This window comes from Passer montanus, unplaced genomic scaffold (genome assembly GCF_014805655.1).
Source record: "Passer montanus isolate IOZ18808 unplaced genomic scaffold, ASM1480565v1 scaffold121, whole genome shotgun sequence".
Lineage (NCBI taxonomy): Eukaryota > Metazoa > Chordata > Aves > Passeriformes > Passeridae > Passer > Passer montanus.
This window is the reverse complement of record NW_024358834.1, coordinates 27,701-93,804: the sequence shown is the minus strand read 5'-3', so window position 1 is coordinate 93,804 and position 66,104 is coordinate 27,701. Positions and strand designations below refer to the sequence as shown.

At 41.6% G+C, this 66,104-nt stretch overlaps 2 protein-coding genes and 1 non-coding gene across 8 annotated transcripts in view; all 3 read right to left on the bottom strand.

The window, feature by feature from the left end:
• Positions 1-7,952: 7,952 nt before the first annotated feature.
• On the bottom strand, positions 7,953-35,380 carry LRP3 (LDL receptor related protein 3). 4 transcript variants are annotated; one of them, XM_039698153.1, is made up of 7 exons: positions 35,262-35,380; positions 30,180-30,227; positions 22,261-22,399; positions 12,763-12,971; positions 11,407-12,493; positions 10,150-10,300; positions 7,953-8,786 (listed from the first exon to the last, which is right to left on the bottom strand). In XM_039698153.1, the coding sequence occupies exons 1-7, from the start codon at positions 35,326-35,328 to the stop codon at positions 7,980-7,982; spliced, it is 2,508 nt and encodes an 835-aa protein (XP_039554087.1). In that variant the 5' UTR covers positions 35,329-35,380; the 3' UTR covers positions 7,953-7,979. The 4 variants fall into 4 exon arrangements, with proteins under 4 accessions (XP_039554087.1, XP_039554088.1, XP_039554090.1 ...); XM_039698154.1 differs by having other exon boundaries at positions 10,168-10,300; XM_039698156.1 differs by lacking the exon at positions 35,262-35,380 and adding an exon at positions 33,634-33,712.
• Positions 35,381-56,199: 20,819 nt separating this feature from the next.
• On the bottom strand, positions 56,200-56,273 carry TRNAT-AGU. The gene has a single exon. It is a non-coding gene; the product is annotated as a tRNA-Thr (tRNA).
• Positions 56,274-64,262: 7,989 nt separating this feature from the next.
• GPATCH1 (G-patch domain containing 1) overlaps positions 64,263-66,104 on the bottom strand; it is a 14,417-nt gene continuing 12,575 nt past the window's right edge. For 2 of the 3 annotated variants that reach the window (XM_039698200.1, XM_039698201.1), the window contains exons 18-20: positions 65,814-65,938; positions 65,155-65,300; positions 64,263-64,571 (exon numbers count right to left, since the gene is read on the bottom strand). In XM_039698200.1, coding sequence (XP_039554134.1) covers positions 64,550-64,571; positions 65,155-65,300; positions 65,814-65,938 — 293 coding nt within the window. In that variant the 3' untranslated portion in view covers positions 64,263-64,549. Of the gene's footprint in view, positions 64,572-65,154; positions 65,301-65,813; positions 65,939-66,104 lie in introns of those variants that run through there. The other variant, XR_005626433.1, reaches the window with a different exon arrangement.

Genomic DNA, 66,104 nt, shown 5'->3' with positions numbered 1-66,104 from the left:
AGCTTTGTACTGATCTAAATATTAGGTATCTCAGCTTTGCAGAGATCTAAATCTCAAGTATCTCAGCCTTGTAGTGATCTAAATCTCAAGAAGCTCAGTTTTGCAGAGATCTAAATCTCAAGAAGCTCAGTTTTGTACTGATCTAAATCTCCAGCGTCTCAGTTTTGTAGTGATCTAAATCCCAAGTGTCTCATCTTGGCAGTGATGTAAATCTCAAGGCAGTATTGTAGAGGTGGAGGGGGCTCCTGCAGCACCCAGGAACTCCTGCAGGAAGCTCCAGGTGCCAGCTGGGGAGGATGGAGATGGAGAGGTTTGCAGCAGGCTCAGCATGGAGCTCAAGGGAAAGCCAGGAGAGGATCCTGCTGCTCCTCCTGTCTCTGGACATGTCAGGTGGTGTCACCTTGCTCCAGGGACCAATCCCCCTTTTCAGCTGGGCTCAACCAAGTAACCAGCTTAAACCACTCACACATCAGATGCTCCTTAGAAAGTGTTTTGCATATTTTATTTGTGCCATACACTAGGAAAAAAAAAAATCTCATTCATGCACCTAATCAATATATAGAGATTTGCTGCTGTAGCAGTATGGCCACTTTCACACCAAGGAATCTTCTAAAAATGCAAAATGTGAGAACAGCTCTGAGCTACTATTCTTTCACACTATTTGAAAACAAAACCCATCACATTCAGTAGCCTTGGTAACAGCCATCTGAATGTAATTTTAAAAGTATCTTTCCCTGGCCCTGGCACAAAAATTACGGATTCATTATCTTAGTTAATTATTCAGAAAGACTTTTGTAAAATAATAATAATAGTAATAATAGTAGTGGTAGTAATAATAATATCTATAGATTAAAATTTTATTCATCTCCATCTTCCAGATAGTAGACACTAAAAAGAAACACAGCTTACATTCTTCTCTTTGTATAAAGCTGTTAACTATGAGAGATTAAAATACATATTTAGCAAGAAAAAAGGTGTGGTTTTGTGTGTATATATGCACACATGTAAAGAAAGATTCTACATTTTAAATAATATTATGAATATATAGTTTGTTAATGGGTATCATAAATATTCAAATTCATTCTTTCAATGCCTTTGCTAGTTTTCCCAGCCAGTGGAAAAATGAAATGTATTACAGCATCAGAAATACTGATTGCTTTCAGAACTGCTAAGTTTTGGCATGGGTTTATTTTTGTTTGTTTAAACAATTAAAGCAAGGAAATCAGCCAGCAAGGAAACTTTGCAGCTCTTGAGACAAATCTGTATGGTAATGAGAAAAGTAATAATAATAGTAATAGTATAATGCTGCAACAGCTAGTAGGGCTTTTCTTGGCTGTTATATAAGGAAATCAAAAGCAGAAATAAAGAACAAATTCATCATAATTGTTAGCTGAGTTTGGCTCAAGTCTTCCCTGGTTATAATGACATGCTTTCAAAGTAATTTGGCCTTAAATCAGAGGGCTTAATTTAGAACAGGATGATTTACTAGACCTCATCTTTGAATTACATGCCAATCCCCAAAAAGTGTTCCATGATGTTTCATTTTTAGGAACAGCTTCATCTCTGCTCCCAGCATCACATACATTAAAGGCTTTGCAAAGGTTAGTGCCTAATGTGCAGAATTTCTAACCATAGAAATCAATGTACAAAATTAGAAATAGAAATTCATACACTAAATGAAATTTAGCAGCACATTCAATCCATATAAGAGAGATTTTTCCTAAAGACAAAGCAACTAGCCCCAAAGGAGGCATAATTACCAGTATTTTAAAGCCCACTGAACAAAAAGCCTTGAAACAGCTGACACTATCAGCATGTGGAGAGTACTGTGATACTTGATACAGAAAGGCAAGCTGCTTCCAACAGAAAGGAGTTTAAATAAAGCTTGAATAGCAATGCAATACTATGTGAGCCTTATATATTTATGTAGCATAAAACACTAGGGGCTGTAATGCAGAAAATACTCTGGGGAGTACCACCTGTAAGTCAGCCTAAGGTAAAGTCAATAAAAATGGATTGGATTATTCTTACCTGATTTATCACAGGATTGAAAAAAGTGGTAACAGATACATCATCACTCTGCTACAAGCTTTGCAAGACAGAAGGGGAGAAGATAAAATTCCAGGAGCTGAGTGGGCACTGTTGGGCACACAGGGAGAAGGAGGCAGAGCTTCTGCTGGCTTGGCCATCCTCAAGCATTTTCAAAAACTTCATGGAGGATTTCAATGTCTTCCATTCCCATTAGTACACAAACCAGAAGAGGTTGATCTCAGAAGGATCAAGGGATGAGACTCACAGAATACCCTGGGTTGGAAGGGGCCCACAAGGAACATGGAACCCAGCTCTGAGGGATCAGGCCCACATGGGATTGGGCTCAGCACCGTGCTGCTCCAGCCCAGAGCCTTCCTCCAGCCCAAGGACACGAGTTTAGTAATACATCTGACTTGGGAGCACCTTTCCAAAACATGGATCCAAAAACACGCAGAGCAGATTTCATCAGCCAGGCTCCACCAGCTCTGAAAGCACAACCCTGAGGCCGCTGTCAGCCCAGGGCAGGCGCTGGGCTGGGCTGGGCTGGGCAGGACAGAGCCACGGCCACAGCCCAGCTCCAAACGAGATAATTCTGTGAGAGAAACGTGCCGAGAGCTGAGTCAAACAAAATAATTCACCTTCAAAGGAAAGACAACAAATGAACAACCAACCAGCCCCCAACAGACGTGCTGTCCCACACTTCATATGCAGAGGCCTTTGTCAAGGGATTTCTCACATTTCACCTACTGCTAAATCTTGGGGGAAAAAAATCATTTGGTTTCCAGCCCCTCTGCACCAAGAACCAAATCAGAAACTGCTCACAGTTATTCCCCTGATGAGGAGTTCTATGAGAGATATTGAAAGAAAAATGAAGGGTAAACTTTGCTTAGAATTTGTCTTTTCCTAAAGCTTTAGAGTTCAGAGAGTTGTGTCCTCTCTCCACCTCCAGTTGTGACTACAGGCAAACCAAACTCTGTTTTTAAACCTGTCCTTGGTTCTTGACTTCTCACCAGTGCTCTGTCTTCAATGAGAAACTTCTGCCCTTGGAAAATGGAAAAGGAAAATCCAAGAAGAAGGATCAGAAAGTGAGTAAGAAGATGCTGAGAGGCCAAAACCACATTTGTCTTAAAGTCCTACAGTAAAACAGAGGGATAGAAGGGAGGGAGATCCAGAGGGCATCATAAAGCAGGGAACACATGGAATGAAAGGGAATGAAATGTAAATCTCAGCCTCACCTCAGCCTTGGTAAGAACACAAGAGCCAGCATCTGAAGAGGGAAGAACAGCCCACTGAACTGTTTGCTAGGGTGACAGACTGACAAAGACAGGACACGAGGTGTGCTGCCTGCAAGGCTCAGGTTCAGACAGCTGCTTGTACCAATTTTAAATCCTGGCACTTACCTGGGAGATTAAAACTCAACTTCCAGCCAGGTCCAAAAATCTTGAATAAGCAAAAGCAGTTCTTCCTCTCAGAGAAAGGTCTGATTAAAAAGCACCCAATTTCCTTCAGGCTTCTCTTGTTTGTCCCTTGGTTTGCTGCAAGATATATCTATTGTACTGCACAGGCTGTCAAAACACTCAAGTATCATTTACAACTCAATTTCCATCTCGTGGGTTATTCTCATTTCAGCCTCACATCAGGGTATGATGGTAAGGTTTGAAACATTAATGCTTCTGCCACTGTAGCTGAATGAGCATTTCATGGCAAAACAAAACCAAACAAAGCCAAACAAAGCCAAGCCAAGCCTTTCTGCTGGGCTAGAAGGTGGTATCCCTCTGCATCAAGCTGGAGGTCCTTCCATCCTCCATAATCTGGGATCATCATTATGTCTGTCCAATTCTCTTCATTACAGATAAAGATTTCCAAGTCTGTGGAACGCAGTCAACACAAAATAACTCAGCCTTCACCTTCTTCTGACAGAGAGCAGGACAGAGCCAGCAGTAGCTCTATGACATGAGAAACATCAGCAAAACAAGCACTGGCCTCACAAAAGGGAGAGGCTGTACTTCAGAAATTTTTTTTAACCACCCTAACACTCGTACACTTCAGGGCTTCTTCTTTTTTTTTTTTTTTAACTTGGGCTATATGCATACATACACATCAAAGGCAGCTGTATACAACAGTGAATTTCCTAGAACCAAGATTTCACATGTATTATTTAAAAAGTGACATCCCTTTGACCAACTTCAGCTACCAGAAAAAGCAGACGATAAAAAATCCCCAAAGGTACGAAAAACCAAACCAAAATACACCCTCTTCCACCAAATTCATGTCCACACATGGAGTCATGGGTCAAGCTAAGACATGGGAACAGTTCAGGAATCCTCAGGCTTAGGTGTTAAGAGTGACAGTCAGGAACCCACAGGCTCTGGGCATGTAAAATTTTATTAAAAATTAAGAGATCCAAAGCAAGGCAAAGCACAGAGATGCCCAGCACCTTTCTTGCTTAGTGTCTTGCTCAGTAGTGCAGGAAGCAGCTGTAGACACTGACAAGCATGATGCCATACCTGAATCATATGCCTGCACACATGCTAGGGTAAAATTAAAACCCAAATAAAAAACAAACAAAAAAGACAAAAAGCAGAGAACATAAATAGAGAACAAGTATGCTTAAGGAATCCAAATAAAAAAGCATGATGCCATACCTGAATCATATGCCTGCACACATGCTATGGTAAAATTAAAATCCAAATAAAAAACAAAAAAGCCAAAAAGCAGAGAACAGAAATAGAGAACAAGTATGCTTAAGAGATGTTGCAGAGTAATAGACAAGCAGGAAAGTACCAGAATTTCTAACAGAAATATTCCCTGCTTTAACAGCAGTAGAGGAAATATTAAGGGAATCACTTTTCCCATTTATGCTGCCTATGAGCTTGCATTCTTTTTATACCAGTAGCTATTCTCAGTTCAGAGGGGTTTTTTAGAAGGGTTGTTTGGGGTTTTTTTTTGGCTGGCTTAGACAGGGGAATTTTGTATCTTAAAAAACCAAAACTAACCCAACAACTTAAACATTTTGTTTCCTGTCTACAAAAATCTTTAAAGAGTGTAGAAAAACACTGTTAAAGTAACAAAAATTTTAACATATTTACTAGCTGCTTAACTTAAGGTTGTATAGTCTTTAAAATATGGTATTTCCACTTTTTTCTACTTTTAGGAAGTTCTGAATACCAGGAGACAGTTTATATGAACCAGAACTGAGGTGCCTTCAAGGATGGTTGATTCCCTCTTTAACCCTTACAAGAGAAGGGCAGACACACAGACACAGACTAAGGCAGACTTTGTGATTTGTGCAGATATTGACATTCCAGGGCACTGCAGTGCACCTCTCTGTGCTCACAGTGCAAACAGAGAGATTTCTTCTGTGAAATTAATAATGAATTTGTGGCTCCTGCCTTCAGGGGGTGGGCCAGGAGAGAAAACTGCCCTGCAGCACACAGGAGTCAGAGCTTACACAGAGCACCAGGCTTGCACTTCTCATTAATGCAAACTATAGTCCAGTAATGGGGGCTGTGAACACTTCTGTATGGTTCAACATCAAATTTTCACTAACCTGGATTTTTTTAAGTTTCTAAAAGTAAAGCCTTCTCAGTAAAATTTTCACTGAGTTACCAAATGAATCAATACACAAATATGTATGATACGTGTAAGAAATAATGTGAAGTTACCCATCTTAGCTGTTCAGGGTTGCTCCCAAAATACAGCAGTACTCTGAAGTACATATTTCAATCTTATGAGCCTTATGGTAGTGCTGGTGTAAGGTATGGCATGATCAGCATTATTTTATTAGAGAAATATTTTTCTCTAACAGAAATAAATATACATGTATTTCTAAGGTCCTTCATACCTACACAAAATAATCTTTAATCTTCCTCCTAGGTGTACTTAACTACCTTACACTTACAAGGTTCTGGATTTAAAATTACCTCTAGACAAAAAAAAAGTAAAAACAAAGACACTAAAACCTGTAGCCTCTGATGGAAACAACTACTCTGGCAGTGCAAAAACTACATTACATGGCCTTGCAAAAGTGGAATGTACCCAAAATGTTTACAAATGCTAGAAAAGCAAGATCTCTTTCAAAACTATATTTTCTTTGATGAAATGAGTTCTGATCACAGAAGAACCTGGAAAAAAGTACTGAGCAGTATTCATTTAATGCAGCCACAACTCTTGTTATGCATTTTGCCACAAGCCCTTCCTGGTATTAATGCCCTTAAGAATTTGAATCTTCTAACTCTGGAATGCACAGTATGAAACCAATTTGCAATAGAAGCGGAAAAAAAGAAACCATTTCTATTTAATTCCATTTTAGTAGGTTTTAGTAGGCCAAAGTCCTATTCCTTGCTTGTTTCAAGGCAGTCTCCCAAAGAGTCCTAATGAAAGATCCAGGGCAAAATATAGCCCATTTAAAGGAAAAAATCTTTGACACTGATGTAAACTGTTCACTGCAGGAGTCTGTTTGCCTTTGCAGCCAGGAAAGTCCTGTGAGCAGCAGAACTCAGGCCCACAGATGCCCAAGTTCAGTTAATAACTCTGGACAACTTGAATTCCTATAACAGCAAACAGGTTTTGGAGCACTTGGATGTTTCCAAAGCAGCAGCATCAACTTCCTTGTTAGCTCCCTTATAAAGCATTTTTGTGTGTCACTGTGTCACGGGGGAATTGAAGCAGAGCTCTTGTCTGGCCACCACCCCAGGCACCACAGCAGGACCAAGCCACCACACAGCAGAGTTCTGTCATTCTGCAGGGACTCCTCGTCAAGCAATGCCTCCTTCTTACAAGTAAATCACTTGCTTACTATTAATTACACTCTGAAAAACAAAAAGGCACCAGTTTACATTTAAGTGTGTACAATCTACAGTGTCAGCTTTAAAAATGGCACTGATGTATTTCAGTTCTTCCAAAAAAAAAAGCAAAATAACATTCTGTAAAAATAAATAAAACCACTGGCTTATACATCTGCACTTAGGCAGCAGATTTACAAGCAAAGCTGTGAGAGATTTTATTTCAAAATAAACCAGCAGTCTGATCCTGATCAAGTGCTCAGTGCTTCCCAGTGCAGCCCCAAATGCTGTAAAGCCTCAGTGTGCTGCAGGCACTCTCAAAGTGGTACCAGCAGACTCAAAGAGTCCCTGGAAACACAGGAGAGGAGAGAACAAAGGGTAGAGAAGGAGGAAACAATTCTGCAACACTCACAACATCACCATGAAGAAAATGCAACACATGACAATGCAAAAAATAAATATTGCTGCAACTAAGACTCAGTGCACTCCACTTATACCAAACACTGCTACACTCTCCTTACAAAGCTTTAGTAGCTAATACAGCTGGTTTCATTCTGGGTATTCCACACAGAAAATTTGGATTTAGTGTATGCTTTAATGTACATATGGCCATCAAAACATTCTGAAGGGAGCAAAAGAAGTGAGCAGTTTCTGTAAAAGAGGAAGCTATAAGGGATTTTAATTCCTCCTAAGCATGTTTAATTAAAATTATTAAGTTTTAATTAAATTGTTATGCCTAAAAAAGATAATGTTATTTGTAGCTTAGTACTCAGAGTTGCAATGACTGGTGTCTGCCCCAGGTTCCAAGAGAGTTCTCTAGTCCAGTAAGACCACTGAAAGGCAAAGAAACACTGAATGCAGAGCGAGTAAAAGTACAAAAGAAATACCAGAGGATGGAGATGCCTCCAAACTGCAGTGACACATTCCTGTTCTGCTATCCACTAACATCACATACCGGCCTCCTTCTGCCCCACTGCAGTTCAGGAACAGCAACAGTGACATAAACATGTCCCATTTAGCCTTGTACTGCACTCACTGTGGCATTAAAGCACACTCATTTTTAGTGAGGAAGTTGGCAGCACAGACATACCACCTATCATTGAAGTGCACTGCCACAAAAACAATGAAGCTACAAAATTTACGTGGACAAAACAAAAATTTTTATTAGCAAACAAGTAAAGATTCATCATCACTGGTATTGTTTTCAGAGAGGGAAGTAGATGACTGTAACATTGGCACTTCCACAGAATGGCAACAAGCTGCATGAACACCCAAAGGCTCCTCCTGGTACGAGTCAGGGCAACATTGGTTTTGTCCATTCACTTGGATATGAACATTCACAGGGCTGTCTGGATAACCAGACTCCCACTTTTTTAAGGGTAATCTACATGGATCTTCACTCAGTGGATGGCTTCCACTTAAACTACTGTCCTCTGGGACAGTCCTCCTGGATACTGACCCTCCATGGATCGTTTCTGTAACACTTTCAGACAAAGGATCTCTGAAAGCCTTTCCTGTATCTGCTTTACTGGACTGCTTAAGCTCTCTGTCAGAGTCAGCACTTAAAGATTTATCGGTGTGTCCAGCCTCAGGCTCTGCATGTGCTGCTGTGCAAGTATTTGGCTGGAAGATGTTGGAAGGCGATGGCTCTGTAATTTCAGTCTCTGGCTGCAAGCTGCTACATCCAGCTTCTTGTGGGCCCCTGGCTTGGCCATTTGCCTCTGAACCGGGTCCTTCTGGGGACGGCGGGGGACTCCCAACAGCGCCATCAGCACTGCTGATGATGCCATCTCCCAGCGTGGTCTGCGAGGTGCGGGCAGGTGTCAGCAGGGGGATCTGGCCTCTCACCCGAGGCCTGTGGAAGAGTCTGCTCCAGAGCCTGCCCAGGCGGCGCCGCGACGAGCCGCGCCGGGACGAGTGGCGCCGCATCTGCCTGCGCATGGCTGTCCGGAGGTTCTGCAGCACCGAGGCCTGCAACACAGGCAGAAAACCAGCATTGCACACACTCCAAACACTTCTAAACCCTCCCCATGAATATCTCCACTTTGCCACGATACTTAAACTCGATCCCTGTGCTTGCTTCTTAAATACGTATTATCTAACAAACTATTTGAGAACACCAAATGTGGCATTCACATGCTCTCAACAGAGAGAGATATCATTCTCTCTCCCAGGTTTTTTCCTGGAGAAGCTCAGAGAGAAGAAGAGAAAACAAGTCTTGCTGCTCTACTTGCTGCTCCTGTTGTTTTTGCACATGTGGAATGTGTTAGGAAGATCGTTTACCTGAAGGGATTTGGTAATTGGATTCTGGTGATGGTTGTTTATATTAAGTAACCAGTCACTTGAAGCTGTGTTCTGGCTGTCCTGAGACACAGGTTTTCCTTTAGTATTCCTTGTAGTATAGTATCTCTTTAATATAATATAGTATTAATATAATACAATATAGGTTAATAAAGCAATTGTTCAGCCTTCTGAATCAATGGAGTCAGATGCCAATCATTCCCTGCATACTACAACCAAAGACAGCTCTGCCTGTACCAGAAGGCTCTCATGATTCACAGAATGGCTTGGCTTGCAAGGGGCCTTAAAGATCATCTCATTCCAAATTCCCTGCTGTGAACACCTCCCACTAGACCAGGCTGGTCAATGCCCCATCCAACCTGGCCTTGAACACTGCCAGTGAGGGCAGCCACAACTTCTGTCCCTTACAGTGTTTCCTTTATGAGTTTCAGCTCTGCTCGTCTGTCCAGGAAGTTAATTTTGCACTGGAGTAACAAACTACAAATGCTTTATCACATTAGGAACCGTATCTCAGATGGATACTTCAGACACCCTAAAGGAGTTTTATGAGTACTTAGCAATGAAATAGAATGACTTAGTGGCTTGCCAGTGTAATTTATCTGTAAATGAAAAAACAATCATTTTGGAAAATTAAGAATTTTCAAAAAATACTGATAGAGAATTTATTTTCTTACAATTTCAGGAGTATTTACAGTTTCAGCTTGAAAAGTCTTTTTCTTCTATCTACTTTGTGACCTTTCTCTCTGTTTCTATACATTCTGTCTTGACATATAGCAAAAGTGCTTATGTCACTGCTGTTCCCCAACAAATACATTAAATGTATTTAATTTTAAATAATGTATTAATGAATGTGTTTAATTTTAAATAAATGTATTTCATTTTAAAACCACCCACAGCAGGAACTGTGGCTCTTCAGCTCCCTGTAACACATACACATTTTTATATTACTTCAGTATAATTAGCACAGCCACTGAAACACAGTTCCAGATTGATTGTATCTAACTTATAGCAGTTTGGCTGCTGAAATATTTACTGGCATGTGTCTGCATACTTGTGATGCATTGTACACAGGGAAGTCTTCCACTGGGGGGATGAGTCCTTGTGCAATCAGCTGTCCGTAGGAGGGTGGAGCTTCCCGCCGCACAAACTCTGCCTCCAGCCGCGTCATCTGCGTCTCAAATGCTCTGGGAACAGAACCAGAGAAAACATGGAACAGAAGTAACAGCTTGTCCTGCCTCCCCGACACTAATGTATAAAAGCACTGCCAAAGGGCTCCTGCTAGGAGTAAAACCACAGAGCTTTCACTAAGCTCCGTGAAAATCTTATCAGGGTGCAAAAATAAACAAAAGGACTAAGGGTACAGGGTATAAACACTAATGAATCAAACCAGCAAACTCTCTAGTGCAGTCTCAGGTTGGACACTGTACAAACTGAAGTTTTTTCAACCAGCCAGTAATTGTTGTGCCAGTAACAGCAGCAACTTGTTCAGCAATGGCCCAAAGGTTATTTTTGGAAAGGACATTAAGAACTGGAAACAATCACACAACAGGGGCAGCTTGCAGTTGCAGAGAGGTTTGCCAGTCCTGCCAGAACAGAGGCACTGAAGTTCCCACCTCAGCACAGCAGTTCTTTTGCAGGTCCTTAATCATGCAGATTTGATCAGGAGGGAATGTAAAGCACATAGTGCCAGCAGTACAGCACAGAGCTGGTGCACACAATGAGATGGGACCCACAAAGTCCCTTACGACTCCTACAAGGCAGACAGACCCCCACTTCTCATAGGCAAAGAAACACACACACTCTACACCCAGAATGAGGCATACAGAACCAGAGGAAAGGGGCACTGCTTACACCATGGACAACTCCCACTGAGAACAGGCCCCACCACAGCAGAACTGCAGTTTTTGGGGAGGGATGAAGGGTTGTTCAATTCAGATTCAGTGAAGATTCCACTGTAGCAGTTCAGCATTCAGTTTTTGGAAGGGGCAAGGGATTTGTTGCAAGGGGATGAGAAGAAAAAGGCAGATTAGGTTACAAACAGATTCTGCCATACTGCACAATAACCATGTATTTCTCACAGACCACAAAAGAGCTGCTATTTCCACTCACTACTCCCAGAAATCTTCTCTAAGCCTAATGCAGTGACTACTATTTAGCTGTCATCAGGTCCTTGGATTTGATTTCACAGTATTTTGCAAATTCTCTGGTTAAGAATCAACTTTCTTTTCCATTTAACAAAACGGAAAAAACCACCACAGCTATGAAAACACCAAAAAAGCAAGACACTTACCTGTACTCCCTGGTCCTCAGAGAATACAGTTTAAATGCACAACCCAGTGCTATCACTAGCAGCAAGCCACACACGAGACTCCCAATCAGAGCAGCTGTGATGACCTTCCTGGGAACAATCACCAGGCAGTTGCGTTCATCACTTCCATCCTGGCAGTCTTCTTGGCCATCACAGCGCCAAGTCTCAAAGATGCACAGATTTGTCCCACAATGGAAATTTCCTGGCTGGCAAGTAAAGCAGTTTTTTTCATCTGAGCCATCTGGACAGTTCTTCTGGTTATTACAGCGGTCAAGTATTGAGTAACAAAGCCCACTGTTTCCTTCACATGGGTATTCATTCTTCTGGCAAGCAGGACAGTTCTCCTCATCCTTGCCGTTTGGACAATGCCACCAGCCATCACAATGCTGCTTATCTGTGAAACACTCCTCATCACTTCCACAAGGGTGCTCCCAAGGAAGGCAGTAGCCTTTCACCTGATACGTTGCATTGAATCCATGGCCAGTGCTCTTGGAGCGGGCATGGTACGAGACAGTGAGCTGGCCCTTGGAGGACTCCACACTCACAGAGTGCCTGTTGTTGTGGTGTGAAAACGTCTGCATTAATTTATCACCTCTCTCTCCGATGCCATCGTACACCTTCACATAGTCATTGTAGCCTAACTGCAAATCCAGCTGCAGCAGAACGTGCCGATTGTCCTGTGTGTCCACATACCACGTGCAACGCAGGTCAGACCTGCTGTGGTCAGCACGGAACAGGTCTGGGGAAGCAAAGGATCCATAGAAATTCCCCAGCCTTTTGCCACAGGAAAGATCAGGACAATTATCTTCATCAGAACCGTCCCCACAGTCTTTAACTGAATTACATCTGAGCTCGTTCAGCAAGCATTTGGTGGAGTGCCCTGTGCTGCACTGAAACATTCCTGAGGGACAGATGCTGGAGGGAGGGTCTGTTGGAGGGATAGTGCAATTCTTCTCATCTGAGTTATCACCACACTCATCCATGGAATTACACTTCCAGGTACTGGGAATACACTTCCCGTTTGCACAGTGGAATTCATCTGACTGGCACACAGACTGACCTATCTTTCCTGTGAAAGAGGGCAAGGAGAAAAAAATCAGTTACAAAAGTTCTGGAACTATCTGATATCACTTTTCAACACCTACTACCATGCACGTCAGAAGCTCATTAGTCAGGCCAGTACACTTCAGCAATACAGTTAAAAAGCCACATGCAAATAATATCAGTGTTACCACACCAATACTTGACAGTCATCAATGACCCAAGACATTTGCCAAAAAAAACTACTCCTGTCTTCCAAGAGTATGAAGTGAAGGCAACAAACCCCCAAGATTTTACCTCTAATATAAGAAAGGCGAAATCCCTGAGCCTGTCCTGAGCTTGATGCATCTGAGTGAAAAAAGATCCACACATGGTCCCTTGCAGAGATGAAAGATGGAGGTATGGAAGATCCACACACTTTGTACTCCTCCCTCTTGGAAGACGGGCCAATCATCAACCAGTCTACTGCACACTTCTGAGAGTCTTCCAAATCAAAGTTCTTAAAACTACAGAGAACAAAAGAAAGCACAAGTTACAAAGAGGACCAGTATCTGGAACAAAACCTAACAGAGAAAGAACAAACTCCAATGGCTGACTTTCTGCATCAAGCAGTGCTGACATAAAGGTACCACATTCAAAGATAATGAAACATCTACCTCCTATATACCACCTTGAGTATACAGGAACAAAGCACATCCCCTAATTTGGAAAAGCACCCATCTCACAAGTATAAACATCACACCAAAGAAGCTCCAAAAGCTGAAAGAATGAGTCCTCTTTTACTCAGTCCTTAAATAAAACTGCTTCCTAAAATACAGATATGAGGAAAAGCAAAATTCCAGAACACATTATACAGAAAGTAGATTAATTTCAGCAGTCATTTCCTACTGCAAAAAAAGCTACGAAACTAGGGATGACAGGGTTGACCACTGCCTTGGAAAAAGAACAATAGAAAGCAGTACAAAGAATGCTAAAGGGCTAAATGAGAATGAGTCCTCTTTTATTCAGTCCTTAAATAAAACTGCTTCCTAAAATACAGATATGAGGAAAAGCAAAATTCCAGAACACATTATACAGAAAGTAGATTAATTTCAGCAGTCATTTCCTACTGTAAAAAAGCTACAAAACTAGGGATGACAGGGTTGACCACTGTCTTGGAAAAAGAACAGTAGAAAGCAGTACAAAGAATCCTAAAGGGCTAAATATGAGATACAAATCCACTCCTCAAGCCATGGATGAGAAGGAGAGACCAAGAGAATAGGGGTGAAAATGAAACCGAAAATCTAACACCATTATCTTTTAATTCAAAGATTAAAATATTCCCTTTCTGGGAATGCAAATGCAGAGCAAACAAGACTATAACAGAGTCAAATTTCTAGCCCTTCTGCTGACACAAGCCAAGTGATTATTCAACAGCAGCTTATCTGGTACAAAGAGGAGCCATGACTGTTTGCAGAACACTGAACACAACTGGATAATAATCCCTAACCTGTGGCTCAGGAACCATATGTGCTATTTGTCCTCTGATGATGAAACAGATTGCATTTCTATTCAGCAATCTGCAATGACAATAGCAGATTGCAGACTGCACAGAAAAGCATACTCATTAGGAAAGGGCACACTGTTCAGAACACTTAGAAATTAATTTTGGTCCTTTTTTATGTAACTCAGCTACACCAAATTAACTTGGCAGAAGTTGTGCATACTCCATGCAAGTATCTAGACAGAATTTTCAGAAAGGCAGAAAAGCTGTTGCAAAACACAGATCTCCTGCCCTATAGGATTTTTCACAAACATCAACGACAAATTATTTGAAAAAGATAAATGGAAAGATAATTTTTCTGATATCAATGTGTATTTACAAAAGGCTGTCAATGCCTGCCAGATCTTGACCTTTGAAGCTGAAAGGGAAAGAACAGCAACCATGTAAACTAGCTAATTCATTTAGGCAGGAGACCCAGCCTACCCACACCTCTAGGTCCTGCCAAACACATTGGCTTAATAACCCTCAAAAAAATGTTATCAGCAAGAGCATGAGAAGTAACAGAACACTGAAAGTGATAAGTTAAAATGGAAATTGAGATGACAAACAAACATGTGCAAGGACATTCCACCCAGAAATGTCCTTCCTCTTCTCACCCTTTCTCCCACCAACCTCTGTGTCTTCCCAGCTGTGAAGAACTATTCCCACAGCACTTAATTCTTTGCTACAAGAAATCTCCTCAAGCTTCTGAAACCAGCACATTTTGCAAGGAAGTTTTAGATGACTGTGCAGCCAAAATAAAAAGATTTAAGTACTCAGCCATTCAAAGATAAACCAGAGTATTTCTGTTACAGGTGTTCTGCATAAAATGTTCTTAATGACCAAGAACTGAACAGCCACTGCACCATGAAAAGGAATTATCCAAAGCATCAGGGAAGCTTTAGTTACTCACAAAGTTGTTTGTTACATGAGATGTGAGACAGCATTACTGAGCTACCACATCAGTTTTGCTCTCTGTAACTTATTTTGGCATCACACATCATGTAGGATTTCTATTGTCTACTTGAAGGATTGTTAATAGGAATTTTTTAATGAAAACTTTTTGACTAAATGTTAGAAATACCCATCTGCCCCACAGCAGAAGTATCTAAGAAAAGGGAACAGTCACTAAATCAAGAAATGGAAACTCAAAACTGGGAAGGGTGGGGGGGAATGACCAAAAAATTTCTTTTTGTTTGTTACAAACAACTTCATTTACTACATCTTCTGGTGCTTTATTTTGTAGGTATTTTAGATGTACCATGATGAACCTTTCAGATGCAAACAAATTGTTCTCCTATCTTACCCAGCTCCCAGCACTCCAGCTGGGTCCCACAGCCAGTGGCACTGGCACTCATTTTCCTTGCTCTGCTAGAAATAGATAGAAAAGAGCCACTTTTGTCTATCAAGTAAATAATTTAGCCATAGCATGGCTGCACAACACAGACTGCACAACCCAAGGGGAAAATTTGCCTATACAATAACCTGTCTATAATTTTGAAAAGCATTTCTTTCTAGCCACATCAGTTTTGCTCTCTGTAACTTATTTTGGCATCACACATCATGTAGGATTTCTATTGTCTACTTGAAGGATTGTTAATAGGAATTTTTTAATGAAAACTTTTTGACTAAATGTTAGAAATACCCATCTGCCCCACAGCAGAAGTATCTAAGAAAAGGGAACAGTCACTAAATCAAGAAATGGAAACTCAAAACTGGGAAGGGTGGGGGGGAATGACTAAAAAATTTCTTTTTGTATGTTACAACTTCATTTACTACATCTTCTGGTGCTTTATTTTGTAGTTATTTTAGATGTACCATGATGAACCTTTCAGATGCAAACAAATTGTTCTCCTATCTTACCCAGCTCCCAGCACTCCAGCTGGGTCCCACAGCCAGTGGCACTGGCACTCATTTTCCTTGCTCTGCTAGAAATAGATAGAAAAGAGCCACTTTTGTCTATCAAGTAAATAATTTAGCCATAGCCTGGCTGCACAACACAGACTGCACAACCCAAGGGGAAAATTTGCCTATACAATAACCTGTCTATAATTTTAAAAAGCATTTCTTTCTAGGAAAAAAAAAAAAATAAAAAAAAAAGAAAAATATTTAACACTTTCAATATTCATACAAAGGAAGAGTACAGAAAATCAGCCACATGCACATACCTTGTTTACAAACTCCTTTGCAGATGACAGCAATACCTCTCAAGAGCCTGCATTCATGTACAATTAATATCTTTTAAGTCTAGTATTGTACATTGCTAATAAACAGATTTTTTTGGTTGTGGAAAAGGAGCAACCTTTAGTTCAAGCTTCCAATGCAGAAGCCCAGGCATACAGAGGATAAATTATTTTCCTGAGTGTCACTTGTGGATCTCGGACAGATTCAGAGCAGAATCCCACATTTCTTCATTAACCAATCCAAACTTCAGCCACAGAGTACAAGGGTGATGAGGCAGAACAGACTTGCAAGGAAACACTGTGTTTAACAGATTCCCTAAGAACACCATGCCTCTCAGAGACACACATCCTACTGAAAAAAAATGCCTTGGTATTCAAAAAGGGAAATACAGAATATTCACAAAAACAAACTCTGTTATAAAAACAAATCTCTTAATCCCAAGTGCCTAGAAGTTTCAAACACAATTTCTCTGTGTATGTTCTAGTTCTAATGTGAAGTTTTATGTGTAATAGATACCACAGCATGTTAAAATTTTTTCTGCTAAGAGACAAAGTCAAAGCAATTAAGTTCTCCCTTATGCAAACTAATCAACAGATGTATTTTCAACAAACTTTCCTTTGATTAAAGCATCGTCATTATTTCAGCACCCTTTTAAGTTATATTGCCCTTACTAGAAGCAATTTTTTTCCTGTAAAGCATCGTCATTATTTCAGCACCCTTTTAAGGTATATTGCCCCTACTAGAAGCAATTTTTTCCTCATTTACATTGATGGTGATTTTACAAGACCAAAAGCATTATACACATCACAACTAACACTACCTTCTAAAGAACTATGAAAACAACATGAATACATATGTTTGCACTTGTAATTATATAAAATTTGGCTTCACTTCATAATGCATTTGTGACAAGATGTTCTGTTAGAGGTTTCTGCCATTCTACTCTGACATTAAGTAGCCCAATGATTTATTTTAGCCAAGACTCCTGAATACTGCACTCAGCCTCTACTGCTTTACTTCTTTCATCATCTCTAATTAGATCTAGAGCTGCTCTGTTATAGTCCTCTGAAGAATAACTTAATCCTGCTACCCACAAAACATTTATTTATTCAGCTGAGCTTTCTCAAACTGGAATGCAAATTTTTCTGTCAAAAGGGTTGAATGAGTATTGGTATACAGTGGAAATACAGGACAAAGACTTGTGCTTGTTCTGCTTGTAGGACTACACAGCCACTGTACAGTCTTTGGAAAAGTACTGAAGTCTGTACCTACTGATCTTGAGGGAAGTCTCAGACCTTTTGTATCAAAAAACTACATTTTTTGTGACTGAAACAAGAAGCAGGAGCCATACTGAAACAGAAAGTACTCACATGTAACATCATCCATGTCTCATGCAGCACCAGCCAGTACCACAGTGTTTTTAAACACCTTGGGCAGGGAAGCACAGGATTTGAGAGGAAAAACGAAGTTTGTTGGTTTTTTTGGAGAGGAAAAGCAAAGTTCTGCTCAGTCACTAATCCTCTCCAGCAAAGCCCTCTGAGGCAGGGAAGCACAGGATTTGAGAGGAAAAACGAAGTTTGTTGGTTTTTTTTGAGAGGAAAAGCAAAGTTCTGCTCAGCAGAATCCTCTCCAGCAAAGCCCTCTGACAGGTCTGCAGGACTGGACCAGGGACCAGGGGTCCATCCTACCATGCAAGCTGCAGGGCACAGCAGGGTTAAACCCCAGCCCTTGCACTCCTCAATTACAGCCTTACCCCCTGCACCAGACACCCCCCTGAACCCAAGAGTTTCACTTGCAGAGCAGTGCTCCCCTGCCCTGGCATCCTGGCACTTGGGGATAAAGGGAAGGAGAGCCTGGCTTTCCTCCAGGTTGTGTTTCCTCTCCACAAGCAGAGCACACAGCCCTAGTTCACAGGGCAGGGAGAGGAAAAGCAGTAAAACATTGGCATTTCCAACACCAGAACCACAACATAAACAAAATACAACACCATCACAGAACATCCTTTAAAATGGCCTGGCCTTGGGCTGTTCTCACTGCTACCTGTGGATCTCCAAAACAATACAGGAATGTAGAAGGAGACTGGTGTACAAGACCAAAATTATTGGACCAAAATTTGCAGGTTTTGTTTCTCCTGAAAGATGCTTTTGTCTTGCTCTTGGAATGTCTCTTCCACATTTTTATAGAGAAGTACAACAGTAACTAATTAAACACTGAAAGTATTCAGAATTTGGGGATCAGAACTCAATATGAACTGAGAAATGCAGCACTAAGTCTTGTTTTTATTGAATTCTGCAGAAATCAGTAACTCATCTGATTATTTTTCCAGTGGCATGATACTAAAAAAGAGTTTACCTCCAACAGTGAGCAGACCTCCAGGAGTATACAGGAAATTACAATATTAGTCATATATATCAGTTTTTGCCTATGTACTCACACAAAGTAACAGCCTACAATGGTATTTTCCTATTATCTATTTTTACATTGCTGGAAAGTACTTCATCAAACCAGACTACCATAAACACACATTAATAATCTATATATATGAGAAGAATGTGCTTCCTGCAAAACTAATGCTTAGGAGAGTTTAGTTTTTTGCCATCTGCACTGAAAGGAACAGTAGCAGCTAGGGGAAAAAAAAGTACTTCTATAAATAATGTAGGGAATTCTCTACAACCCTTTCAGTAATTTAGGCACGAGGGACTACAGATTAAAGAGAAGAAAGCTTTCTTAGTAACTGGGAAAGGACAAACATGGGATGCAAAATCTGAATGAAAGCAATTAGCAAATAAATAAAAAAGTAAATGTCCAATTTGGCCCTCTAAACTAATTTTAAAATTGGAGAATAAATATTATGGATAGGTCAGTAAAGCACAGTCCCAAAATAAAACCAACCAATTAAGCAAGAAAAGTTACTTCTATTTGCCAACTTCTCACAGAAAGTGTAGACTGTGAACAACTGATGACTTAATTGGCTCATTAAAACCTTCTGTTTAACCACTGAAGCACAAGGACCTGAAGTCAGGAAAGCTCTACTCCACTCCCAGCTCCCAACTGCATAAACTTAGACAAGAGACACTCCCTAGCAGGGGCTATTTCTATTAGGGGCTATTTCTTCAAGGGCTGAGCAAGTAAATGGCCATTGTGAGGTTTTCTCCAATTAATGTCAAGTTCTGAAACACTGTGAGTTTGGTAAATAGACCAAAGCAGTGAAGCAGTCCCTTTAACTCTTCACACAATTACAGACCAGCAAGAATATATGAATAGACCTCAATTTTATGCAGAAAGTGAAACTCAAATGGTATCTGACAGTTTCTTTTTTCAAAGCCAGTGTTATGAATCACTGAAGTGAAAGCCAATGAAGGTGATCCCCTCACCTCAGTTAATAAGAGACAGCTTGAATGGGTCACTGAGTAGATCACTTTTCAATACTCTTGTCTTGAATTCTGAACATGGAGAACATTTTACTTGCAGTCCCTAAATTCCAGTACTAAAATAATAAATTTATACTCCACCCACACCAGGGTTAATTCCAACCAAGTAACAGTGACTGCTAAACAAATTTTTTTTTCATCTTTTTCTTGATATGAGGAAACATAACCCTATAAAGCCTGTAAATGATGGTACAAAGGCAGTTACTGCATACAACATCTTTATATGATCTTACATGGATTTATATAATCCTCTGTGAAAAGAAGTATAAAAATAGAAAAAATGGGTAGAAAAATCAAGTAGTTTCCAAAACAATAACTAGCAACTGATCACCCAAATTTAAAGAGACATAATATAGTCCTGGAAACAGTGGCTACAGGCTCGTTCACAGGTCTCAATAGAACCATTCCATCAGACACATGAATTTGAAAGAAAGCATTGAAATATGCATATAAAGTGGGATAAGCACAAAGAACATATACTTTCTGTTCATGGGAGAGCTCCCACAAGGATTTCTAAAAAGTAAACTATAAAGCAAAACAATAACCATGGAAATGTGAAGGTATGAAGAAAATCAATGTACACATGAAAGACAGACATTAAGACATAGCTTCTAAAGGAGAAGGCCACAGAAGCCAGCATCTTACATACACACGTAGATCTGACCACTGCTCTACTGAAAGCTGCTGAAAAATGGGTTTATAAAAAATAACCACCAAGTGCAAACAGTTTAGAAATAAAAACTACTTTCAATTGCAATTTTATCCCTTAATGACTCCTGCTGTATCTCTTTATATATATCTCTTACATAACACTGCTGCCTTGTTGTCAACAAGAATTCAAGATCAAAGGAAGTGCATACTGTGTAGCAACACAAAGGAGATGGGCTTTTTTGAAACCTTTCAAAATGCAGATGTTAGCACAAGAACTGTGTTTGATTTTCCTAGGAAAATCTAAAAAGCTACTCTTATGCCCTTACCAACACATTGTTAGAATAAGAAGCATATCCAACTGGAAAGCAGAAAACATGTTTGCATTTGAAACCTCCCATCCTAGCCAAGGCAGCTCCTTCTTTTACATCCTTGCCATTGCAAGGGCAACAGCCTTGTACAGAAATCCTCAGATGCTGTAACATTTTGCATTTCATCCACTGGAGTGAGTCATTCCAAGCACATTTACAGTCACAAACATAACACCACAACACTAATCCCTGGGATGTAAACATGTAGTTTCTATTGTTTGCATGTGCAGAGGAGGGCAGGAAACGGCTGAGCATTCAGGGAGAGAAAACAAAGCCATTCAGAAATCTTTCAAGGCATGCTGCTGTGCCTTGTGGCAATAATGTGTGCAGAGGAGGGCAGGAAACGGCTGAGCATTCAGGGAGAGAAAACAAAGCCATTCAGAAATCTTTCTGAATGCTGCTGTGCATACATCTCAATTGTACACACATTATTGCCACACCTCACGTTCCTTTGATTCTCTAGACTCTGTTACACTCACACTGGCAGAAGAGACTCCTAATTCTAACTGGAGCTCTGAGACATTTTCATAGCCTAAACTGCAGCATTATTCTCCAGAGTCAAGTCCTGTGTCTCATGCTTTCTCAGTTTCCAACAGTCTCTGCTTTGAAACAAATTCCCCACATCCAATGTAATGTAATGGGGTTTAAAAGCATATTTCTATTTATGAATTTCAAATGCTGGCAGGTATTTACTTCATTACTTTTGGTGAGTAGTTCCTATTTTGAACTACGGATGGTGGAGCCTTCCTATTATTCCATCTGTGGCAGATTTGTTTCAATTTCTGAGCATCTGCAGTTGAAGAGATTTTGCAGCCCTTTTAAGCAAAGAATGAGCAGATGGTGTCAAATGTAACAGTACTAAAGCCCCCAAAAAACTTTTCCTAGGTTTTAATTTTTAAGTAAGAAATTCTTGTCTCATGAAGGATCCTACCACTAGCCCAGAGAAATTAGGCACATCCACAGTATGCTCACATTATACCCTAAATATTCTTAACAAACCATTTGCAGTACATTTTGCAATGTACTTTATTGAACAGCATTTTTCTAATTGAGCTGAAATTGTACCACAAACGCTAACTATTATTTGATTTGTTGGAAATAAATATTAAGCAGAAAAGCATGTGTCTTTTGGTAAACAAGTAACAATAAGCAATAATTATCTTCAACTGTCTATATAAACATAGCACCATTCTAAGATATTAGTGAAAATGCTATGTTTTTTCTAAGAATTTTGCATGCCCACTGAAGCTGTTGCAGTTTTTATAGCCTTCACCTATTCCTATTTATAAGCAGTGAAGGGAATATAATGTGAGTAGATATATTGCTGTTTCCCACTCCCTCAAGTGTCAGGGGTATATGGAATCTCACATGGGCATTGTGAGGATAAATACATAAAAGACCACAAGTGACTTGTGTAATCACAGATGTCAGAAGTAGCCCACAGAAACAAGCCATGGTGAAGCATTTTTAAATGGAGAGAGGTGCCCAACCTGGAACCATGTTCCAATGTAAACAATTTCAGCAATCTTTGATCATCCAGTGGCTCTGAAGACAGCCTCTCCTTGGTGTATCAGGTAAACTCACATTTTGTTTTGTTTCAGCAAAGCAATCCTTTGCCTCCAGAAATATCCAACCATACCTAATTGTTATCATATCTCCATGATCTCCTTGGATGTACCAGCTGCAGTTTATGGCTGGAGGATAGTTGGATGGCCAAGAAGGACTATAGATGACTCCCCGTCTCTCCGTGTGCTGTTCCAGTTCTCCACTGCAAGCAGCTGTCAATAAGGGGAGACAAATAATATTGTTAATGCTCTGCCTAATCAACAATTCATATTAGTTTCAAGAGCTTTCATCAGTTTCTGGAGACTGCAGACATTTGAGAGTCAACAGTTTTATCCTCTCACTGCTCTGTTCCCTGCCCTGGTTTTTAATTAAGACACTCACACCAAGTGTAGATAGGCAGAACCTGCATTGCAATGCAGGACAAATCCATAATCTTGTATGAATCCACCATGGGCTACAATCAATATTACTGCAAGGGGATGTAATACAGAAATCCTTACCAGCTTCCCAAAGCCTAGGAAGGTCACCCAGCAAGTGAAGATCTGTATTAACTGTAAAGTAGCTAGTAGCTCATTTTGCTGGGACATGTTCCTGGACATGCTGTTTATTCACTTAACCACATGAAGAGTTTGTAAGGGTTAAAAAAATACCACCACACCCCCACCCCTCCCACAAAAAAGTAAACTGCAGTCCAATGTTAAATGTTTTCAGTGAACATTACTAAAGTACTCTAAATTCCTTCTGAACCCACATACATGGGAAAAAATTTCAAGACAGGAAAGGAGCAAACAAGGCCACATAAAGCTCAGCATTTTCAAAGCACATTTAGTTCTTCCTATGGAAAACAGCAGGCTATATCAAATACTTATAATTTGTAATTAAGCAATTCAAAAATGAAAATTAAACGTTCTGAGAACAAGCTGAAAAGCTGTTCTGATAAGAAAACATACTTCAAGCAGATTACAAGAGGGAAAATTCTCTGCAATGCAACAGCTATTCTGAACATTCTCCAAAAATATTATCTAAACTATTTTTAAAACAAATTACTATCTCGAGCATGACTTGTGGACTGCAGTTGAATATTTCAGTTTTTGACAGAAGCTTACATTCTCGTAGCTGAAAAATATAGCAAGGGGAAAAAAAAAGGTTGCTTATACCTTGTCACCTCATACACATACACATCCAAATACACTGCATTATAAATGAGAGATTTACAGTATTGCTTGAAATCCAGCCACACAAATACACCACTTTCAATTCCCAGTTGGGATCGGATTTAGCTGCATAGGAGGGATGGAAGGAAGGAAGGAAGGAAGGAGTACCAGCAGAGCTGCAGTGGAGTCAGGTGGCCGGGCTGCCTGCAGGGCTCCTGGCGGGGCTGGGCTGCAGCACCTCCCCTCCAGGAAACCTGGGCCTGCCACTATTCTGTTTGTTCACAGCAAGCACTTCTGAAGTGAGAGCCACAGGAATACAAAAAGCATCAGGTGAGTAACTTACCTGAGGCAAAACATAAAAATGCTATTATTTTTACTCTCCAGGTAGAGCATTCCACTGAAACACATGTATATAATTCCTACTAGTTTCTAGGGCCACAAAAACATACAGAATACATAAATATATGAAAGCATCTCTTTCCAAACAAATATTTTGCAGTAATGAAGACACAAAACCAAGAACATTTTTGTTATCACATTTGTAACACCACTTTCAATTCCCAGTTGGGATCGGATTTAGCTGCACTGGAGGGATGGAAGGAAGGAAGGAAGGAGTACCAGCAGAGCTGCAGTGGAGTCAGGTGGCCGGGCTGCCTGCAGGGCTCCTGGCGGGGCTGGGCTGCAGCACCTCCCCTCCAGGAAACCTGGGCCTGCCACTATTCTGTTTGTTCACAGCAAGCACTTCTGAAGTGAGAGCCACAGGAATACAAAAAGCATCAGGTGAGTAACTTACCTGAGGCAAAACATAAAAATGCTATTATTTTTACTCTCCAGGTAGAGCATTCCACTGAAATACATGTATATAGGCCACAAAAACATACAGAATACATAAATATATGAAAGCATCTCTTTCCAAACAAATATTTTGCAGTAATGAAGACACAAAACCAAGAACATTTTTGTTATCACATTTGTAAAACCAGAACAGCTCCATGCCACGTGCTGGCAAATACTGAGATGCAAATGCAATTACAGAAACATAAAAGCAAATGTAAGGACTTTTCAACTCCAGTTCTCAGTTTATTTAGGTCTATAACTGTGCTCCTCCACATACTTGTTACTGCATCAACATATCACCACAGCAGAAGAGGACCAAGAGCTAGCAAGCACATAAAGGAGCTGGAAAGGCTGCATTTCCTAACTGCAGCTTAGTAACATTTCAGAATGGGAAGGAAACAGAATCCATAAAGTGAGAGAACAAGTACAAGCAGACAGCACTATCGAGAGGCTTCCAGTAACACCTGTGCAAATATTTCTGCTGCCCTTGTACCGTATTATGTTCTGGATAAATATCCCTTACTCATAGTACTTACAATAAAACAGAGTTGAGATTACACAAAACTTATTTAGTTTCCATTCTGAATCCCACCAACAGGCTGATGCTGGGCACTTCCATTCACACATCCATCAGTGTACTTAGGGGAGCTATTATTCTCCCAAATACTTGTTTCTCAGTTTTAGGAAGTAATTACAAGGACTCGGAGTAATAGTTACTTAAGTATCCCAGCTCTTTTGATGTAATATCACTACATATTTTTCTTCTGGAATAACATTGTTTCCTAATGTAGAGGATCCACTGTAACATCACAGTTCAGGTCTTCAGTGAGAAATGCTTTTTCTTACTAACACTGCACATCTGATATAAATGTGAGGCAAGAAAAAAAAAACAAGTGACAAAAGAAACAGATTCTTCCCTTCAACAGAAGAACTGTAGCTGTGCAAATCTAAGGTCATAGGGAGGAAAGGGCTGCACTGACACTAAATGCCATTTTTGGCAGTTCATCTGACAATGGCTATTGTTGCCAATACTTTACCATGGCCTTATCCCCACTGACACATATCAAGCTTTTCAGACTTGTCCTACTCAAAATAAAAAGGACAATTGCTTTGCTCTTGCAAAGCTCTTGATTTGAATGGACCACAAATCTGAATTAATATCTGTTTTAGTTTAAGAGAATTTAAAGGAGAAGCTTTTGGGTCTAGCTATCTCCCTCAGGGGTCCAAGTAAGTAATGAATGTAAGTAGATTAAGTGAAAAAATAACCCTTTTTTTTTTACTAAAAAGCAGAATAGCAAGTCAGAAACTGTGGATGAGACAGTTTAGTCAGAGAGAGAGAAACAGATAGCTTTCCCAGGCATTGTCATGGAGAAGTTGTGGGAAGCTCAAAGAAAAGAATTAAAACAATTCTTATCTCAAGTGTGTACACGTGGTGTTTGTGAACATGTGGAATGTTGTGATGTTTATGGACAAGAAGGTGTTGTTCCTAACTAAACCAACTGTGTGAGGGGTGTTGTTTGAGAACCAAGGAGGTTCTGGGTGAACGATCCTGCCTATAAATATCTGAAGTTCCTAATAAAGTTTCACGTCATGCCTCCCGAGTTTTAAAGTCAATGTTGCTGCTCCTCACTGCTCCTAATCCAAGGACGACAAGAAACAACAGCAAGTAACGACTAAAATACAAAACTGCTCAACCCTGTGGACTCCCCAAAACAAAAAGAGACCCCAAACAAAAATTGCCAGGCACAGCGCCCAGGGTGGTGCCCTAGATTTCGAGCATGCGGATCACAGGCAAAGGGGGAAGTGGTGTCAGTGTTTCTCCACTGTCCCCACTCCGCTCTCCTGCCTCTCCCTTGGCTTATCTCCTGACAGCTGGAGCCCCGACTGAAGTTCTTTGGATTCGGGGGGCTGCAAGCTCACGGAGGGCATTTGTCTTGCTAGAGGCAGGGGCAGTCAGGAGAGGGCGGCAGGGCAGATCCTCTCGGCTGGGAGCGGCTGGAAGCGGAGCGGGCGGCAGCGAGCTCTTCTCCCGGCGGTGTCCCCAGTGCCTGAAACCGCGGGGAGCGGACAGACCAGCACCAGGGCTGGAAATGGCTTCAGCCGCTGCTTCCTCTCGAGCGGCCAGAGAGGACACCGGGCCTGGGCTGTAAACGGCATCGCTGCCGCTTCCCCTCCGTTATCTCCGAGCCGCCACCACGAGGCACAGAGAGGCTGCTCGGGGCAGCTTTGGAACAACATGCACCACAGCAAACACACACGGCATTCACACACACACTGCTCAGAGACACAGAAACACACAGACACACAAACTCACACACATCACTCAGAGACACACAAACACATACACAGCACTCACACACACACCACTCAGAGACACAGAAAGCACTCACACACACTGCTCAGAGACACACAAACACACACACACCGCTCAGAGACACACAAACACACACACAGCACTCACACACAAACTCACAGACACACAAACACACACACAGCACTCACAGACACACAAACTCACACACAGCACTCAGAGAGACACAAACACACACAGCACTCTCACACACACACAGCACTCTCACACACACACACATCACTCCTGACCGGGAAACTTCAGAGATACAGGAACGATTTTTGGGCACAGATGATTATGGAGTACACTATCATTGTGAATGACACCAAGACACTATTGCCAGAATTTAATTACACTGTTTTAACTGTATGTCCACGGTCCCCTAAACCTGTTGGAGCACACGGGACACACACACACACATACACCCCTTCCAAACCTACTGCAGTGTTTACCCGAACCTCACTTAATTGCCTCATGTTTTTGATGCCTTTTTTCCCTATCTTTTTTTCCTCATTACTACAGGCTTTGCAAACATCCATCGACCTCCTCCCTAAAGCAGTCGCCTGCCCCTCCACTCCTTGTGCACTGCAAGGAAGAAAAGGTGAAATACCCCAGCACAGCTTTCAGCAGCTCTTTTTTCACACACATAAATTTTGAAAGAAATACTTTTACTAAACACAGCCTTCAGTGCTGACAACAAAATGGTAAAACCACACAAGGGCAGAATTTTATGCTGCTGGGGCTTCAATATTAATAAAAGGGTCCCAATTCCCTCCTCAGCTCCTGGCCATGAAGTCTGCAAAATCACACACATGCCTAAGTATTGTGTTAGTAAGTACTTAGGGCTTCACACTGTGATTCCTTAAGGAAAATAAACAAAAGCCTGTTCAAACTGCCAAAACATCTAAAGGAAAGGGAAGTTCCTAAATAGAAAAGCACAGTCCTGGATTCTGAAGACCTTATCATCAGTGACAACACAAAAGAATAGCAATGATAACACTTTTTCAACAATTCAGTGTCTTTCCACAGCCTTTCTGCACAAACCTAGAAGGAAAGTGAAATCCCAATTCACTAAAAACTCCAAACTTTCTCACATTTAGCATTACTGAAAAAACATAAAAATACCAATTCCTGGTTTGGCCAACCAACCCACCAAAAATCTTACTGAGGTGGTGCTTTTAAAGAAAAGATAAATTATAAAGACAGACAATAATCTTCCACGGTTAAACCAAAAATCTTACTGAGGTGGTGCTTTTAAAGAAAATATAAATTATAAAGACAGACAATAATAAATCTTCCACAGTTAAAAAAAAAACCAAAAAACAACTAAACAACATAAACAACAAGCAAAAAAAAAAAAAAAAAAACCAACTAAACAACAACAAGCAAAAAAAAACCCACCAAGCAAAGAAAAAGAAAACCCCAAACTTTAAACAAATGCCAGAAGAGATCTGAGTTCAGAGTTTCTGTCAAGAAGGCATAAATCTTAATGAGGCTTTCTGTAATGATCAAATTGATTTCTTCTACTGTAAACAGCAGTAGATTCCCTCTGCCAGTTAAATATGCCACAAATACGTGCAATGACGTTTCCAAAACCTTTACATTAATAATACTACTTTTATTTTTGCAAGAGTAACTGTAATAAAACATACATTAAGCTTCACCAAAGGACAGCACTGAGGGTACTATGCTGTGCTGGAATACATTTTCAGACAATCCCAGACAAAAATAAATCCTGCAGCTTCACATTCTTCTGCACCAGGGCCTGTCCCAGTCACAAGGAACACAACCCTACCATCTGCTCCAGGATAAAAGATGTTTTGCATTTGCCACAAGGAAGCTCCTCTCAAACCCAAATGTTTGGCAATACACGTTTCCTCAAGTAGCTCCCTCAGAGTCAGGACACTCTCCCCAAGTTCTCACAACGCTCCCTCAAGGAGGGCTTGCACACATGGTTTAATGCAGATCCCTTATGCCTGTGGAAAAAGAAGACTTTTAAGGCTCCCCTTGGCTTTGCCCAGTCTCCAGGCTTCTGCTCTTGATCAGAGCCAGTGAAGAAAGAGTCCAAGGGTTCCACCTAGAGATGTGACAAAACCTGAGCTCAGCTGCTCGACCAACAGGCCGACCCAGCTTGGTGTGGGCACAGGTAGGAGAAGCTGCACACGGATGGATCCCTCTGTTGCAATGACCTTTGTTCATCATTTTCACCCCAAGCTCCAGTTACACCAACAGGAGACAAGGTTACTCTCAAAAGTGTATGAAGACAGGAAAACATGAAGGATACAATACTCTCAGGTTTTCAGCATACTTGCAGAATAAAAGCCAGATGTTACAACTCCATTTCTAGTGAAAAAAGTGTTAAAAAGCAGCACAGCCAACTGGAAGAAACCCTATATATTTTAGGCTGGGGCAGTATCACCAGTATAAGTAAGCAACTGTGTAATTACTTAATTTACACTCTGTAAATTCATGCCTCATACACCAAACAGATGCCAAACTCCATCAAAAGCTGAAGAACCATCCAGGCAGAACATACCAGGACATAAATGACACTCTGTACCTTTTCCACTGAAAGAATGGAAAATACTATGTTGCAAACAACACGTCCTGCATGGTTTATCCACACTTCCTCTAAGCTTAATTTAGGCTGGTTACCTAATCATAAAATTACTACCTTCTCCTGATTTAAACCTCCTCTCAACCCCCAACTTTGACTTGAACACTCAAGCTCCCACATGATTTGATGTTCTGTCCTAGAATTATTTTTCTGTTTTCCAATATACTTTCCTCCCATCTCCCTTATTTGCTGTTTTCTGTTTTAATATAAGTTACAGCCTCTCTGGGAATAAAGTACATCTACACGTATGACAGTGGATTGACAGTCACAAGAGGGTCCTTATCACCAAGAGGACCCTGAATGCAATATTCCCATAATGTCAGTAAGTCACTGCTAGAGAGAAGGAAATTACACTAAGTGCTGTGATTCTGGTTGAATTTCCACACTGACATTCATGAGACATTTTTAATATTCTTGGTTTAGCTTCTTCAGGAATGAGCCACTCTCCCTGACTTGGTTCTCCCAGGCACACTTCCTAAACACAGAGTTTTCCTCTAAACATACCCAGCACTACAACCTTAGCCTCAAACTTACAATTTTGATCCATCACAATGACAATGATGCAGTCTATAATCCTGTTGTGGTTTAAGCCCCAATGGAAAATAAGCCTCATGCAGCCACTCCCATCCCACAGCCCTCATAGTAAAGCCGAGATGCAGACTGGGGCTGAGAGAACAATTTACTGTTACTGGAACCATTTACAATTGAACAGCACCAGATGAGAAAACAACCAGTGACAGCAGCGTGTGACAGAGGGTGATGGCTTAAAGCACTCAGAGCAGGCCTTGGGGACAACGGGACAGCGATCCCTTGCCCCTGGGGACACCGGGACAGTGATCCCTCACCCTCCGGGACACCGTGACAAAGCCCAGGAAGACTTAAAAGTCCTAAACTTCCTAAGATGTCATTGTTAGTCTGTCTTAAACAAATGTCATTCAAAAAGTCACTCTTTCATTAGAACATCTCTCTGCATGGGAAAGAAACAGTAACAGCTCAAAAGAACAGTAAATAGAGGTAAGAAAAGTATGTCTTACCTAATGAGGTAACAGCACTTTCTATCTTCCCAGTCAGGAGGAGATTCACTGTGTAAAGACAGAAAAACAATGTTCAGACAAATTCTAGCAGTACAGGGCGGCAGTCAATAGTTAACCATTCCTAGGTGTTTGCTGGGGTGTTAGCACAAATGCATTGCAGTTTCCCAACCAGAACTTTGCTTATCTGCACAGGCAGGTCGTGTAATCAACTATTATCCTTCACTGGAGCTAAAACAAGTCAATACACAGTGGATGTTTAGTATTTCTGAAACACACTATCAAAAGAAACAACTGCCAATCTATTTTAAATTATCTTCCAAAGGATTAATTTTAATTATGGAACACAGAAGAACAATCACACTAAAACGCAACTATTATCCTTAAATACTTCTCTGAATAAAGCAAAGTTTGTTCCCCTCAGGTAAATGTCACCTTGAAAATCAGCTGCTAAAGCTAACATGATTGCCTTGACTGAGCAAAAGCAATGAAGTTTTCAACAAGGTCCACTAATACAATCAAAACAGGATGAGGCAGTACTTGCAACATATATTTGACTTGCAAATTAAGTTCCAAAGGCTCTTCACTTTCTCAAAAGTCTCCTCTCACAGTGTATACCATTAAAGTGATCTGGAAAGAGTAGTTATTGCCAAAGAAAATTTGTCCTATGTCACTGTTCCTCCAGAAGTCAGCATTAACATGTAGTTCCCTATTAGTTTCCCCACACATTTTTTAAAAATTACAGCGTGTCCCACTGACCGTTCCCATTTCAACAATCTGTAATCTACAAAGATAGCCTATTAGTAAAATGACAAATGTTTTAAAAAAATAGGTTTAAAATGTTACCAAAAACTTAATTTACAACATCCCAGCCCAAGTACTCACTTCGGCTTTATTTTGCATATTTATTAGTTTCCCCACACATTCTTTAAAAATTACAGCGTGTCCCACTGACTGTTCCCATTTCAACAATCTGTAATATACAAAGATAGCCTATTAGTAAAATGACAAATGTTTAAAAAAAAATTAGGTTTAAAATGTTATCAAAAACTTAATTTAACAAGCCCAAGCACTCACTTTGGCTTTATTTTGCATATGTTAAGTCCTAAATCTTTTAATAGGTAATCTCTTGGCAAGAATTTAGTCAAAAACATCATTTAAAAATCAACAATAGGAGAAGAGAGGAAGAGAAACCGTCCCTGTTCCCAACAGTCACTTAGGAAGCAGCTGACAATTAACACTATTTATGGCTCAGAGCGTGGGCCCCCATTGTCTTCTACACTGTCTAAACACATCCCTAAACAATGACCCTTGCCCTGACTACCTTCTGTTATAACTTAAACCAGCACAAGAGGTACAAAAAGTACTAAAGGGGTGGAAATAAAAAACAATCCCTCAGCTTTCCAGTTCAGGCCCAGTCATGCTTTTCAGTCACCACACTGCAGCAGCCCAGGTGCCTACAGCTGTCCCTCCATGACTTATATCAATTTTCTCCTTTTGGTAGGACTGCTACAGACCCCAGGCTGAGGCCCGGCCCTGCAAAACAGAGAGAAAACTGCTCCTGGGGTCACTTATCACAGACCTCAGGGACAAGGACAGTGACTTCCCCCTCTTACTAAGCACTTGGGACTGAGCTTTTAGGAATACACAAAACAAGGAGGGCAACTAAATGGCAGCATATGGAATGCTCCAGCTTGAGGAGAAACACACCTGAGCCACAGATTTGTGTTAATGAGCTTTATTATGATGTTCAAAGGACCCTAACAGCACTGATTTTATTACATAATTAGCTAACATTTGTTATATGATAATAACAATGTGCCATGTAATTATTTCTTCTTTCACGGTGCTAGTTTGCTCTGTTAGGTGAGAGTACCTAGGAGCAAAAATACTATTGTGTACCAGGAAACAACAGGGCCCTGTTAACTCTGGCAAAGCAGCACATCCGTTTGTGACAAACTCTGGATCGCAGCAGTAACAGCAACACAACATTTCCTCATCCAATATTAAAGTGCCACTATTCCTGTAACCATAGTAATACAGTCCTAAAGACTGAGATGAAATTAATCCATGATTATGTCACATATTTATATTCATGAGAAGTAAAATACTTGGTTTTGCTCCAAAGAAAGTACATGAATATACTCTGCATAACTAGTATCAGCACAACTGAAAGCACTGTTTGAAGATCCATTGTATGGAAGAGTCTGGGTCTGTACTACCATTGTAATCTTTCTTTATGTTTCCTACCTGAACACTCCCAACAGCCCTAAGAGAAACAAATTCTGAAGCAGAGGTTTCCTCACACGGCTTAAAAGAGGCCCCAATGTCCTTTAAATGGAAATAAGTAGGATAAAGACAAGGGACACAATAGAGTGGAATTAGCCAACTCAGAGCTACATTACTGGGGACTGTTAAACAGAGAGCCCTCATTTACCACACAAATGCAGTTATAGCAGCCTTGCACACCACACCTGGCAGATACCTAAGAAAGAGAGCCCCCAAAAATACTCATTTATCTCTGCAAAAAAGCTTTTATTGGTTGCAGTTGCGAGTTCTTCACTCTCATTTTCAAACCCTTTTATACCAAGAAGTCAGCAAAAATAGCTCTTTAAAATAAAATCTAAGTCTTAAACCAGATATTTTCCCAAGCAACTCAATAAGCTTACAGTTTCCAATACCCATTTTGCTCACTCACGACCATCAAATCAAACCACAAGAGCACTGTTAAACCAGCACCCAACTCTCAAAACTAGCAGAGGCTCACAAGAAAGAACAGCCATTCCCTACTGATCTTCCTGTCTCTTGCCAAAATAAAAACAGGTGAGAGACTGGAGTATTAGAAAGTTTCCTAGATGCACTTTTTCTTAACTGTTGAGCAGGTATGGGAAAGCCAGAAAAAAATCCCTGAAGTGGTTCAGTTGGCTTGAACTCCATGTGGGAAACTTACTGTGCCACTCATTTGGATTGCTAAATAATGCTCAGGGTGAGGTTTTCAGCTTGGAAAGTGGCTATTTGGATCAAAAGGGAAATTTACATCTTGGCACCTCCAAACCAAATGACAGGCTTTCCCCACAGCCAGAAGGAGAGACATCAGCTTCACTGATTCCTTTTGATATCTTATCCTTTGATAACTTTCTATGTCCTCCAGAATTTCTCCAGAATGATAAACAAAATGGCTTCACAAAAGAACAGCTGAAACAAACCCAATTCCAGCCAATTCCAGCTTTTTGGAGCAGCAGTTTACAGATGAGGTCACACAGCAATGGTCAGTGGCAGTACATTGAAACAGACACCAAACACCCACACACAGGCCATGGGAAAACAAGGAGAGAATGGCAAGAAGCAAGAACCAAAAACAAGGATAAAAGGAAAGGACAGACAAGCAGGAAGTAAAACACAAAAAATAGTTAAAGTAGCAGCATTAAATTCTTATGGGTTCACTGAAGCAAAATACCTTACAAGCTTCCCACCTCTCATGTTTCTCAACTTCCACTACTGTCAGTTGTGCAAGGAATATGAATAAAACATTCCAGCTGAAAAGAAGAGCCAGACAGTGAAATTCTAGAAGTCATAGAAAGCAGAAATCTACCAAACTTTCAGCCTGACATGACCCACACCTAAGCTTCCCTCTCTGAAGTGTTCTCACTTCAGCTCTGGAGTTTACATAAGCTTTTATTATCTCATTAGTCATTTTAACAATAACCATGCTATTTATGACAGCTAATAACAGGTTTAACAAAGGTCTGACTGGGCCACAAAAAAAAAAAAAACTAAACAAAATTTTAAAAACCCAAAACACCCCCCAAAGAAGATGAAATTCAGAGATACAGGGAAAATATGTATCTTTCTCTAACTTTAAATAAGCAGCGCAGCAGACATTATCCTCATGCTGTGCACATCTCTGGAATCCCGTTAAGATTCTGCAGAAGAGTTTTACGACCTGGATGTTCAAACTGTTCTGTAGTTTAGCTAACTTTTTACATTGTACTTACATTAATTAAAATAGATACGTTTGAAATAACCACAGCAACCTTTAAACTTCAACTTCCTACATGTTCCTAGGTAAGCACTGATGTTGAGGAAGCACTGTTACAAAAACAAGCAGTCTGGCCACAAGATATCCCTTTCTGATCGTTTGCATAACGATCAGCAACTGCCACTTGGGATTATTAAAAATTAACTCTAATCCACTTCATCAGCAAAGAGACGTGGGTTAAAGCACTCTGGACCAAGGAGCGGTGACAGTTTACCGAGTGTGTGTCTGCAGGGCTCAGCGCAGCCCAGCAGTGCCCAGCCGCTCCTGACTGCTCTGCCCCGGCAGGATCCTCTGGCAGGGAGCAGAGCGGAGCAGAGCGGAGCAGGCAGCTCCAGCAGCTCCAGCAGCCCCGAACTCCACGTGCCGCTGTCACACACCGGGCCTGCCCTTCGCTCCTCTAGTCACAGCCAGGCGCCAGCGCTTCTGCCTAACAACAGCCTGACTGAACGGCTGACAGACTGGAAACCAGCACCACGCTTCATCACGTTGCCATAAATTAGCACCTGCCGAGAAGCAGAGCGGAAAGCAACGGCTTCAAGCAGACGGGAGGGAACAGAGCAGAATATGGCAGAGACACGGAGGGCGAGAAAATGTTTCTTCCCGCTGCCGCTCAAGAGAAGCGCCGGGCAGCCCGCAAGCGAGCCCCGGCGCCGCTGCCCGCACCGCACTCCGCACAAGCTCACAGCCCACGGAAGAACCGCTGATGCCTCCTGAACTTTTTTTTTTTTTCCTGGGCCACGCGAGGTTACGGCAGCGCTTCCAGAGCCAAGGGCAAGGCGATGGGTTCCGCTGGATCCGGCTCTGCGCGGCCCCACACCGCCGGGCACGGCAGCCCGAGCGGTGCCCGAGCGAGCCGCGGCCGCGCCGGCCCTCGGCCCCTTCGGAAGCGGGGTGACGGGAGGGGGCTCCGCCGGCACGATCCGGTGTGCTGCAGCCTCGTCCCATCCCGCGCCCCCCACCCACGGTCACTTCCCGCAGGGAGGAGGGGTCCCCACAGCCGCTGCCCGCCGTGCCCCGCCGCCAGGGAGCGGCCGGGCCGCACTCACCCAGGCAGATGGCAGTGAGCGGCGCCAGCGCGCCCTGACGGAGCTCCGCGCCCGCTGCCTTCTCCATGGCGGGTCGCTGTCGCCTGCCCTTCAGCGCGGGGGGAAGCGCGCGGGGCCGCTCCTGCGCCGGGCGGGAGCCGCGGGCCCGTGCCGGGAGGCCGCGCCCAGTGCTCCCCCCAGCCGGGAGCCGCCTCGGCCCAGCGGCTCACCCGGATGCCTTTTCCCGGCAGTTTCCTCCGGAGCTGCGCTGAGCTGGCTCCGCTGCAGCTCCCGAGAGCGAGCGCTGTGACCGGTGATGGGAAAAGCCTCCCCGGGAGCCCGGCTGCCCTTGGAGCTCACAGCGCCTTCACCGTACCAGTGCGGAGCCAGGCCCGAGCCCTTCCCGGCCCCGCCGACCGTGGAACAAGTCACAGGTAACGTACCCACAGCAAGGCAGCCGGTTCGGATTGCTATAATCGACTAAATCCATCCTCCCCCACTGAAAATGGGCAAAGCTCGATGTGTTCACGAGCAGGAAGACGAAGTTAACTGGGAACTTCATGAAGAGAATCGCTAACAGTGCAAGGGGCAGGTACCCCTGCCCAGGCTGCCCTAAACAGCTGCAGTGAGCCAGCTGCACCTCACGTTTGCTGAACTCTTCCTTGTTTTCCCGTCTGCAGATGCTCACATACTGCCCCTGAGAACCACTACCAGTGCTTTAGGCCTTTTATTTCAGCAATATCAAGTGTGGCTGTAGTTGTCCCTCGGGTTGAGATCCTTACCCTCGCTGAGCTACAGACCTGTGCTTTACCTTTTCTTTATCAATTCCTTTGTTGGAATTATAATAATTGTAATTTGCATTTGCCTATCACTCTGGCTCCTTAATGAATGCCTAATGGATGATTGGCCTGAGGATCAATAATAGCATGTCGGCTGTACCTGGAATGAGAGAAATGGATGTCATAATAAATACTTCTAGTGTGCTAGAAACACAGAAATAATAAGTGGGTCAGTCCAAAGTTTACCTGTGGGTGAGAAGGCCCCGCACTCAGCACAGCAGTGAGCTGCCTGTTCTGCAGATACGTGTCTATGCAATTTTAAATAGCATAATGAATCACACATTATTTTCACAACTAAATTCTTTGTAATCTAACCAGACAATTCCTAAACCTTTAATGGACCCACGATTGTAAAATCATTTCATCTGCGTTTTTGAGCAGTAATCCTCAAATTATGGGTCTGTAAAAGCAATAATGGAATGTTTCATAGAAGAATTTTTCCTTGGTGAGTCTATTATTGTAATTTGAAAAACATATACAGTCACTTCTACATTCTGCATTAACCCTTTTTATGAAAATTGTGAGTAAATTATATCTCTCATTTCCATTAAATAACACCCTTGCATCTCACCAAAAGAGTACATTGTATAGGATTGAAAGCAAAACGTGGATGCAGACTCCTTTTTTCACAGATTGTGTCCATGCCACTAACTTGTTAAGATAAATTCCACTCAGTTTGGAGTTATACTTTGATGTTCACATAGGACTAATTTAAAATGTTGACACCTGATTTTCAGTCACACACTTTGTGTGTTCACATAAATCTGTGTAAGTTTCAGAAAACTATATATGAATGTACAGATGTGTATGCTCCAGCATCTCCTGGCCTAGGGGAATTAATTATCACATCACAACATCCACCTTGAAAACACAACCAGCAGAGCCCATCACAGGTGCTCTACTTTAGGGTAATTTGCAGATTATTTTAAAATCACTTTAAAAGAGTTGTGCCAAACTGAATCATTGCTCAAGCCAAGTGTCAAGCCTTCACATCCCATTTCAAAACATGATACAGAGATGGCTCTAGGAGTAGATGTTATACATTATGTATGCTGGAGCATCATTTTAATGCTTTTGACAGAACTGGATCACAAAAAAGTCATGTAACACCACCAAAATAAAGTTTTTATAAAGGTTTACTGAGTGTAATCAAAAGATATTACAATTTTTTTAAATATGCAGTAGAAAAATGAAGACATAGAATGATACAAAGATTATGGACTCCATCAATATTAGTACTAAAACCATTACAATAACCTGGAACCTTAGCCTGTCCATGTGTGTCATACCTGTCTTACTCTCATTCCATGCCATTTGTTTACTTTATTCACATCAGTTCTCCTTGTCTCTAGTTTTTGTAACTAATAAAAGCTTATGCTTCTTTTACAAGCGTCTCTGTCTATGGATTCATTTGGTTGAGATTTCTTTAAACTACAAGTAATTGATATGCATTTATCTCCTTTCCAGCACATAGCAGTTTCATTGCATGTACAGATTTGTGCAGGTCAGCAAGACTGTGATCCCATGGAATCATCACTGTTCTCTTTTGACAGCTGGCATTAAAGAAAGGTTGGGTAGGAAACATGAGGTGTGGTAAGACATTATTTGTCTCAGGCTCCCACTGTTCATCTCTGGTTTTATTGCATCACTGCACAGCACTATCTAGCTGCATTTAATAAGGTTTACACTTAGTGACAACTACAGTCTCCCTGAAAGAGAAGAAAATTCTCAAGGGTACTTTGCTGCACCAACTTTAACACTATTTCTGCCTTGATCCATTATAGATCATTACTAAACTTCACAGTGATCTATTTTCCTTCCTCTTCTTCAGGAATTTGTTATTCATGAATTCTGTGTAGAGTTGAAAAAACCCTGTTATAATTCACATCCATTTTATAAAATGTGATAGGAATACATATGAGCAATTTGGTATCACAGAAAGGCAAATACAAACTGTTTGATGGAGAAATACTGTAAGAACATCACCAATGTCTAGGCCTTTTCCAAAGAGAGTGCAAAGCTGTGATATTCCTCTATGACACTCTAAGCATTCTATGAACTCCAGAGTTTGTCAAGCAGACCAGATTATGAGCAGCAATTACATTAGGGTAATTGCTTGAAAAAACAAAATAAAATTATTCTCTCTTGAAAGGGTTCAGTTGTCTCTGTAACTACTATCAAGGCAGCATTAATTGCACATTAGGTTTTTTTTTATACTCGTAACTTAGCTCTCTTAACAAAACTGAAGGTCCACACAACCTCTCCATTAATTAAATTATGTCTCATTTGTGTTTAATTGCGTTACTAAGATCAGATTTTTGAAACATGCAGCATAATTACAGAGGAGGATTAGAATTGTCTGCGTTTCAAATACTTACAGAAATAATTGGAGGGAGTTTATCAAGGTTCCTTAACACATTTTTTACGCTGCACTTTATCAATGAGCTGCACTGGACAACAAGCCATTCCAGACACCTGAAAGAAAAAGCCAGGCCACAACCAGCACTGTTTTATTTCTCTCTTCTTTGTGGCTTTAAATATTTCAGGGTGATTGGGTTTTTAAAGTATAATCTCAAGTTGCTGCTTCATGTCAGGAATTGTGCCGGCTGTTCCAGGAGGCTGCTGTCCATCCCAGCCCAACACACCCCTCATTCCCTGCAGCACCCAGCTCTGTGCCCTGCAGTCCCCTGAGCTCCTGCCCAGTGCCACTGCCCAGCTCTGGCACTCTGCAGCTCTCACAAGGACTGCAGGGAGTTCCTACACGTGGATTTCATGTGTGAAAGGCTATTTGAACATCCCACCACATCTCCTACCTCCCTGTGACTTTATCTTTTCATAACTGGATCTGGATTGATTTAAACTGTGGTGATGCTGGGGTTTATTATCTACTCAGTAGAAAAGCACTGCAAGACAATAGTGAAACCCCAGATCTACTAAAGATGCTAAACTGATTTCTCTCTACTGCCAGTTCCTTCATATCTACTGATGAGAGAGTTTGGATGATTTAGTTTAGTTTCTGATAAATCCTTTTGTGCTTTGGTTATATGAGGGGCTTACTCTCTCTGGTAACTGGAGTCTTAAAGGATTTACTATTTTCCTTTACATACAAAATGCTTGGTAAATGAGGGCTAAAGTAATTCAAAAAGTCTCTTCTGCTTGTAAATGATAGAAGAGCAGTACCAAAGTAAGGCTGAATCACATTTTAGGTTCCTTTACATACAAAATGCTTGGTAAATGAGGGCTAAAGTAATTCAAGAAGTAAGTGTCTTCTGCTTGTAAATGATGGAAGAGCAGTACCAAAATAAGGCTGAATCACATTTTAGCTGAATTAATGTGTTTTCAGATTCCCCTTCACCTACAAAGATTCACAGAAATAACAGGCTCAGCGGGGCCTGAGGTTGTCTTTATTACTTTTTTTTCTACAGAAGGAAATGGAACAAACTATCAATACATTCTTAGCCAACATATACTAGGTGCATGAGTTACTAGACTTATTTTAGAATTTAAGTAGGAGATCAAACAGATTGGAATTAGAAGCATGAAAGCTCCTCTAACTCACAGAATGAATGCACATTAAAGCTATCTCCTAGGGAGAGAACAAATATCTTTGCTCAGAATAAATATTGTTATCAGAACAGATGAAAATAGCCACCTGAGGTTGCTCTGCAATGTGCTCCCAGCCTCCAGTGCTGTTAAAATGAAAGAAAAAAAATTAGAAATTAATTAAAGTGTTACATACAATCAAGCTTATCTAAAATGGAGCGTGCTCTGAAAAGCAAAACATATCATTAGGACTGAACAGACACTTCAAATCAGATCAGTGACTGGTTTTTGTATTGTGGAGAAGGGTTGTAAAGCACTGCAGTGCAGATGCAGAGGCTGCAGAGCAGCTCCCCTGCCACACCACCCTGTAGTGCTCCCCTACCAGCCCAGAAAATGCTCTCTGGTGTAATGGTACCCATTAGCTGGGAACACCAGTAATTTTTAGACCTGTCTTCCATCCATTCCTACAACTGGGAAACTTGTGCAAGGACTTACAAGTTAGCCAGAGCACGCTGATCAGCAAGCTGCTGTCTGAGGAGAGGTGCAGCAAGTAACTCAGAGCTGCTGCTCTGCCCTTTCACCACGAAGCTCGGGGTTAAAAACCACAGCAATACTGACAGAACAGTTCTGAACCAGACTATAAGCACTGCAGCAATTCCACTGTAAACGGAATAACAGCTGCAGTCTATACTGCACTTATTACAGACTGCCATTTTATTTCCACCCAATTGCCAGTTGAACAGAAAAAGCACAGTAGGGAATAAGGATAACCAGGCTTCTGCTGTTTCATTGACAAATATTTTCTTTTTTTTTCCCTACTACTTGTGTTACCAATAAATAAAATTTAGCATCTCTGGCTAGTCTTCATTAAAATTTGGCCCAGATAAAGGGTTTATTTATCCTAGAAAATGCAACTTGTGTTTCACCTGTCTCAGGGGTTGTCACTAAGACTGATGTATGGCTCTGTTTCCCTTATTGTCTACTATAGTTACATTTTTAAAGTTCCAACAGTGTGTTTTCAAGTACAGATTTCTCTGACACCCAATCTGTATGAAGTGTGCACTTCTTATTCACTGCAATACCCCACACAGTTTTAAAAGTCCTAGTGATTTTGAAGTATGAAAGTATCCTTGAAATCAACTAGAGTAATTATTACTGACAATTCTGAATTTTCTTCTCAATGTTCTCAATACATATTCATAGCACAGTGGTTTTGGTGTTCATAAAAGAGCAAATGACATCTTATTTCCTAAAGCTCTTCTTAACATGAGTAGACTGATAACACAGCAAGACTTTGGAGCTGTGCCTCAGTGAAACTGTTACACAGAGAGAGTGAAAAAGGATATAAATGGAAATATTAGGCAATAAATAGGAAATAAAAGGAAATACAATGTATTAGTGTATCAGGACAATCATCTGTTTAGCTAATTTCACTAAAAGATAAAATAAGTTTAAAGCACTAGGAAGCAAGAAATGCCAACCTGTGCTGAAGTGTGGATGTCTGATCTTCACACAGGCAGTGAGCCAGCACCTGCCAGGAAGAGGACACAGAACATGTCAAGTCCATCACTACTCAGTCATGAGGTGGATTTCCATGACACAAAATGCTCTGCTCTCTTTGGTTTGTCCACTGCATCAACAAACACTGTCTGTCTGGATGCTCAGTGATCCTGCCAGCTATTGACAGTAACAGCTAGAGTAGTAAAAAAGTGGTAGCATGTCACCAAGGATGGTGGGCTCACAGCTAGGGATGGGAAATTATCCCCTCCCTGAAGGTGTAATGTTTTCATCTCTGTTCCATGCTGCCTAGGCTGTTTTTATTATTGCACATTGTACAAGATTTCTGAAAAGTAAAATCTATCAGAAGTATACAAGTGAAGTCTGATTAATATAAAACCCAGTAATGTTTTCACAAATCAGCATGCTAATTCAGACCACACTACAGAGAGGAGAAAAAAAAAAAGGGATAATCATAAACCATGGAACAAAACTACTGTCAGAGATTTGAAGAATAATCAAAACTGGTTTAACATTCAATGAAGTTTAAAACCATGGAAAGTCAGATTTTCTTGTGCATAAAGAAAACCCTGTAATCCAATCTATCCTTTAACTATGACACAAGTCTGTGCAGCAGAGCTGTGGATCCTGGTTCTATGTTCCAACCAAAGCTTGAAAATAAAAGGAGAGCCTGTGATAAATGGGTTGAAGAATGAGGAGGGAAAATCATTTCAACAACTGAACAATGAGTGAACAAGACTGGCAGCCCTGTGGATTCATACACACATAGGCTGTAAGTATGCCTAGAGAGAAGGAAAGAAAAAAAAAAAAGGCAATGAGTATGACGATAATCAGTGATTTAGATGATCAAAACTTTTAAGAGAGCACTGGTACTAGTTTTAAACATACCTATTGTCAGACTACAACATCATCTGTAAACCCGATGCCTGAGGCAGTGAGGTACTTGTCAAAAACTGGAAGACAGAATCGAGAGCATTTCTGCCTGTGCACTTCCATGTTTGTGAAGGTTGAGTCATCTGAGATCCCCTCATTCACATCAGCCTCTCCCAGGGGATGAGTGGTGCTCCCTGAGCTGGCATTCATTCATTCATCCCCGAGGGCAGCAGGGCCACGGCTGCATGCAGAACTCCCCAAGAGGGCATCCCCTCCCCAGTATCCATGTGGCTGTCAAACTGGTTTAACATTCAATGAAGTTTAAAACCATGGAAAGTCAGATTTTCTTGTGCATAAAGAAAACCCTGTAATCCAATCTATCCTTTAACTATGACACAAGTCTGTGCAGCAGAGCTGTGGATCCTGGTTCTATGTTCCAACCAAAGCTTGAAAATAAAAGGAGAGCCTGTGATAAATGGGTTGAAGAATGAGGAGGGAAAATCATTTCAACAACTGAACAATGAGTGAACAAGACTGGCAGCCCTGTGGATTCATACACACATAGGCTGTAAGTATGCCTAGAGAGAAGGAAAGAAAAAAAAAAAAGGCAATGAGTATGACGATAATCAGTGATTTAGATGATCAAAACTTTTAAGAGAGCACTGGTACTAGTTTTAAACATACCTATTGTCAGACTACAACATCATCTGTAAAGCCAATGCCTGAGGCAGTGAGGTACTTGTCAAACCTGGAAGACAGAATCGAGAGCATTTCTGCCTGTGCACTTCCATGTTTGTGAAGGTTGAGTCATCTGAGATCCCCTTTCATACACATCAGCCTCTCCCAGGGGATGAGTGGTGCTCCCTGAGCTGGCATTCATTCATTCATCCCCGAGGGCAGCAGGGCCACGGCTGCATGCAGAACTCCCCAAGAGGGCATCCCCTCCCCAGTATCCATGTGGCTGTCAAACATTCCAGCTGTTTCCTCAGTTGAAGATAAAGGTGCCAGATAGGGCAGCCAACTAAATTAATGAAAAATATTATTTCATAAAAATTAGGACATAAAATCAAAGAAAACTGCAGTAAAACTGCTTAGGATAGTATCCACAAGTGCCTGTGGTGGCAGATGAACAGGAATGTTGCAAAAGGGTACCTACTTACCTACTTCAGAATTACCTGAAGGTAACTACAACTTTTCTAAATAAGTAATTTCTGTGCAGAGTTCTCGCTCTGGGAAATCTCAGAACCGATTATATTTCAGAAGGCATAGAGGAGAATCCTGCAGCAGGCAACAATAATAAAATCAATCTATGCAGACGTTGCTCTATGTGTTGCTCTATATTTATATATTACATATTTATGAATTCTTTTAAACAGGAAGCAATCAAGCTGATAGAAGCACTGGTGTCACAAATCCTAAATTAAAAGCAGCTAACAGAAAAGTTCTTTGATCTTGTACAGATTTGAGAGGACTCCAGGGTAACACAGTAAACACAGCACAGAAAATCCCATGATCCCCAGACTGGTGTGCACATCTCCAGTGATCAGTGCTCAAATACCCTTCATTAGGGCACTTCTTCCCATGGCAGCATAGTGATTGCTCTGTCCATGTCAGGGGAGGTGCTGGAAAGATTAAACCAGTTTTAAAACCTATTTGAGTAGAATACTGAAGTATTCATTTATATTTAAATTTGTAATCACATTGTCAGACTCACAGACTTTTGAGATGTTTATAGATGTTTCAGTTACTATCTCACACAACCAGTTGTTCTGGGAGTTAATTGTAATTAGCTTTTATGAATCTATCATTATTCACAGACCCTCTTGGAACAAAGGAACAAAAATATGTGTAAGCATTTGTTTTGTTGACTACCAAAAATATGGCAGCTCATATATAATTGTCATGTAACTTAGGAAAACCTACTCCTTTTAAACTATTCCTTTACTATAGTAATTTGCCAGCTTTCATAAATTACAGTAATTACAACAATTGTTGTTTTTTAATCTTACTTATTCCATGCTCTTCTGCTCTAACTACGAGAAAATAATAGTAGTTATGTCCAGGAAAATTGCATTGTACTAGCTTGAACAAGATAGTGATTCAAAGAGATAATATTTAATACCATTATTTCATTAGCCAGCATGGCATTGATCCTTTTCCACTGACACAGGTGCAGCGATCACAAATACAACTCTTCTTGGCTCCCCTGCTGTAAAGAACTGGTGTATAGTGATGAGTTAATTTGTTCTCAATCCTACATTTGCTGAACTTAATGGCAAAGCAGTGTCCATTGATTACAGTGACACGGAAGGAAAAATCACAAAGCTTCCTACTTCTCAAAAGCAAGCCACACTAGCAAATATTTAAATGTCAATTAATGTCAAGCAATTTTAAATATTTCATCCTGTGTCTATACATCTACTAAAAGTACACTAATCCCATTTGGAAACACAAATATTCAATGTAGTGCCCACATTTAGCTTGGCACCAGTCTCACTGTTTTTGCTGGTAATTTACTTGATGCATCCCAGCACAGGGCTCAGATTTCTGCAAAGCCTCTCAAGGGCACAAAAAGTTAACACAAAACCCATCAGTGATACGTAAATCTTGATGTGCAAGCAATCACCATCTTAATATTCCCACAATGTAACTTTGTTTCAGAAATATTTGTATTTACTGCGTAACATATGCTCATCTTCCTTATGGGCAATTTTCACTCCCAAGGTCATTACTAATATTCCTCCTGAAGTTCTTCCTGGGGAAGAGCAGATGCAGAGCAAATATGTGGATCAATTTCAAACTGTACAGACCCAACCAGGAGCTCTGCAGCCACATTAGCTGTGATCACTGCCAGGCAGGCCTAAAAGCAGTCATGCCAAGGCAGCCCCAAATCTATTTTTGTGCTCTCCTAAGGGCCCCACATTTAGAGCTGCTGAAACACAGAAACCAGCAGCAGCTGCATAATCAGTTTATGTGAAAACATTTGGAAACTATTAAGTCAGAGATTCAACAAGATAACATCAAAAGAAGTGACTAAATCCTGCTCCTACAGTCATGTGACACTGAATTTGGACCACAATACCTAAACAACAGTGTTATGGGTCCAGTGATGCCTTAGGTTTTAGCACCTTTTTTGAGAGATGTGCCATCTCAGCCTTAGGCCCTAATAATTCCAAATTTGTGTTTGCAATTCATTCATTCTCCCTTTATCTTCTGGGTTTGTTTCCACAGACCACAGCCTGAGAGAATGCCAGAAGAGATGACACTGACATCACAGGAATCAGTGTTAAGGAGCACGTGAAGTTCACCCAGTTCTCAGAAGGGCAGCAGGCTCTGGCCAGGGCCACCAAGGCAGGTTATTCATTTTGACCAGGTGTCCCAAGTTAGCTGTGACCCAATGCTTTAGTTTGCAAAGACAGTAGTCAAAGAACTGCAGACAGACACCTGTATATCTTTGCAGCCGGTTAGAGTCGAGAACTCTTGAGGGCTTTTATTCATTCAATATGCAAACTTTAGGACTCAGCCAGTATAGACAATATGGAATAAGGATTGGGTATAGTTTGCTTGAAGGGTAGAGAAATAATAGGATATTGGTACCCTGACCAATTAAGATACTGGATCAATACATATTTATTACATAAAGATAACTCAAACTACCTTGAGAAGCACATAATAAAAGAACATAACCCATAAGAAGGAAAAAAAAAAGTGATTCTGTTCTGCCTGAAAATGACATGCAAAATAAAATGTTAATTAAAAAAAATTAAGTCTAGTACTGAAAAAATAGCCAATCAGGGCTGGCCAAACAGACCTGAGTTAGCATATTATTTGACAATTTTTGTTACTGAAAGTAAGTATTTATTTTAATAGAGAAGCACTATATATAATATAATTAATCAGAAATAAACATGCAGAGGTTTATAGTTTATATCAGTAATTGTTTTAAATATTAAGCCACACTTATAGTAATTAGAGACACTATAATAAATTATTTCTGAGCTATGACCCTCTAGCATGTTCATTCAGCAAGATATGTCAAATGAAATAATATGTATAAATGGTCATATTATTTGCTTTTATGATAGTTATAACTCTTACAATATTTTTAACTATTATTTTATCACTGGACAAAAAGAAAGATTTCTGGTGGATATAGTATACGTACTAAAAACCACATTTGTTTCAAAAAACATCTACAGACAATACCTGGTCAATGCTTATATAATTTTTAAAACACTGTAATTCAGACAATCTAAAAATATTTCTCATGTTAAAGTATTAACAAGGGGTTTTTCAGAAAAAGCCACCACTCAACAGTTTCCATAGACAACAAACAGCTAATTACAGGGACTAATTGTGTTTAGTCATTTGTAAGTAAAGAATAACCATAACTACTACAGGAGATAAGGACAGACCTTGCTGTTTTGATGGCATTGCACAGTTAACAGCACAGGAAGGAATCTACCCACACAGCTTGAATTGATTCATCCTTTCCTCCCTTCATTATGAATCAGATTCTTTATTGCCTATTTATTGAATGAAAACCTCACTACAGCCAGTCAGTGGGAGTTTTGCCATCGACGTCAAGTGAGGTCACTGCTTCATTACCTCTCCAAATAATATTAAAAATAACCTTGTGTATTTAAACCTTAATCATAGCTTAACTACAGTTTTCTGAAAGAAAGAAGAATCCTGTTGCAAAACCACAAAAGACAGATGCTTCCCCCTGGTGTCATCTTTCAAATGATGTTAAAGAGAGAAGCTGCTGGCTTTCTGATAGTTGCTGAATGCATGGAAACATGCATGCCTGCCTTACAGGATGTGAAACAGAGCTTCCCACAACCCCTCACACATGTATGCCCATGCAACCTGTGCAATCTCACATCTCCAGGATCAGAAAAAAGCCCTAATTTTCAGCAGTTGTGCTGCAGGTTCCACAAGCCTGTCTGCACCTCTCGACCTTTATCATAATGAAAGAGATGTACAGAGACTGCAGAGAGACCACAGCCATTAATAAATGCCTTCAAAATACACTAATTTAAACTCATTTGTGGATTGAAAGGTTCTTTGGCTAAACAGGAATGCTACATGTAGGAGGCCCTATGTGATGGTTTAGGAATGATTTAGTGTTCCCAATGACACACCCCAGACCACATGGCACTCCTTCACTTCTCCCTCCGCATGCAGGGGGACAGAGAAAACAGATTGCAGGCACAGAAAAATCTGAGTTGAGATAAGAACTATTTACTAGAAAGAGCAATGAAATGAGAAAATTAACAGTAACAAGGAACACCAATAAGAGCATGTACAAAACAGATGAACTACTGACACACAGCCACCATGCAGAACCTTGTGCCACCCAACCACACACTCCAGAAAGCCAGAGAGACCCAACAGCACTGCAGGTGCTGTGAGGTGGTACCAAATAACCCCAGGGTCCTGGCCATGCCCCTCCTGGCTGTGCAAAAGCTAAGCCATCCTGGCTGGAACCAGGACATTTTCTAGAGCATCTACATCATGCCCAGATGCTGCACCTTCCAACTCTTTTGTGTGTGTGTGTGCAGTTAAACACTTACATGCATATGTATGTGGGGGGAAAGAGAGAGGGAGGGGGATACAGAGACATGTGCTGTCCAGTGGATGGAAGTTGCACCAGGAGCTCCCAACTGGTACCTGAGCAATCCACACTCACTGTCTGTGGTAGCAATGGCACACAGTGACAGTGTCATTCAGCAACCAAATTATACAATTCAACATTACAAACTGTTCTCACCCAAAAACCAAATCCCTCTTCATCACCCACCAAGTGCACCCAGGTCCTTGAGCAAAAGCAGTCCCACACGTGGGTTTGGCTTTGCCTGAGGCAGGACAAATCCACACTGCCTTCCCTGACACATTTCTCATTTGCATCACGGGGACTTCATCCCCTGCTAAGGTACATGGAGCTTCTGACTGAGCAGGGCCAGCTCCACTGGCAGAGCTCTAGTGAAATCTACCCAGGTGGCCTCTGCTAAATGTGGGTCCCAGTGTCCAAAGGTCCCACCACCCACTGCTCTCAGTGTGGCTTTGAACAGCCCACTGCAGCGTTGGACTTTCCCAGAGGCAGCTCTGTGACAGGGAACATGAAACACCCACCCAGCCCTGGGCTCTCTGGCCAAGTGTCCGTGAGTCCATTTCAGAAATGAGTCCTGCTGCCTGACTCAGCTCTTTCTGGGGTGCCATGTCACCACAGGACTTGTTTGTCAAGGACTGTGCCTCAGGCAGTGGTGTGAGGCAAAGGATCAATCTCCAGCATCCAGTGGCTGTTTCCACACTGTCAGCACGCAGGGCTTGCCTTGGTGGGTCTGCCAGGAGCATGATGCCATCAATTTGCCAGGCCTCCCCCTATTTGTATTTCCCCCATGGTCCCTCACACCACAGAGGCTTTACCCCTTTGGCCCTGCTTGCCTGCAGTGCACGTTTCAGTCATGGATAACCTGGAGATGGAGTCTGTGGTTAAAGCCACCCCTCGACCACAAACCCATCTGGATGTTGCCTCTTTTCCCTGACGACCTGAGGTGTCATGGGCCCACCAAGCCAGAAATAACTCAGCCTTGCCAGTCCAGATCCCCCTCAGACCCTTTAACCTGGCAGCCCAATGCCCCTGTCTGCTGCTGTGTCTCCTTTGGCAGCCCTGCAGGGAGGACTTGGACAGCCACGGTCTCTGCCCAGCACTGATGTTCTGCCACAGCTCAGCAGCCCTGATGGGTTCCCTCTGTGCTGCTCTTGTCCCACCAGTGCAGCCACCCCCACAGGGCATTTGCCACCACCCACGAGCCAGGGGAGAGGCAGTGTTGGCCATTTCTCTCTCTCAGTGATACCCAAGGCCATCTGGAGGCTTTCAGCTCTGCAACCTGACTTGATCCACCTCGTCCCTCAGGAGCTTTTGTGACTCACTGTGTAGGACTCCCTGCAGCAGCTTTCCATTTTCAGTGATCCCTGTGGTACAGCAGTGAAGGGAGCGTGTCGCTTTTCCTTTTCTGGTAGCTGATTACATGGTGGGGCCTCCTCAGCACTCACCTTCTCCTCCTCTTATGATGGTGACCTGAAATTTTCACCTTCAGGCCAGTTCCTGGGAACCTTCCAGATCCCTGGGCAATTGGGGTTTCCTGTTCAAGGCGTGACCAGAGCCATCCCCTTACTCCACACGGCATCAGGGCCAGGATTGTGGAAGGGACTTCTCTGAACATCCAGCCCAGCACGGGCACTCAGGGTGCCAGGAGGAGCTGTGCTGTAGCTTTAGGACGAGCCAGGGAACGGGGCTGGAGCCTGAAAAACCCGGACAGGCTCTTTGCAAACCTGCTCACTCTGGGTGCTCTGGCAGCACGGATTGGGACACTACATTGTTCCTTTTCTTTCTTTCCTTCTGTGCACGCCATCACTGCCAGTGAGTTGGCATAAGGCAATAGTGCACTCTACAGAAACTGATGCCACATGAGTTGTGTACAGTGAGCTTCATCTGCATCTACAGGGGTCTGCTTGTTATTTGAATCCCTACAGACTACTTCCCTGTTGGAACAAAAGTAGAACAATAAACTGAAAGTAAACTGAAGTTTAATGGCTTCTCCATTTAAAAAAATACTAACACAAATCACTAAGGCAAATAGACATTTAAAATCTAAGAAGTGAAAACACCTGCACAAAGACAAAATTCTGCACATGAGCCAAGCAAAGCTAATGAAAAAACATTTTTCAAAGAGGTCAAAGAGCACCTCCAAAACCACCTCACTTCTCCCATCAGTCCCACAGAACCTCATGTTTTGTTGCTATGAATTTCAGCCTTTTGGATGAAAAATTTTCTAATCTGTGGCAGGAAGGCACACAACTTCCAATTTATTAGCTAGCTATGCTCCCAGCTTGAACAAACTTGTGTTTCATTATGAACCAAAATACAGTCAAGCATTCAAAAATTCTTTATTTTAATCTGGTGCGCTTATGAGCTAGGCTGCCTGGAGAATGGAGCAGCACAGGTCCTAAAGAATCTAAATTGCTCAGTGTCCTCTTGCTCTCTCTCTCTCTCTCTCCTCCTGGCCTCTGTTGCATTTTTTGTCTTTTAAGTGACACTATGGGATATCTACCATATCTATCTCCAAGTTCACAGGCCAGTTTCATCTCTGTAAATGGCTAGGCTGTAAACATCAGTAGCAAAATGCATCAGGGGTTTTTCTGCTGGGTGATGGAGGCAAGTCACTTTTTTCCCAGTAAGACACTCTGATATCATTGTTTACTTTGTAAGAACAATGAAAACCATAAAACAAGGCTATAAGCAACAGGTGTAAGTTCTGCAAATTACTTACAAATTAAACCATCCATATCAGTATTTTTTACAGGCAGCAAAGGAATAACTGGGAAATGTCTTTGTTTTCCAATATGCAGACTGCAGTATCCCATACAGTTCTCCCCCTCCCTTTCCCCCAAAATCCAGAGCTGACACTGTGGCAAATCCTTCCACGATACAGACATCCCATTGTAGAGCCATGACACCATGGAGCTGAACATGCCTACTGAAGAATGACACATCACAGCACAGCACGTCAGGAAAGCCAAAAAGGCAATCCTACAAACAGGGGTTAACAGGCAGTGTGGCTTCACTTGATGTTTTTGTCAAATGTTTTCACCCAAGCCTTTGTGAATAACGTGCAGGCAGCAATGGCAGCTCCCAGGCAAAGTGGAAATATCTTCCCCCATGCCTATAGTCAGTGTTGCAATAAACAACCACTAAACATTTGGCAGCCTCTAACTTCCCTTCTTCAGGCAACTGCCACTTTGATAAAATATATCTCCAATAAGCAAATCTGCCTGCAGGAGTCACTTCGCTTTCCCTATTCACAGACACGGAGGAATGAAAAATTAAATTTGATCAGATCTGTATTTGAAAGTTCAAGACCCCAAGCTGGAAATCACCAGAGGCTGGCAGGGTATTCTGGCAGAATATTGCTGCCTGTTTGCCCTGTGCTCATGTTCTGCCCTAGACGTGTGCTGCTGGCCATGGTTATTAGAGAGGACACTGGGCCAGATACACTGTCAGCCTGGTTCAATTTGAGTCTAGACATTTTCTTATGTTAAGTAATACTTAACTACTACTGTGGTAAGTTCTGGATACAATTTCACAGAGCAAGCTATGAAATGCCTAAGAAAATTATTAATCACAACAGCACACGAGTTAAAGATTTTCTGCAGCAATTCTGACACTTTAAGAATTCTTTACATTTCCAGATACTGATTTTCTATTTCACCACTTCATATTTTTATACAATTACTAAGCTGCTAATACATTATTTCACATGCTATTCTTCCATAGCAGCTTGATAGAATCCCAAGAGCTGATTCTCAAAAACATTAGGGTCTTTTTTAATAAAATGGTTAGTTTTGTGTTCCTAATTCAGCTATTAATCAAAAACAGATACAGATCACATTCTAGTAACTGTCTAGGATAAAAGCTTATTAAAAATATACCTATCAGCATAACTTAAATTTATTCCCTACAGATCCCTAGAGATACTGCTATGATTAAGTCAAACAAAGTATGGCAAATATATCATCTTTTCCCACCACCTGTGTGCAACTTATTTATTAAGTGTTCAAACAGTGTGTCAGTTAGACGTCAGAAGAGAAAACCTGCATCAGCAGCAGCTGAAAACAAAGCTAGAATCTAAGTTGACACATTTCAAAATTTAATTTCTGGGCTTTAAAAGGCATTTGGCTCAATCCAGAACTCTATAAAGCAGTTTAGTCTCCAATTGAAAAAAATAAATATTCCCATTAGAACTCATTTTCCAGTGATGCAGCTGCTGTTAGACAACAAGAGGAAACACGCAGGCAGGCAGTTTCCTTGCTCCTCTCTTTCTCATCTCAATAAATTTGCCACCATTAGGATAAATCACGAGAAGCTGCTGGAACACAAAATTCTCTTCCAATTACATACATTAAAAGATCTTTTATTTATTGTTCTCAAGTTAATTTGTAAGGCTTTCATGAAAGATTGGAATTATGGTCTTTTCCATTACAGATGGCAAATGTTTTATTAGACTAATTCAAGACAAGAATTCACTTTCAACTCGTAACACATGGGGATGTCACATGAAAACCAGAAAGCAGATTCTGGCCAGAGCACTGGTTTGAACCTGCTTCAGGCTGGACTCACCTGAGCAGTTCTTTTGGCATATATTTTGAGTGTCTTGCATTCAAACCATGCAAGAGCAATTCAAAGGCAGGCATCACAGAAATAACTTCTAAATACATAAAAATAACATAGTTGACTGTAAAAACTGTGCTTTTCGAAGCTGAAAATCTTTTTGCTGAGTTGAGACTGCACTGTATGACTGACATGAGGCTCTGGTCCCAGATTATGCATGAACAATCCAGAACCTCCTGACTTCATGAATTTGTATCTTGTGTATTTTGTCCTTGCCCACACAAGCTAGAAAATTAAGGAAAATGTGCACAGTGATTAAGAAAACACACTGCAATTTAGGAACCATTCAAGACAATCATAGTTAAATTACCTGTGTTTTATATCCAGAGACGACCCAAACAATTGCTGCTGAAGAACTTATACCATTAACTTTATCACAAATTTTCAAAGGCAGGTAGATTTGCTCTTCTTACTCAAATAATTTAACCAGACTCCTGCTCTTGGCAATTAAATTGTTCTTTGGTTTCACCTTAATATGATTGCAAAGATTCATTATAGCTCTAAAACTGTAGAACACTGTGCTTTGTGGATAAAAAGACCAGAAAACAGTTAACAATTCTAGGGATTTGTGCCTATCATATAGATTGGTCAGGGTATTATGTGCGCTCCTGAAAAATCCTTTTACCAAACATTATAGTTTATCATACTTAACTTGATTCCCTCTCTTTACAAGGTGTTAATTTCAAAGAATCACACAAGCAATTAGGCTGTAAGAGATCTCTGGGATCTCTGCATCAAGCTTTGGCCCAAACACCACCTTGGCAACCAGACCAGAGCACTGAGTGCCACATCCAGCTGGTCCCTGAACACCATCCCAGATGGTGGCTCCACCACCTCCCTGGGCAGTGCCTTCCAATGTTTAAGAATCCTTTCTGTGAAGAAATTCCTTCTGATGTCCAACTTAACTTCCCAGGTGCCACTTAAGCCTGTGTCCCCTTGTCCTGTCACTGGTTGTCTGTGAGGAGAGCCCAATCCCCATCTCACTGCAGCCTCCTGTCAGGGTGGTGTAGAGAGTGACAGCGTTCCCCCCGGGCCTCCTTTGCTCAAGACTGAGTCCTCCCCAGCTCCCTTAGTTCTCTCAGCCATTTCTCATCAGACTTATTCTCTACACCCTCGATCAACTTCCTTTCTCTTCTCTGGACTTGCTCCAGCACCTCAATGTCCTGGACTGAGGGGCCCAGAGCTGGACACAGGCGTGGTCTCAGCAGTGCCCAGCACAGAAGGACAATCACTGCCCTGTCCTGTTGGCAACACTGCTGCTGATACAGGCCAGGTGCCCTTGGCCTTCTTGCCCACCTGGGCACACCTGGGCTCAGGATCAGGGCTCTCAATCAGCTTCCCAGCCACCCTCCACAGCTGGGAGCTGCAGGGGGTTAGTGAAGCCAAAGTGTTGCCAAAGCAACTCGCTGCTGCTGATACAGGCCAGGTGCTCTTGGCCTTCTTGCCCACCTGGGCACACCTGGGCTCAGGATCAGGGCTCTCAATCAGCTTCCCAGCCACTCTCCACAGCTGGGAGCTGCAGGGGGTTACTGCAGCCAAAGTGTGCAACTCAGCACTTGGTCCTGTTTAACCTCATGCCAGTGCTCTCAGCCCATGGATCCAGCCTGTTTAACCTCATGCCAGTGCTCTCAGCCCATGGATCCAGCCTGTCCAGGGCCCTCTTCAGCTTTCCTGCCCTCCAGCAGATCCGCCCTCTGACCCAGCTTGGCATCATCCATGGGTGCACTTGATTCCCTCACCCACATCGTCAATGAAGCCATTAAACAGCACTGCCCTGGTACTGAGCCCTGGAGGGCTCCAGTACTGACTGGCTGCCAACTGGATTTAACTCCATCCACCACCACTCCCTCAGCCAGGCCATCAGCCAGTGTAACCCAGTGAAGATGCTCCTGTCCAAGCTATGAACTGCCAGCTTCTCCGGGACAATGCAGTTAGACACTATCAAAGACATTGCTGAAGTCCACGCAAACACATGTACTGACTGGCTGCCAACTGGATTTAACTCCATCCACCACCACTCCATCAGCCAGGTGTAACCAAGTGAAGATGCTCCTGTCCAAGCCATGAGCTGCCAGCTTCTCCAAGAGAATGCAGCCAGACAGTATCAAAGGCTTTGCTGAAGTCCATGCAAACACATCCACAGCCTGAATAGTCCAGTTGCCCACTTTGGCAAGGAAAACAAGTGAGTGATGCAGTGCTCAGCCAAAATCAAGAGCATAGACAATAAGCAATCAATACGCATAGACACCCTTTTCATTTGCAAATTGAAATCTGCCCATATTCCCCATTTCAGGATACTCAAAAAAACAATCTTTTTGGAGAAAATGGAATTTTGCCATTCGTTAGACAGCACTTACCCTTCCTCCTCGCAATATGCACAAAGGTAGTGTAAAATACTGGAAAAAATGAAGAAAGCAGATGGACTTGCACCTTTATAGGCTGACATATTGCAGTTTGAAAGGCTCCTTTTTCCCTCCAAGGAAAAGACTTGTAACAAATCTTGGAAATAACTGCACACTGGGATGTTGTTACAGCAGAACAGGCACAGTGAAGTGAGTGTCACATTTCTTATTAGCGTTGATTGCTAAATAGGAAATACAGCAAATTGCTTAACTCAGCATGCCCTTCAACCACACACTCTGGGCAGTCAGAAAAAGCATTATAACCAAAATGTTCATCCTAGACATTAAGCCTTACACATTACATTTGAGGCTACCGACCACTGTGATTGGGTGCTGATCTGAGTCCTAAAACCTCTGATTCCCAAATGTGGCTGTAAATCCATTTACTCCCATCACTGCTGTGTGAGTGCAAAAAAACCACCTGAAGGATATGGTTGCTAGGCTGGAACTTGTACTAATGTATTTTTAAGCCTTTTATCTTTAGGTTTAGGGATGGATTCTGCCTTTCTTTAGAGTAACACAAATTTGGCATATTTTTGCTGAACCTAATTCCCATGTCCAACACAGCAAGGTTTGGCTTTTGATTTTTCAGGATTTCTAGGAAAACCCCTTTGTCCCTCTGCTGTGTCACTAATGACGTGGTAGCACAGAGTGCTTATTGCAACCCTCACTTGCAAAGCCAGACTTGCTGTGACAGTAGCGGGTAAGAAAGGCAGGTCTCAGTGCTGATGGGCAGCAAAAAGCCTCAGCAGCAACCACTGAGTCAGCAGGCACTCCGGCCATAAGGGCAAGAGAACCAGCAATAACAGCTTTGTTAGCCCTAGGGGCAATTAGAGGAAAAAATGGTGAGAGGCATTTTCCTGACTCCATGTGAATAAACCCTCCTGGAGAACAGCTTCCCCATAAAGCAAACAGGAGACAGCCTGCATGTCCAGCTGCCGGCTGCTCCTGTGTGTCCGTATTTACACACACACCCACACAGGCTATTGCATTTACACACACAGCCATGGGCTGTTGTATTTACACACACGCCCACCGTGCTGTTTGTTGTAGTTACACACATCCACTGCACACCCACCAGGCTGTTTGTTGCAACCACACGGTGTTGGTTGCAGTTACTCACACCCAGCACTTCCTCACACCCACCGCACTGTTTGTTGCAGTCACTCACACCCACGGGCTGTGTGTTGCATTTCCTCACTCCCATGGGTTGTTTGTTGCAGTTCCTCACTCCCTCCGCGCTGTTTGCTGTATTTACTCACAGCCACCGCACTGTTTGTTGCAGTTCCTCACACGCACAGCACTGTGTGTTGCAGTTCCTCCCTCCCAGCGCGCTTTGTTGCAGTCACTCACTGCCACACGGTGTTGGTTGCAGTTCCTCACAGCCCCCGCGCTGTTTGTTGTAGTTACTCACTCCCACGTTGCATTTCCTTAGTCCCACCGCGCTCCTTTCCCCTCTCGCTCCTTTCCCCTCTCCACGCCCGCCCTCCCGCCCCATCCCGGCCGGTAAAACAGCGCGGGTCCGGGACAAAAAGCCGACCCACGGGCTCAGGCACCGCTGGGATTCGAACCCAGGATCTCCTGTTTACTAGACAGGCGCTTTAACCAACTAAGCCACGGCGCCGCGCGTTGAGCGCCGCCTCAGTGCGGCATTAATAGCGCTGGCAGCGGCCGGGCCTGCAGCCGGGCCTGCCCGTGAGGGGCCCGGAACCGCTCTCGGGCCCGCCCGGGCCTTGGCACAGCACGCGTAGGGAGCGGAGCAAAAGGAATAAATGTCGGCTTTGCAGACATTTACAGGCGAGACTGCCTCCAGAGCTCCTCATCCTGCAGCGCCTCGGCTGGCCACAGTTCATGATGTTATGGATACATATTATAATACTGGCTTTTCACAAATATTATAGCGGAGCAAAATGAATAAATGTCGGCTTTGCAGACATTTACAGGCGAGAGTGCCTCCAGAGCTCCTCATCGTGCAGCACCTCGGTTGGCCACAGTTCATGATGTTATAGATACATATTATAATACTGGCTTTTCACAAAAGCATTTGTATATCCCCAACCACAGGTACATCTTTCCCCACAGAACTGCTGTTTAATTACTTGAGTTGCCTAATTCAACTGGCACCATTAGGGTGTGAGCCCGGATTAATCTGGTGGCAGCAGTACAGCACTCATCTTCACTACAGCACTGAGGTCTGAAGGTGCAAAAGAAAACAGCCAACTACATCACAGTGTAAAATTCACATGAGCCCCTGGCAGTGAAGAGGAGCTGTCCAGAACAGCAGTGGATTGCAGTAACACTTATTTCATGTTGTGGAGGCTCCAAGAGTTGTCCCTGATCCACTAATTAAACTTGGGCAGTAAGAAACAGCTCCCACTACTTGCACTCACACAGGCAAACTGGGCAATCTGATTATTTCTCTTTATTCATCCAAGTTACAGATGCTGCCTTGTCTTGCTATAGAATCAGAAGGATCATCTGCTTCACATATGGTAGTTCCTGTGCTCCTTCAAAGCAGCTGAGAGTATCCATGAAATTTTTCAGGTGTGCATTACTGCCATGTGTGGTCAGGGCTGTGGGTACTAACAAATACATACACATTTTCCTAATTATTGCAGATCAGTACAGTATTTACTGAAGGAGGGTTTTTAAACCAATTAATATTAGAATGTCTGTGAGTGCTAAGTTAATCTTTTAACATACTGCTGTGCTTCTACTCCATTATGTTCTTTTTTTATACTTCTTGATGGATATATCGATTGTTCAAGTTGCCTCATTAAGACAGAACCCAAATCATCAACTTCAATTTACTTATTTAGAGGGACATAAATGTCTAATAATTAAACACGTTTTCCTGCAAATGATGAATTAATTACCTGTATGATACCTGTAGAGTGGTCACTCGTGGTGTATCTGAGCTGTCCTACAGAAAGGTGTTGAGGTACATCACCCACTAGTATTGACATGCCTCTCCTTCTTGGCTAAAAAGAGAGGGACTAACACAAGCCTCACGTGCTTGGCTCAAGGAAACAGGTTCATGCCATTAAAATGCTCCTGTCTTTATGGCCCATATTTGTAAGTTTTGTTGCAAGTTGCTGTGCACAGGTAATGACTGCCAGCAGCAAAGCAGCAGTCTGATATTGCACTGCTGCCCCCTGACCCATGAGGAACACAGGAAGAGTGAACTTTTATAACCATTACAAATCTCTCAAAGAGCACCCTGCAACTCTGAGATCCCTGTCTGCACCCAGCAAAGCATCAGAAGCCTGTTCTGAACTTTAATCACGCAAACATTCTGTGAACTCTCTGGAGCTGCTCACAGTCTCACAGCCAGCACAGGCTTAAAGCCTTATGGAAAGGTCATTTTGCAGGACTGAGCCCAAATTATTAATGAACAAATGACCAGGTGGTTTCTCTGTTCAAAGCAGTTTAACAAGAAATTGTTCAGCAGCTACAACCCACCTGCATTTCAATACATTACAAAAAACCAAACCCCCCTGCCCACATTTTTCATTTTAAAAAAAGCATCCACCTATCTCTATGCATAAATTTCAACTCACATATTGGGAGGGAAAAAGATTTTAAAAAATCTAGAATGAAGTCCAATTCTCAAAGCAGTCAGAAAAGAAATCTGGATGTTCCAGAACTCTAGTGCTTCCTGAAATCTACAGAGGGGGAAAAGCTTATGAGCATCTCTTACAGGAAACAGTGCTGTAATCACTGCAATTTAAAAGAAACCTTGTGGTGTTTCAGATTGAATTTCCCATCCAAAGTAATTCCTAATTCCTCAAAGGCAATTTTATTACAGTGGCTGGTGGCAGACTCTCTGTGATTATTGCTTTAAGAATGCAAAGCTAAATTGGTGGAGTTTATTTAATGCCATCAATATTTTTAACAGTTGATTTGACATCTCTGTTGTTGCATCCTTCCTTCCTAAAATGGTAACAATGCCCTAATTGACATAATGGTTTTCCTGTTGCTGACTTCAAAGTGAGCATATTGGATGAAGGCTCAGGAGATTATTCTGAGCAAGGCTTCTGGCACTGGGAATGGCTTTCTTCAAAAGCACATGAGGAAAAAGGATACGGAAAAAAGATCTCCTGATAGTGTCACCTAACAGAATTCTAATTGTTACAATCCATTTGTTGCACGTTTTATTTTTAAATCTAAATGAATTATCATCAGGCTCTGATTCACTGGAGCTAACTTCACATTTGTGTGGCTGCTTATATATTCTGAAGCCAATTCTTAAGGAATGTCAAACTCACTGACCTGAGTGGGAGCCTCACAGAAAGGAGGTCTCAATAAGAAAATTACCTCCAAAGGAAAATTATTGTTCAAAAAACAATCACTGTTGATATAACTTTGGCCCATTATCTCCTTTTTGTAAGCGTATGCTGAAGAATGCTAGGTTTAATGTCTTACAGATGACTCTGCCTTTCTTAAGTAAGGATCTTCAAACTGAATGGAATTAATTAATCTTTTTTTTTAATAAGACATTTTTTAAAATATCCAGAGCTGCATTAACAAGATGCAAAGGTCATAAGTCTTGTTTTACCTTGGATGTGTGCTATTACTGTTGGATGTATTGCACCAGAAACATCCTTTGTATTTTCTTTGTCTGAACCTGATAGGCAGCCTTTGTCACTGTTACATTTTCAAAATTTATGGGGTTCCCTTTGCTGTCCTTCATGTTCTGAAGGATTTATCTATTAATAACTGGAAATTTCTCTCATAATAGAAAATCCCAATGATGCCTTGGAGTGGCTACCTAGAACAGAGGCTAGACAGAGTTAAAAGAAAAAGCAGGTATTTATTAAAGGCCTTTGACAGGAAAATTAATCCACAAATACCAGAGGTTTATGTCCAAAAAGGAGACAGAGGAGTCCTGTGACTTTGTTCAAATAAAGGGAGAGGCTATGGGGCATTTCCCCTGGGATCTCTCAGATCTTAGGACGCAGCCTCCTTCTTATCCTAATTTTCCGGCCACATTTTCCTCTTTCCCCATTGGCTGAGGTACTTCACAAAGGTACATATTTGTCTTTTCCTTGTGTCAATTAGTGGAATTCCTTATGGAATTGATGGTTCTTCCCATTGTTTGTAAAGACAAATCTCTCATTCCATCTCTCATTCTTAATTTTCAATCAGTGGAATCCTTCCCATTGTTTATCTGTCAGTATCTCGCTCTGTTTACCAGCAGACCCACGGTTGGTTTGTAAAGACAAGTCCCTCATTCCTTCCACCTTCAATGGATACACCTTGGGCACTGCAAAAGCCTTGCAGACTGCACCCAACATGGACCATGGTCATGAGTTTCTCAGACAGGTTTAAGTTTGGTCTATTTACATATCAGAGGTTAATTGTCCAATTATAGCTTCAGGTAATGAAGTAATGAAGTCACATTCCCCCAGTTTGCTTTCCCCCCACTTCACTTACATTTATACTTTTCATGCCTGAGGCTTTGTTGACCTTGGTTCTCAGGCTTGGAAGGATTGTTTAGTCTGACCAAAATGTGAAATGAGAGCTTACTAACACTTTATATGCAGAGTTATACTCTAATGCAGTGCAGGATCTGAGAAAACACAAAAGCTAAAACTTAAGGCGTCACCACTTAAATGTCATTTTGTTTTGATTCAGCAGCAATGCACAGACTGCTGAAGTGCTGAGATGATGACCCACACTGAATTACTGGCTCATTTATCACAGAATCATTTTGGTTGGAAAAGACCTCTAAGGTGATGAAGTTCAACCAATAACCCACTGCTGCCAGGTCCCCCACTAAAGCTCATCTCAGTGCCACATTTACAGTCCCTCCCTTTAGAGCCCTCTGGGGATGATGACACCACCACTGCCCTGGGCAGCCCATTGCAAACAAGTCTGTATGAAGAATTTTTTTCAAATATCCAAATTAAGCCTCCCACGGGGAAACCTGAGGCCGTGGTACTTCTCCATCACCTGCTATCTACTTACCCTGATACACACAAATGATCAATCTAAGTGATTTCAGGAAAAGGGCTGTCTTCCTGTTGTACCTGTGGGACTCTCCAAACATAATCAGCCCTAACCATAAATAAAGCTTTGAAGTAAAGCATCAAAAGAAGCGTGGCCAGCAGGTCAAGGAAGGTGATCCTGCCCCTCTACTCAGCTCTGGTGAGATCCCAGCTGGAGCACTCCTCCAGCTCTGGGCTCCTCAGCACAGGAAAGGCAGGAAGGTGGTGGATGGGGTCCAGAGGAGGCCACCAAGATGATGAGAGGGCTGGGGCAGCTCTGTTTTGTGGAAGGACTGAGATAATTGAGATTGTTCAGCCCAGAGAAGCTTTGGGGTGACCTCGTTGGGCCTTTCCAGTTCCTGGAGGGAGCTTGCAAGAAAGATGGAGAGAGACTATTGACAAGGGCCTGACGTGACAGGAAAAGGGGAAATGGCTTCAAACTACAAGAAGGTAGGTTTAGATTGGTATTAGGAGGAGGTTCTCTGCTGTGAGGCTGGTGAGGTGGCCCAGAGAAGCTGTGGCTGCTCCATCCCTGGAAGTGTCCAGGGTCAGGCTGGACTGGGCTTGGAGCAGCCTGGGACAGTGGAAGGTGTCCCTGCCCATGGCAGGGGTTGGAACTGGATGATCTTTAAGGCTCCTTCCAACCCAAACAATTCTGTTTCTATGAAGTTTTTTAGTAAAACAAATAAAAATACAGATCAAAATTTACAGATGGATTATGGTGCCCACCTGACTGCAAGCATTCACCACAAAAACCCATGAGGACTGCTGACATGCAGTGTAATTCACATTTCCAGATACCCAGAGTATGTATGTATCAGGAAATATACTCTGTGATACATACCAGAGTATCATAATACCTTCACCTAGATAAACAAACCATCTTCTGTTTCCATGATTAACCTAATTTCTACAATCACATTTTTGTTTGTGTACGTACAAAGAAATTTCAGAATCAGTCAGAAAGTAGGCAACATAAACTCCCTTCATGATGTGCTCTTTTATTTGTCTTCAATATGGGAATAAAATCTTGTATGTCTGACTGTAACTGCCCTTTGTGACACCAAGTGTCAGATCTAGAGCTGCTCCCTCACAAGGGCTTTCACTGGAAGGAGCTATCCTGCTAACTTGGCAGCCCTTGATAACAGGCAAAACTTGAAAGTAAATTAATTTTTCATTTTTTCACTTATTTTCTCAGTGTGTGTCAATGTACTGACACAGAATGATTAGGAATGTCTCTAAGATCAAAGAAAAAAAAAAGATCAAAGCTACTGTGTGTTCTTATTCTATCGAGGCAAAAAAGTCTTGCAGTCAGAACTGCCCTTCCAGACTTACCCAGTCTTTGTCTGCTGCATGCACAATTAATCTTTGTTTTCCAAAAGATGTGTGCACTGCCACTTCACAGAGATACTGTTTGTTGTCAAGAAGAACTTCAAATGCTTTCTCAGTACAGCCAGTCATTTGGTATCTACTCTTTCAAAGGGGAAAAAAGAGAATGCCAGAGTGAAAATTGTCTGGGCTGACCTAGTCCCCCACGAACCAAATCCACCATACTCTCCTGAATTCTAATTGCTTCAGCTCTTCCTGCAGGGGAAGAAATTAGGCTTGTCTTAGTATCACATAATCTTGCCTATACATTGCTGTCAGAAAGTTCCCAATACTCAGGGAAATATTTTTAGATAGATTCTGAAAAATAAGTATTGCTCAACAAGTGTTAAAGAAAACTTCCTTAACTAAAAATTAGGTAAAATTTCTTAAACAGAAGTTAGACACTTCAGACAAGTGGCACATTATAGCCTTTTCAGCAAAAAGAACATTCAAGGATCTATTATACTTTTTAAAAATTGATGGATTATCTTCTTGTTTTCTGGGTTAGAGTTCTGGGTTGATTTCAGTTTTCTTACACTTAAGAGAGCTGAATAGCATTTTGCTGAAGATAGAAAAATAAAAGTTCCAGTTCTGAGTTCAGACAAAGCAGGAAAGTTATTAAACTGTACATGTGTGTACACTAACACACTGAGACACTTATTTTTAAATCTCCAATCTACAGTATCTGCTTACAGTTGCCATGTATTTATTTACTCATCATTAAAAGATGTGACTTTGCCTTCTACATTTCCTGGTTTCTCTGAGCTAGCCATCCACACAGCTCTTGGCTAACATAATGCACTTTTTTTGTGCTTTTGGGCTTCTTGGGCCTTTTCAGTATGCCTGAAAAACCTTCTGGTTATGGTAGCAACCTAGCACTGCACAGCAGGAAATCAACATTTCAGATACTTCATTGAATTATTTCATCTCAATTAAGATGACATTAATGCACTACTACTCATTGCCCATTCTTAGATTAAGTTCTGGCTGTTTAATGCATGCAGATGTCAATGCCTGCAATCTGCTTAGCACAGAGTTGCTTGCACAGCACTCAGGGGTTCACACAACCCGAGTTTAGCCCACGAGGGGGAGCATGAAAGCAGCAACCACAGGAGAATGGATCCCGAGTTCCACCTGACACCAAAGCTCACATCCTTGATACTGCCTTGGAGCACATTTACTCAATCTGAGTAAAGAAGAAAAAGGTTGAGAAGAAAAAATGCTGATGGATGGGGACTGTGCTTTTATTTTTCTGGATATTTGTTTTCAAATTCTTGTCTCAAAAAAAAAAAAAAAAAAAAAACAAAAAAAAAAAAAAACCAACATCAAAAAACCCCCAACTTTAAATCTCATGAAGTCTCTCAAGTGCCAGCAGTTCCCTGCCTCCTCATGGGCAGGGGCCCAGCCCCCAGGCTGCTGCCCTTCCCCAGCTCCTGCCAGGGCTCCGAGCTGCCCCAGAGCTGCTCCCCACCACCTCACTATTATTTCATGGCTCATATTTCATTTATTCCACAACATGACAACTGCAGACAAGGAGTAGCATGAACAGTTTTCTTTGTAACTACGTAAAAGGAGGCAGTTTATAGTCATACATCATCTTTTAGCTCATTAGCAAAAAAAAAAAAAAAAAAAAAACCAACATCAAAAAACCCAAAAAACCCCCAACTTTAAAGTCTCTCAAGTGCCAGCAGTTCCCTGCCTCCTCATGGGCAGGGGCCCAGCCCCCAGGCTGCTGCCCTTCCCCAGCTCCTGCCAGGGCTCCGAGCTGCCCCAGAGCTGCTCCCCACCACCTCACTATTATTTCATGGCTCGTATTTCATTTATTCCACAACATGACAACTGCAGACAAGGAGTAGCATGAACAGTTTTCTTTGTAACTACGTAAAAGGAGGCAGTTTATAATCATACATCATCTTTTAGCTCATTAGCTGTGATAATTTATGTGAAATGAACTGTGCAGGGCCAGGACTTGGGCTTGATGACTCTGACAGGTCCCTTCCAACTCAGCATATTCTGTGATTCTGTCAAAGGTTATTGCTTTAGGGCTGCTGTAGTAAATGCTAGACAATTTGGAGAGGCAAAAATAACAGCTGGATACTCAAAAACTGTGATGTGAAATTCTACATTACATTCAATAAAAATAATTGCACCCAATAAAATTTTACATTGCTTTAGTTTTAACTTCCTAACTTAACTCAGACTGAAACTTACTCTCCAGCATTTTAGAGGCATAACAAATTATCACTATACAAAACTTGTTTGTAATAACAAAGTTTATTAAAATGCTTCGTTTTATTAAATAAAACAGAGCCAGCAGTATTTCAGATTATTATGCACAGAAAGGGGTCTTTTCAATGTTCTATATTCCATACATTTTGAATTCATGAAACATCATAAACATATGCACATTTACTTTCAAAGAAATTCAATATGAATACTGTATCTCTAGTGCTTCACATTATACACCACTGATCTACCATCACAGAGGAGATCAAAAATTTGACATCAAGTCACACAATACTGAAGAACGCAGGAGAGCTCTTCAATACTGAAGCTGTTTTAATCTGAAAGGGAGGAAAAAAAGGAAAAAGGTCACTCAACAGTCACACACCATATTAGGAACATTTCACTACCTGAGTAGTTTCTTAAACCTTATTTGCAGAGAGATCTGAATTGTATCAGATACAAAAACATTTTCTCAGTGGTAAGAGACATGCAAATGTGAAGATTCCAATACAACTGCATGTACAAAGAAATCTGGTTTGTGCAAAATGCACAAAAACATATTTCAGCTATTCAGAAACCCAAGTAGTAGGTTTTTTTGATACCTTCAATATTTTCAATATTTTTTCAATACCTTCCAAAAATACCAGTCATCTTGAATGATAATGTCTATTAGCTCTGCTAGGCCTGTGTGTTTAGTGGCTTTCCCTTAAGAGGCTTCTATCCTAAAATTAATTACCCTCTAGATTAAAATGTCTAATATTTGTACTCTTTCCTCACCAAAGTGAGCAATATTTTATCATCATAAAGAAATGCCCTATTCACATTTGCTGCAAACGGGTTCACTAGAATGACAACTCATAAATTGATGTTTTAATTATTGACTGTAAAATTTGCAAGTGTTTAAGTAACCCTCCTGCTTACCTTCTAAGAAGTTCTTTAGGTGACAAGCCTGTGGTATCCATATCACTAAGGCTGTCACTGCTATCTGTAGTGTCAGAGCTGCTCTCTTTTTCTGATTTTTTATTCTTGTGTTTTCCTTTGTTTTTCTGCTTCTTATGCTTCTTTTTCTGTAAAAAGAACAGAAATAATCCTTTATCTCCTTGTGAAAGACTTGGATTTTTCTGAATGTCAGCAAAAGAAAAAAGTTAATTTCAGTATGGACTTAAAGCATAACTGAAACAGAACACCCATCCATGACTCTTTTCCAGTACTCAGACCAAGCTTAAAAAAATTATAAGCCAAAATTAAATTAATCCAAGCACTCAACTCTCCCTAAAGCAGATGTTTCATGACAGTTATTTGAATATAAGGCATGAATACAATTCCCAGAATGTGTCTGAGATCTTCCACACAGAACATGGAACTACCCCACAATATTGCACCTGTAGTCACATATGTGCATATGGAAAAAGCAGCATCAGAGCAGGATAATTTTCAGGTTTCAAAACATCAACAAAATTCTGTTGCTTAAATTCTAGTCTCAGTATATATTTCTTCTACAACCAAGCATAAATAATAAAATATTTTGAAAGGCAGATCAAAGAATCAATAAATCAAAAATCAGTATTTAAATTTATTACCTTTTCCTTTTTGCGTTTGCGTTCTTTCTTAGTCTTGTGCCTCTCTCTGATTTTCCTATGCTTTTCTTTCCTGCTAGGCCCAGGAAAGGTTGCTGGCACCTCTGTTTGTTGTTGCCAAGTAGTACCTAAAGTACAAAGCAAATGCAAAAAGATTAAAAAAAAGGCCAACAAAAATAGGGTAATTTGGTTATTACATTCTGCATTACATTTAACCTAATATGATAGTAAACAAACACAACCCCAACTTTAAAAAGGAAATTTTGTGTCTAAAACTCCTATCTGCAACATCCC

Coding starts and splice junctions, on each gene's coding strand:
- LRP3 (XM_039698153.1), bottom strand. CDS start 35,328: ATGGAGAAGGCAGCGGGCGCGGAGCTCCGTCAGGGCGCGCTGGCGCCG. Junction 12,972..22,260: donor GGAGATATGATAACAATTAG/GTATGGTTGGAT, acceptor TGTTCTCTGTAG/TTTTAAGAACTTTGATTTGG. Junction 10,301..11,406: donor CTGAGGACCAGGGAGTACAG/GTAAGTGTCTTG, acceptor TTCTGTTCCCAG/AGCATTTGAGACGCAGATGA.